The sequence below is a fragment of the Zea mays genome, chromosome 10, assembly GCF_902167145.1.
Source record: "Zea mays cultivar B73 chromosome 10, Zm-B73-REFERENCE-NAM-5.0, whole genome shotgun sequence".
Classification (NCBI taxonomy): Eukaryota; Viridiplantae; Streptophyta; class Magnoliopsida; order Poales; family Poaceae; genus Zea; species Zea mays.
Window position 1 is genome coordinate 138,647,363 of NC_050105.1, and position 53,275 is coordinate 138,700,637.

Here is a 53,275-nt window from a genome sequence, read left to right on the forward strand (position 1 = left end):
GACTCTGTGTTTATATTTATTTTGGACGGTTTTTACCAAAACAATTTTTATAGAAGCGGGCTGAAAAGTTGGGGTGTTTGGTAGTCCACAGCAGCTTTTAGTGGCCAGAAGCTGAAAAAAGCCCAAACAAACAGGGCCATTGTCCCGTCAACTAGCCTCTCTTTAGACGTTAGATTGGCTACTCTTATATTGACCCTAATACATTTGTATTGAGTAGATTAGAGTATAACTTAAACTAATTTACGCCAAATGGATATCAATACATATGAATATAGCTAATAATAGAATGTCCAACCAAAGACTTGGCTTAGGGATCCTACAAACTTGTCACGGGACGGCACTGTTGTTAGGCACTTCCGTCCAGTCCGGTTCTGCCGGAGGTGCCTAGCCATGTCCATTCGGTAATAGCGATGGAAAGAGAATGCTCTCGATGCACAATTCCGTGCACGCGACAGCACGAGCACGGGCACGGGCGCACGACTTGCACTCACAGGGCGCGACAAATAGCGTGGGCGTGGCATGCAATGAGGCAAGTGGAACGCGCACGCGCATATGCTTTCTCGACCTGGCTCGAGTGACTGCCGTTCTCGGTTTTACGAATCATAGACTGGAGACCTCTCTATAGACGACTATAGAGCGCACTGGCCTCCGGCGAGTGGCCAAGGGAATAAAACGAGGAAAAGGACAGGGCAGCACGCCTTCTCTCGGATAATATATGGCAGGCCGCCGAAGACGACACAGCTGAACGGTGCAGCAAAGGCAACTGGTTCATCGATTTTCTTGTCATCGGAATGATTAATTAGCCTTTGTTGCACAGCAAACTAGCTAGAGCCTAGAGGTAAAAGAGGTAATATATCTAGATAATAGTATAGATATGGTTTTATTACCATAATGAAACTCAATTTATCTTTTTGATATCAATAATAGCCCCCTCCCCCCTAACATTTTATTTTCAAAGTTGGTTTCGGTCGGCAGTAGGCTGCTGCTCGCTCGTAACAAAAACACTCAGCTAACCAAAACGGGGAAGGACTACTACAGTCGTCGATGCTATAAACCAGTCTCATATCATATGACTGCCTTGCCTTGCCTTGCCAGGACCGGTGGCGACCACACGGTAGTACGGTACGTCTCTCTAGTTTGGTTCTCTTGATTGTTGGCGGCAGCACAAGAACATAGGTGACGTCAACAAGACTCATCAATTCAGTAACAAAGACCTGCAGGCAATGATTCGTGGGACATGTCCATCTCTGTACAGTGCTAGTGTCATGGACCATCGGTGCTTATTCAATTTTCAAATTCAACCGGGGGGGGGGGGGGGGGGGGGCGGCTAAAGAACCCAACAAATGCTGGAAGGGCTCGGTGGTAGGAAGAATGAGACCGTGAGAATTCAAAAGTTTAGTTCTCGTCCTAGAGCATGTTTGGTTCCTTCAATTGACGGATTAAAGTTTAGTTCCTATACTGTTTGTTTCCAGGTGCTAAAAGTATTCAGGACACATTAAGTAACTCATAAGAAGACCAAAACGCTCCTTATCTTTAGTTCCTATTTTATTTTTATTATGTGGCAAATTTTGAGACTAGATGGAAGTAAAATGAAAAAAATAATTCTTAGTCTATAGAACAAACATTCTTGTAGGATGTAGAATAGACAATTTGTTTGTATACAATATAATATTATGAGCTACTACCTCCCACCGATCCTAGTTCTCTTCAATTTATCCAAAACATGATAAGTTTTTTTAAAAAACATCAATATGTATGATATAAAGTATATATGTAATAACAATACATTTCATGACATTACACATATTTATATCATAAATATTAAAAAATATAAATTCGATTAAATTGGAATACTTTAACTCGGTACATATTAGAGTTTTATTTTTTTTCGAATGAAGAGAGTAATAAGTAAGCTATATATAAACACACTAGATTGTATAAACACCGTGATCAAGTAATGTAGAGGTAAAAGTGTGTGCATGCCTTTTTAATGTCTTAATGTAATACTAGGTTAGTGCCTGTACGTTGCAACAGGAACATATAATATCATGATAACTTATATATAAATGTGTTATATTGTTATGAGAAAAGGTTTTTAATCCATTGGTGACTGGGTGAGGACCCAAGACCAAGATGGTTTTTGTAATAATGTATTTTTTTCTTCCATACTATTCATGTGCGTATACTTATCAACCATTACTAAGCAAAGAAAGGAGTAGGAAATGTGCAGAAACAATCATACTAACCTTTGATAGTAGAACAGAGCACCTCTAAAATGCTTTAGTGGATCCAAGAATGAGAGAGCCTCTAATTGTCGACAAGCTGAGAAATTATTCAAAAAAATAAAAGTTATATTAGGGGAAGCATAAGAACAGCAAGAGGCTACTTTCATGTCAGAAATGAATCAAGACAAAGTTGTTTTTTGTAATAATGTAACACAGCAAAAGAGTAGCCTAAATACTGCTCAATTCATGCTTTAATAACAGTTCAAGGCTACCCCTTACCAGTACATGCTGACTCTGGGATAGCGCTCGGGCTGTGGCAGCCAGCGGTGAAGGCCGAAATGATGCTGCTCAATTTGTGCACTATCCCACAGTATGTCCCTAGCTGAGTAGCAGTTGTCGCGTCTGTTCTCTATTTTTTGGTCCTAATTACTTGTTCGATATTCTGTCAATAGCAGTAGTACTTGTGAAGATAACTCTTATTTTGTTTCTCTGTTTGCATTATTTGAATTTAGACTATCAGAATGCCTCGAGGACAATGCTCTTCTGTGTCAACCCGTGAGAATCCCAAAGTTGATCGGGCAACTGATTCAAATGATGACAGCCGCAAGAATAGGAGGGGTGCTTATTTGCTACTGGGATTGCTGATAGTGTTCATTCATGGATCATGGTCTGTTTATCATATCCAGTTTGGAAGCCTTCCTTTGCCCCTTGATGCTGAGCAGGCTGGAAAGAGGGGTTTCTCCGAAGCTTCGGCGCTGAAGCATGTTAAGTATTTGACAGGCTTGGGTCCTCACCCAGTCGGTTCAGATCCCCTCGATCATGCTATTCAGGTTGTTCATTCGTGCGGCCTACTTTCATAGTTTTAACACTTGTGATCTTCTAGTTTCTACAGCATAGAATTAGTTTCATTGAACCCACCATGAAATATGTCTTAATTGTGCCTTTTGTTTAGTTTTGTAGATGTTAATAGATTTTTTCTATGAGCTTGATCAAAATTAGAGTAATTAATGGCCGCTAGGCTGCTGCAAACTTGGTAACAAGAAAATCCAAATTGAAGTTAGGATTCATCCATTTAATTCTTCCCGTCTTTTTTTTACATGTTCATGATTTGTCATTTTCTTTCTTACCCACAATAGTGTTGTCTCTGCACCTTATAATACATGGTAATTAACATTAGTGAAGCTGAGTCTTGTGGAACTCTGTATCCTATCCTATTTTGACATGCCCATGGTGTAGTATGTATATGCAGTAGCAGAAAAAATAAAGAAGACAGCTCATTGGGAGGTTGATGTTCAATTGGAGTTGTTTCACACAGATATAGGCGCAAATCGTCTATCTGGTGGTCTTTTTAAGGGAATCTGAACATGCGGCGCGCATTTTCCAACCAGTCCAAGCGTGCAGCATCAATGATACACTAATGATATGAAACTCAGGAGTGTGTACAAAAGAGAATAATTAACTCCCCCCCAAAGAATAAAATGTGTTTTCGATATATAAACACAATTTCTGCTGTAATATTACAACCCAAAAAGAACTAAAATCTATACTGCTAAAGTTCGTGTATCAGCTCAAAGAGAAAAAAGTGAACTCTATGGTACAAACCGTATGAAGTGAGCCAATCCTTCACCTTTCCAGGATATGGGTTACTTTACCAAGCCTAAGTTCCATTAGTTCAAGTTTTAGTTGTCTCCGTTAGAGTCTTTCCTGCAAGTCAGGCAGATAGAAATATCTTCTATCTCACTTGACAGACCCATTCAAAGTTCTTTTGTAGGAGCTTAGTCATCCCAATCCACGTTTCAGCCATCTTTGCTATTCGTCTGTGATCTCAACGGAAGGCCATTTGCTGCTGCTTCATCATCCAAGTCATCATCCCAGTCGTCTTCCCAGCCGTCTGTGGTGGTTGCAGTGTCTACACCTGAAGAGTTCGGTGCCTGAACTCCCATCTTTAGGGGTAGTAACATTTAAAATAATCCAGTAGAACTGTAGCCAAGGAGGCGCTCCGCCCTCGCCTATGAATAAGAAAATAAAGGGAATCAGGTTGAGGAAGTTGTATAGTTTAGGAGAAGATGTAATGGCAGGGACGGATTTGGGCGGTGGCGTGGCACCAGTGGAGGCCGCGCGCGTCATTGCTATAGGGTCGCAGGGACGCTGGAGGCGGACTAGCGTAGGTGGAGGTCGGACTGGCGGTGGCGGATGACTGAGTCAGAGCCTGTCCGGCCGCCTCGGAGGTTGCTGCCTTATGCCCTTGCCGGATCCGTAGAGCCTGAAGGCATGGAGAGCGATAGAGGACTGAATGGAGGCGACCGCGCCGCTGACAACATAGGAAACACAGTCGCGTAGGTTTGCGAAATAATTGGAAGAGCCTATGTTCTCGTGACTTGAGCGACTCAGGGAGGCTGCCAGCGCCAGGCTCAATCGGTGCAAAAGGTCTTTTAGGCCACATTTTTGACTGAAATATATTTTGGGCTAGATTTTTTTCGTAAAAAAAGACCTATATAGAAGAGGAATTTTTGGGTTGCGCCCTAGACCACGACCCAGGTGTCCCGGGGCCCAAATCCGCCCCTGTATCTACTCCCTCCATACCAAAATATAATTTATTTTAAGCTAAATATATATTCTTTAGTTAATCTATCAATGTGGTTTGTATGTATCTCTAAAATCATTGTTATTCATCCGAATGTGGATAGAAAAAAAAGAAAGGCAAAAAAACTATATTTTGGGCCGGTGGAGTATCTAAGGAGGTGTTTGAATGAATTAGAACTAATAATTAGTTGGTTAAAAATTGTTAGTAGAATTAGCTAGCTAATAAATAACTACTTAACTATTAACTAATTATCAAAAATAGTTAATAGTTTATTAGGGTGTTTGAATGTTTTAACTAATTTTAGTCACTAACTATTAACTCTAGTGCATTCAAACACCAGTTAAAAAATAGTGTGCCTTAAAAAAATCACCGGCACTTTTTTTACCAACACAACCGGAAATAGCTGTGTCCTGCAAAGGCAAAACCGAGTATAGTTGCAAATGGCAATGGTGCATCGAAAAACCCAAATTTCAGCAAAAGTATGCCTACAAGCCAAAACGAGCTCCGAATCCGTTTCAACCACTATCAAATCTCCGCTTCGGATTTTTTGGTTAAGACTTAAGAATGAGACATCCACTCCCTCCTCTCCCACACGCGTGCTTCTTGAATGCTGGACGCGGCCAAACAGCGCCAGCAGCAAATCTCCAGGCTGCACAGCAGCAGCAGCGACCGCCCGCAGGCATGCAACAGCAGCAGCGGCACGGGGAGAAAAAGGTGGGCCAAACCGGGCACGAAACCGAAGCGCTCACCGTCCCTCACCCAAATCGCCGACCGTGAGGAGAGAAGCCGAGCTGAAGAGAGGGAGGGCAGCAGGCGGCAGCGCGGAGGGGAAATGGGGAATGCGCGACCAGTGTGAGCCTCTCACCCCCGCGAAATCCCACCGCTTCTGATTCCGCCGGCTAAATTAGCTGGGCTAAACGGTGGACGGCGGCTTCGAGAGGTTCGTTCGAGACAGTCAGGGTGAGGTTGTGAGGAGCCACGGCGACGGGGATGATGAAGGGAGGGGGCGGGAAGGAGACGCTCACCGCCTCCTTCCTCCGCTTCCTCCTCCTGCTCCTCCTCCCCCTCACCGCCTTCTACTTCCTCTACACGCTGCAGCTCCTCCTCACCTCGGCATCGTCGGCCGCCTCCAACTGCGTCCCGGACGCCGTCTCGGTCTCCCGGGTGTCCGCCAACCTCACGGCGGCGGAGAAGCAGCTGCCCCCTCCGGCCGCAGCTGTGTCCACGGCGACGACGCTGCAGCACGTGGTGTTCGGCATCGCGGCGTCGTCGCGGTTCTGGGACAAGCGTAAGGAGTACATCAAGGTGTGGTGGCGCCCGCGCGGCGCCATGCGTGGTTACGTGTGGCTGGACCGGAAGGTGCGCGAGTCCAACATGTCCACGGCGCGCACGGGGCTCCCGGACATCAGGATATCGTCCGACACCTCCGCCTTCCCCTACACGCACCGCCGCGGCCACCGCTCCGCCATCCGCATCTCCCGCATCGTCTCCGAGACGTTCCGCCTCGACCTCCCCGGCGTGCGCTGGTTCGTCATGGGCGACGACGACACCGTCTTCTTCCCGGACAACCTACTCACCGTGCTCAACAAGTTCGACCACCGCCAGCACTACTACATCGGCTCCCTATCCGAGAGCCACCTGCAGAACATATACTTCTCCTACGGGATGGCGTACGGCGGCGGCGGCTTCGCCATCAGCCGGCCGCTGGCCGAGGCGCTCGCGCGGATGCAGGACGGCTGCCTCCGCCGGTACCCGGCGCTGTACGGCAGCGATGACCGGATCCAGGCGTGCATGGCGGAGCTGGGCGTGCCGCTCACCAAGCACCCGGGGTTCCACCAGTACGACGTGTACGGCGACCTCCTCGGCCTCCTCGCGTCCCACCCGGTCGCGCCGATTGTGACGCTGCACCACCTCGACGTCGTGAAGCCGCTGTTCCCGGAGGTGAGGTCGCGCGCCGCAGCGGTGCGGCGGCTGTTTGACGGGCCGGTGAAGCTGGACACGGCGGGGCTGATGCAGCAGTCCATCTGCTACGACGGCGCCAACCGTTGGACGGTGTCCGTCGCGTGGGGGTTCACGGTGCTGGTGGCAAGGGGCATAATGTCGCCTCGGGAGATGGAGATGCCGGCGCGCACGTTCCTCAACTGGTACCGGCGCGCCGACTACACGGCGTACGCGTTCAACACGAGGCCCCTGGCGCGCAGCCCGTGCCAGAAGCCCGCCGTGTACTACCTGTCGTCGGCGCGGCGTGCGGCCTTGCGTGGCGGGGTGACCACGGAGACGCGGTACGACCGGTGGCGCCACCCGAACGAGACGCGGCCCGCGTGCCGGTGGGACATAACCGACCCGGACGCGCATCTCGATCACATCGTCGTGCTCAAGAAGCCTGACCCCGGGCTCTGGGACAGGGTAATCTTTCATGCCACATCATTGCTTTTTTTTTCTTTAATATCTGCATTTTTTCTTCTTTTGCAACCAAATAACTGCAGCACATGATGCATTGCAATTTAGAGAGGACTGACAACTGGGCAACGCACATACTGGCCAAGTGGCCAGCATTGTTGCTTGCTTGGATTAGAATACGCAGCCAGCTACTCCATGTCCGTAAGAGGCAAGGCAAGCTTAAAGAAAACAGAAATTGCAATGCCAATACATGTTCCTTTCGTCTACAAAAGAATATAAATATGGTATCCCTGTTAATCTAATGATCTATTTTGCATGATGTTTTTTTGTATTGTTTATATAGATTTAGTGAAACTTAGACCGTTTCACTCCCCGAGAAACAAGAACTGCATGGATAGTCTAACTTTTATAAAATTCTGATACCAGTGCTGATATAAAAAGCTGGACCTGGATGGTACCACTAGTTAGCGACTACAAGGTTTCATTTCTAAATAAATGGGTCACTGATGCGATGTAACATGATTTGCAGTCTCCAAGGCGAAATTGCTGCCGAGTGGTGTCTTCGCCCAAGGATGGCAAGAACGGGGAGAAGACGATGACCATCGATGTAGGCGTATGCAGAGAAGGCGAGTTCAGCCAAGTAGCCGGAGCGTGAACTTTCATATAGAGATAGATGAAGATAGGAAGCTTCAAATTCTTTTCTTTTCTTGCGCGAATCCATTCTTCTTGTAGGGCATGAACTAGTCGAAACACCTCTCTTTGCGCCTCACGGGCGTCTAGCTGTAACTGCAGTTCACAAAACGCCAGAAGGCCAGGACTAGAAGTTTTGGCCGGGCGTTCCGGCATGGTGACGGCAGTCAACCCGCCGCCCTACGCGCAACTAGCGACGGCTACGGTGCCTAGATTTTGGGTATAGTATGTGCTAAACTTGGCCTTTTTATTATGGAAACAAAATATTTCAGCCTTTTGCAATCTATTGCATACGGCCTTACAAATCGAAAAAAAGACAACCATCCATCATAAACATTCCTAGAAGAAAAACATCATCAAATCAAGCTCCTTCTAATCTAGCGTTGGATCTCCATCCATGGCTCGCAAAGATCTCCATAGCCACCACCTCTAAGTATCGACATACCACAAGGACCTCGTGTTGACGTTGTTTTTTTCTACAACAATCTCTATAATCTGAGCCAGTATGTTGCTCTGAAAAGAACCTACATAATTGATGGTTTTGGTTTAAAAGTAAAAAAACATCATTGCGACAAAGCCAAATAGACCAAAACATTGTCGCCGCTTCAATTAGAAGTTTTTTTCTATGTGTTGTTCCCTTGTTAGCAATCTATGTGCTAAACTTGCTACTTTAGCAAAGTACTAGCCTCTTAAATGGAGAGCTAAGTTTTGCATATTGGTAGAGTTTGGATGTATATGCAAAATTTTAGCATATTGATATAGAAAGACATCCATACTTTTAACTAAGGTGGGTGGGTGGGGAGAGAGTGAGTGGAGTGAAAAGGATAGTAGATGTCTTTTTCTCATCCTGAATCACTTTGAGTGAGTGGAGCTAAACTACTAATGGGCGCTAATGTTTAGCACTTCATTTAACATCTTTTAGTACTCCTTTTTGAATCTCTAAGTGCTAAAATTTAGCTAGAAGTATAGTGCTAAACTTTAGCACTATGGATCCAACACATGATGTGGCCCAGCCAACCGTCTCTACTCCAACAGTGGTGAGTAGCCCTGTCAACCTGGCCAGCCGTCAGTACTAACTTGAATATTGGAGTCAGACCGATACTAGCTGTTGTGTTAGAAGTTACGGTCTATACCAATTAGAATCGGTCGGTGTCGACGATTGTGTTGGAAGTTATGGTCCATACCGATTAGAACCGGCCGGTACCGATTCAAACATGTCAGTGTCGACCCTTCTGATTGGTAGTGCCATTTTGACCATTTAAAGTTCAGAAAATAAAAAAAAGAATTCGCTCTGTAAACAAAGGGGTGTCTAAGTTATTCAGTTATTCACACATTTTGCTTTAATTAACTTGTATTCATTCATATTGTAGTTTTCACTCTATTCTAAAATAGATCCTAGATGGAATTCAAGCTTCAAAACTTTACCGATTTGCTCAACAACTTGTCTCCACAATGTCCTAACATCCCTGTCGACATGGGACAAGTCTTATTTGATGGTCTTTCTTCTGTACATCATCATTATGAGGATGTTTGTGCCCATCCTCGTTTCTTGAGTTCACAACCTATGTTTCCATATTTGTATGCTCCCGTCTCTACCGACCATATATGTATGCTCCTCTTTCCAATGATGATCTTACCACTAACACTCCTCTTCCTCCACCTTTCAGTCCTCCATAAACTATGAATATCCCTATGGTGCTCCTCCGTTTCCTCTCTCGTTGGGTGCTCCTTCCCCATATGGTGCCCGTCCTCCATATCACCCTTTTGCAGGCACTTCAACTAATGATAGTGATGCACCTTTGAACCAATCTATTTACTTTGGTGCTCCTCAATGCCAACGACCAAGGAACTATACAAAGATAAAAGGTGAAATGCTGAAAAGTACATTTTTTTATAAATTCCACACATTTTTAAGTTGACAACAGGTTTTCAGTTCATAAATCTATAGATCCACACATGGCTATTGCACTCCATGGACCCCATTGATACAACTATAAGAAGGGTCGACCTTATGTGGCCAAATAACCAACACCGTCAACTCCGCCACAGAAGTTGCCCGCCACCGTACCCAAGCAGTTGAATGATTAATGGTCGACAAGCGACCAAAAGATCACTCTCTTCAACAACACCTACAACCACTTATACATGGCTCGGTCGAGTGGTGTAGATGATGTTATGATGTTTGAAGCGCCCAAGGAGAGCTTTTGCAGTAAGCCTGGTGAAATCGAGTTCAAGCTAGAGCACATGTGGTGCGCTCCTTCCCATCAGCCCAAGTGGTGCATGAAGTAGACTGATGACGACTCCAGTGATAGAAACAAAAGATGGTGTCTCAACTTGGATGGTGATTATAGCTCCATGTCATAGAAACTATGGACACACCATGCCCTATCTGCCATGATAGGGCAAGAGCTCAACGGAAGGGGAAGGACCTAGCAAAGAGTAGTGATGAGTCCCTAGTTAAGGAGAGAGAAGGAAGTTAAATAAGTTGCATAAGGCTATCCATATGATGGCTCAAGCTAAATTATTTAAGCAAATCAACAAATTGATAGTTTGCTCCACCACTGACATGGACGAAGACACAAAAAGGGCGGACAATTTGGCCTTAAAATTTGACAAATAAACTAAAATTAAATGAGAAAGAAGAGACAAAAGAGGAGGATGGAACCATCAAATCATTTTGGAGTTGATCATGCATCGAGCTTGCATGCATTACAGCATCACATTGAGTACGATCCTCCACACTCATCCTCATTGATCATATCGTGCAAAATGATATATGCATGCATCATCACAAAAAGTACCTGGTGGAAAAAGGAATGATCTATGGTAGCGAGAATATGGAATCGAGCCTTGAGCACCCCCAAATGTCCTCTCTATGTCCTTCTATGCGCCCTCCTAGCATGTAGCAAACATCTGCTGCTTTAGATTCCGTGGGAGGGAAATGATCTTCACAACACCAACCACTGAGAGTAGATGCTATCGACAAGGTAGTACCCTTGGTTGTACTCGTAACCATTCATCCATGAAGTTCACATTTGGTGCCTCACCCTATAGCATGTGAGTAAACAACGACGATTGGTTGAACATGTTCACGTCATTGTTCGTACCCACCACACCAAAAAGCTTGTCAAATCCATAAGTCATACGAGACAACTGTCTCGAGTATGATGGTTGAGGATCCAGTGTCCCCCTTCTGAACTGCCCTCTCCATCTAATGGGACAGTCCCTCCACTTTCTATGCATGCAACCTATACTCTCTATCGTACCAGAAAATCTCCTTTCCTCCCCCTTAGCTAACAATTGTCCAAGACGGTCAATAGTGGGATGAGAATTGTACGTCTATTCGAAATATGAAATAACACCTCTATACAATAGAATGCTACAGAACGCAAGCATGCATAGGGAATCCGTGCACTTTTGGTGGGGGGAGAAACCATTATGGTTGAGTACATCAGTTTGAATAGTGAGGGAGGTGGAGTGCTCACCCACCCTCTCTAAAATTTGAAGAGGCTATCCTTAGCATGTGGTACCTTCAACTAAAGAAGAACCGTGGGTAGATGCATGAGTCATTGAAGCATTCTTGCATCAACCGGACATAGGTGGATACATGATCACGGTCAATATATCTTTGATGTTGCCTCAATCGCCTCCTCGATATGGAAGACTCGAAGGAAATCTCCACCCATATTGTATTATAGTTTCCTGCATCAACTTGATCACCTCGTCTTTGGCCATGTCAATGTCCAAACTGGACAAAGACATCGTAATAATGCTTTCTTGTATGAAATGAGGGTGAATAACTATGAGGTAGCAGAAGAGAAATTTGAAGTGTGAGTTGTGCGAATGGGTTCAAACACTCCTCTATTTATAGATTAGGTTCTAGATTTTTTGGATTTTATTTTTAATTTCTTTTGAAATTCAAAATGATGCAAAACAACTAGGATGCGCCACCATGCAGTCATACAGATTGTTTAGAGTCGGTACCGACCAGTGCTCCAATGCTAGAGTCAATACTAACGGGTGCGACCCCAACACAATCGATACCAATCCTGTCACCCGATCAGCTACCCTAGTGACCATGCGTGCCATGAAGGTTCGTATCGACCATTGGTCATACCACATGCGTGCGATATTGTGTAGGGCAAGAACTAGCCTTATGTGTCACGATATCCTTAGGCCACATTCGGTTGTATAGGGATCGAAGGGGACTAAGGGAGATTAAATCATTTTCTATTTAATTTTGACTACCAAAGGATTTAATCCCCTCTAATCCTTTTCAATCCACCCATAACTGACAAGGCCCTATGTGTTAGAGTGCCCGATCAATCTAGACAATTGAGTATTGTAACAAACACTTGAAATTTAGAGGTTAAACCCCAACTTTTCATAGAAACGAGCACTAATCCGCTCACGACATGACACATAGAGCAAATTCACCAGTGTACATTGGATAATGAAGGTATAGAGAAATATATCCAAGCACCAACCAAAATTGAAGACCAGATAAAGGGACCTAAGACTTAGTTCCAAAGGAGAAGGCAGTAACAAAATAGTATCAGTAGTCGGTGTCGGTGGTCTGTGAAGACATAAAACACTGACGTATTTACCTTTGCACTCATATGCAAAACTCCTAGGTGTCATTTGTATTCACCTACCAATGAATGCAATACCTCATCAAAAAAGTGAGAAAGTGAATAAATATTTGAAAATGGTACCGATTAATCAAAGATGTTCTCTTCGAGAGGAAAATGTCTAAAATGCAAGGAAGTCTTTAGCATGCAAGTTACAATGAACCAATAAGCAAATTGTTCAATCAAACTTGCATAAGTTTATGAGAACTGAAAAACATAAACCATAAGATGCTCTCATGGTTCGCCATAAACGTTAACTTAAAAATGTACTTAACCTAGGTACCAAAGAAGAAATGTTACATGTACTTTGATAGAGCTTAAGGCTCCTTGGCTTTGTAGCATAACACTTATGCATCTATATGTTAAAAGAACCAAATATTGATGTACTTACCTAAGTCCTGGAAGCATGAATGAATAACACTGCATGGTGCTTCCTAGTTCAATGCCATGTGATTCGATAATCCTAGCAGCTCCCAAAAGAATTTCTTGTTGGGCAGGTAGCCACCTATCTTTTTTCTATAAAACATACAAAATATTCATGTCAGGCTTCAAAGAGAATATGATTATTCCGAACTTGCATTGAGTTAGTAGTAACAAACTAGTGTAGTTTTATTCCCAAGGATACCATTGTCATGGTAACCAACAATGACAAGCCATACTCCCTGTGATGCAAAACAAGTGTTTTCCTAGAATGTGTTCAGTTAAACGGTTTTAAATTCAAACATAATTGACTCTATGAGAGAAACATACTAATTAAAGTGACATGTGTAACAGTACTTCCACATTGTCTCACATGTGTAACCACATAATAAAGTGACATGTGTCATCCTACCATTCTTAGAGCCCTGTGCGCTATGGCCCAAACCTTGTGTTGGCTAGGCTCTTGGGCTATACAACTCAAGGGCTATACATAGAATCCCCCTAGCTCTCTCAAGATGCCCAGGTGGCATCATAGCCCTATATGGCACAATCCTAACACCATATGTGTCCCTTGACTAGGTTGTGAAAGGGAAATAGGGTCAAACCTTTTCTTAAATGATTTTGGTGGTTGAATTGCCCAACACAAACAATTGGACTAACTAGTTTGCTCTAGATTATGAGTTCTACAGGTGCCAAAGGTTCAACACAAACCAATAAAAAGTCCAAGATAGGGTTCAAAACAGAAGGAGCAAAAGGAACCGAAGGCAGCCCTAGTTTGGCGCACCGGACTGTCCGGTGTGCCACCGGACAGTGTCCGGTGCACCAGGGTGGATCAACTCGAACTCGCTACCTTTGGGTTTCTGGAAAAGCCACTCCGCTATCATTCACCGGACTGTCCGATGTAGCACCGGACTGTCCGGTGAGCCATGCGGAGTAACAGCTACAGCGCCAACGGTTGTCTGCAAAAGTGAACAGTGAATGCTACAGTGCACGGACAGATCGCGCAGAGTTAGAGCAGACGCCAGAAGGCGCACCGGACAGTGAACAGTGACTGTCTGGTGCACCACCGGACTGTCCAGTGGCCCAGCTGTCAGCAGTTCGAACGGTTGAACCCTAACGGTTGGGTGACGTGGCTAGCGCACCGGACTGTCTGGTGCGTCCATCGACAGATAGCCTCCCCAACAACCATTTTGGTGGGTGGGGCTATAAATACCCCAACCACCACACTTCAAGGCATCCAAGTTTTCAGCCATTACATTCAATACAAGAGCTCTAGACTTCACTCCAAGACACAAACAAGAGATCAAATCCTCTCCCAAGTCCGGAATCACTCCAAACATTTAGCGACTAGTGAGAGAGAGATATTTGTGTTCATTTGAGTTCTTTTCGCTTGGATCGCTTTTCTTCTTCCCCATTCTTGTTCTCAACACCTTTGTAATCAAAGCAAGAGACACCAAGTTGTGGTGGTCCTTATGGGGACTAAGTGTCCCAATTGATTGAGGAGAAAAGCTCACTCGGTCTAGGTGACCGTTTGGGAGAGGGAAAGGGTTGAAAGAGACCCGGTCTTTGTGACCACCTCAACGGGGAGTAGGTTTGCAAGAACCGAACCTCGGTAAAACAAATCATCGTGTCACTCTCTTCATTTGCTTGTGATTTGTTTTCACCCTCTCTTTCGGACTCGATTTTAATTCTAACGCTAACCTCGGCTTGTAGTGTGTGCTTAAGTTTATAATTTTCAGATTCCGCCTATTCACCCCCCTCTAGGTGACTTTCAATTGGTATCAGAGCCCGGTACTTTATTAGAGCCTAACCGCTCGAAGTGATGTCGGAAGATCACGCCAAGAAGGAGTTCATGACCGGCGAGAAGCCCGCCACAAGCTACGGGAAGGCTCCATCAAGGGAGTCCGGGTCCAAAGGAAAGGGAGAATCACCTCCCCGCGTTAAGTCGCACTGGAGTGGCGACAAGAAGAAGAAAATGAAGAAGGTGGTCTACTACGAGACCGATTCTTCATCGCCCTCCACCTCCGGCTCCGACGCACCGTCCGTCACTTCTAAGCGCCATGAGCGCAAGAAGTTTAGTAAGATCCCCCTATGCTATCCTCGCATTCCCAAACGCACTCCTTTACTTTCCGTCCCATTAGGAAAACCACCTGTTTTTGATGGTGAAGATTACTGTATGTGGAGTGATAAAATGAGGCACCATCTAACCTCACTCCACACTAGCATTTAGGATGTTGTTGAGTTTGGAGCACAGGTACCATCCGTAGGGGATGAAGATTATGATTCGGACGAGGTTGCCCAAATCTGGCACTTCAACTCCCAAGCCACTACTATACTCCTCGCCTGTCTAAGTTGAGGGGAGTATAATAAGGTACAAGGATTGAAGAGTGCCAGAGAGATTTGGGACGTACTCAAAACCGCGCATGAAGGAGATGAGGTGACCAAGATCACCAAGCAGGAAACGATCGAGGGGGAGCTCGGTCGATTCATGCTCAACTAAGGAGAGGAGCCACAAGCCATGTACAACCGGCTCAAGACCTTGGTGAACCAAGTGCGCAACCTCTGGAGCATAAAATGGGATGACCATGAAATGGTCAAGGTTATTCTAAGATCACTTGTTTTTCTTAATCCTACTTAAGTTTGATTAATTCATGGTGATCCTAGATACAAGCTAATGTCTCTTGAGGAGGTCATAGGAAAGTTTGTGAGCTTTGAATTGATGATCAAAGGCTCCAAACAAATCATCGAGCGAGGCGCCACCTCAACACCCGAGGTGCAACCCGTTGCCTTCAAAGCAACAAAGGAGAAGAAAGAAGAGTCTATATCAAGTAGGCTTCCCATCGACGCCTCCAAGCTCGACAACAAGGAAATGGCGCTCATCATCAAGAGCTTCCGCCAAATCCTCAAGCAAAGGAGGAGGAAGGATTACAAGCCCCGCTCCGAGAAAGTTTGCTACAGGTGTGGTAAGCCTGGTCATTTTATTGCAAAATGTCCTATGTCAAGTGATAGTGACAGGGGCGACGACAAGAAGGAAAAGAGGAAGGAAAAGAAGAGGTACTACAAGAAGAAGGGCGGCGATGCCCAGTGTGTCGAGAGTGGGACTCCAACGAGAGCTCCACCGACTCCTCCTCCGATGAGGAAGCCACCAACATCGCCATCAATAAGGGCCTCCTCTTCCCCAACGTCAGTCACAAGTGCCTCATTGCAAAAGATGGCAAAAAGAAGGTAAAATCTAGAGCCTCCACTAAATATGCAACATCTAGTGATGATGAAGATAATTTGCTTGCTCTTTTTGCCAACCTAAACATGCAACAAAAGAAAAAATTAAATGAGTTGATAGGTTCTATTCATGAGAAGGATGAACTCTTGGATAGCCAAGAGGACTTCCTTATTAAGGAAAACAAAAAGCATGTTAAGGTTAAAAATGCTTATGCTCAGGAGATAGAAAAATGTGAAAAATTGACTAATGAGCTTAGCACTTGCCATGACACTATTTCTAACCTTAGAAATGAAAATGCCAAATTAATTGCTAAGGTTGAAAAGTTAAATGTGTGCGATGATTCTCTTGTCAACCTTAAAAATGATAATGCTAGTTTGATTGCTAAAATTGACAAGTTGAATGAATCACTTTCTAGCCTTAAGATTGAGAATGAAAAATTAATTGCTAAGGCTAAGGATTTAAATGTTTGCAATGATTCTATTTCCAATCTTAGAAATGAGAATGCCATGTTACATGGTAAGATTGATGAATTAAATGTATGCGAACCCTCTACATCTAATGTTGATCATGTTACTATTTGTACTAGATGTAGAGACATTAATGTTGATGTTATCCATGATCACCTAGCTTTAATTAAACAACAAAATAATCACATAGCTCAACTTAGTGCCAAAATTAATGAGCATGACTTAGAAAATGAAAAAAATTAAATTTGCTAGAAGCATGCTCTATAACGGGAGACGCCCTGGCATTAAGGATGGCATTGGCTTCCAACAGGGAGGCAATGTCAAAATTAATGTCCCTAAAAGATTGTCTAATTATGTTAAGGGCAAAGCTCCCATGCCACAGGATAACAAGGGCTATATTTTATATCCTGCTGGTTATCCTTAGGATAAGATTAGGAGAATTCATTCTAGAAAGTCCCACTCTGGCTCTCATCATGCTTTTATGTATAAGAGTGAGGCATCTAGTTCTTGGCAATCCACTCGTGTTAAATTGCCTAAAAAGAAATCTCTTATTGCATCAAATGAACTTAATGTTTCATTTAAGACTTTTGATGCATCATATGTTTTAACTAACAAATCAGGCAAAGTAGTTGTCAAATATGTTGGGGGCAAACACAAGGGCTCCAAGACTTGTGTTTGGGTACCCAAGGTGCTTGTTTCTAATGTGAAAGGACCCAAGACCGTTTGGGTGCCTAAGAACAAGGCCTAAACCTGTTTTGTAGGTTTATGCATATGGGGGCTCAAGTTGGATCATTGATAGCGGGTGCACAAACCACATGACTGGGGAGAAAAAGATGTTCTCCTCCTATGAGAAAAATCAAGATCCCTAAAGAGCTATCACATTCGGGGATGGAAATCAAGGTTTGGTTAAAGGACTTGGTAAAATTGTTATATCACCTGACCATTCTATTTCCAATGTTTTTCTTGTAGACTCATTAGATTACAATTTGCTTTCAGTTTCTCAATTATGCAAAATGGGTTACAACTGTCTTTTTACAGATTTAGGTGTTACTGTCTTTAGAAGAAGTGATGATTCAGTAGCATTTAAGGGAGTGTTAGAGGGTCAGCTGTACTTAGTTGATTTCAATAGAGCTGAACTCGACACTTGTTTAATTGCTAAGACTAATATGGGTTGGCTCTGGCATCGCCGACTAGCCCATGTTGGGATGAAGAATCTTCACAAGCTTCTAAAGGGAGAGCACATTTTGGGACTAACCAATGTTCATTTTGAGAAAGACAGGATTTGTAGCGCATGTCAAGCAGAAAAGCAAGTTGGTGCCCATCATCCACACAAGAACATCATAACGACCGACAGGCCGCTTAAGCTACTCCATATGGATCTATTCGGCCCGATCGCTTACATAAGCATCAGCGGGAGTAAGTATTGTCTTGTAATTGTGGATGACTATTCTCGCTTCACTTGGGTATTTTTTTGCAGGAAAAATCTCAAACCCAAGAAACATTAAAGGGATTCTTGAGACGGGCTCAAAATGAGTTCGGACTGAGAATCAAGAAGATAAGAAGCGACAATGGGACGGAGTTCAAGAACTCACAAATTGAAGGCTTCCTTGAGGAGGAGGGCATCAAGCATGAGTTCTCTTCTCCCTACATGCCACAACAAAATGGTGTAGTGGAGAGGAAGAATAGAACTCTACTTGACATGGCGAGGACCATGCTTGATGAGTACAAAGCACCAAACCGGTTTTGGGCTGAGGCGATTAACACCGCCTGCTACTCCATCAACCGGCTCTACCTTCACCGAATCCTCAAGAAGACATCATATGAACTCCTCACCGGTAAAAAGCCCAATGTTTCATATTTTAGAGTCTTTGGTAGCAAATGTTCTATTCTTGTCAAAAGAGGTAGAAAATCTAAATTTGCTCCTAAGGCTATAGAAGGCTTTTTACTTAGTTATGACTCAAACACAAGGGCATATAGAGTCTTTAACAAGTCCACTGGACTAGTTGAAGTTTCTTGTGACATTGTGTTTGATGAGACTAACGGCTCCCAAGTGGAGCAAGTTGATCTTGATGAGCTAGATGATGAAGAGGCTCCGTGCGTCGTGCTAAGGAACATGTCCATTGGGGATGTGTGTCCTAAGGAATCCGAAGAGCCTCCACAAGCACAAGATCAACCATCACCTTCCATACAAGCATCTCCACCAACTCAAGATGAGGAACAGGCTCAAGATAATGAAAATGAAGATCAAGAGGATGAGCCACCTCAAGAGGAGGACAATGATCAAGGGGGAGATGTCAATGATCAAGACAAGGAAGATGATCAGGGTCCAAGGCCGCCACACCCAAGAGTCCACCAGGCGATTCAAAGAGATCACCCCGTGAACACCATCCTCGGCGATATTCATAAGGGGGTAACCACTCAATCTTGAGTCGCTCATTTTTGTGAACATTACTCTTTTGTTACCTCTATTGAGCCACACAGGGTAGAGGATGCACTTAAAGATTCGGATTGGGTGCTGGCGATGCAAGAGGAGCTCAGCAACTTCACGAGAAATGAGGTATGACATTTGGTTCCACGTCCTAACCAAAATGTTGTAGGAACCAAGTGGGTATTCCGCGACAAGCAAGATGAGCATGGTGTGGTGACAAGGAACAAAGCACGACTTATGGCTAAGGGTTATTCACAAGTCGAAGGTTTGGATTTTGGTGAAACCTATGCACCCGTAGCTAGGCTTGAGTCAATTCGCATATTACTTGCCTATGCTACTTACCATGGCTTTAAGCTTTACCAAATGGACGTGAAGAGTGCCTTCCTCAATGGACCAATCAAGGAAGAGGTCTATGTTGAGCAACCTCCCGGCTTTGAAGATAGAGAGTACCCTAACCATGTTTACAAACTCTCAAAGGCGCTTTATGGGCTCAAGCAAGCCCCAAGAGCATGGTATGAATGCCTAAGAGATTTTCTTATCATTAATGGCTTCAAAGTCGGCAAGGCTGATCATACTCTCTTTACTAAAACTATTGCAAAAGATTTGTTTGTATGCCAAATTTATGTTGATGATATCATATTTAGGTCTACTAACAAATCTACTTGTGAAGAGTTTAGTAGGATCATGGTACAAAAATTCGAGATGTCTATGATGGGGGAGTTGAAGTATTTTCTAGGATTTCAAGTCAAGCAACTCCAAGAGGGAACCTTCATCAGCCAAACGAAGTACATTCATGACATACTTACCAAGTTTGGAATGAAGGATGCCAAACCCATCAAGGCACCCATGGGAACCAATGGGCATCTCAACCTCGAAACGGGAGGTAAATCCGTAGATCAAAAGGTATACTGGTTGATGATAGGATCTTTACTCCACTTATGTGCATTTCGACCGGATATTATGCTTTCCGTATGCATGTGTGCAAGGTTCCAAGCCGATTCTAAGGAAATTCATCTTAGGGTCGTGAAGAGAATCTTGAGATATTTAGTTTATACTCCTAAGTTTGGTCTTTGGTACCCCAAGGGATCCTCTTTTGATTTATTAGGATATTCAGATGCTGATTGGGCAGAGTGTAAAATTGATAGGAAGAGCACATCAGGGACTTGTCAGTTTCTGGGGAGATCCCTGGTGTCTTGGGCTTCAAAGAAACAAAACTCAGTAGCTCTTTCTATCACCGAAGCCGAGTATATTGCCGCAAGCCATTGTTGCGCGCAATTGCTTTGAATGAGGCAAACCCTTAGGGACTATGGCTACAAATTTAGCAAAGTCCCTCTCCTATGTGATAATGAGAGTACAATCCGCATGACGGATAATCCCGTTGAACACAGCCGCACTAAGCACATAGTCATTCGGTATCACTTTTTGAGAGATCACCAACAAAGGGGGATATCGAGATAGCCTATATTAACACGAAAGAACAATTAGCCGATATCTTTACCAAGCCATTAGATGAGAAAACCTTTACCAAACTTAGGAATGAGCTAAATATTCTTGATTTTAGGAACTTTGATTGATACTTTGCACACATTGCTCATTCATATACCTTTGATCATATCTCTTTTATGTCTATGACTAATGTGTTTTCAAGTGTATTCTTATGCTTAGTCATAGAATTGAAAGGAAATGGAGTATTCGACAAAGACGACGCTTCCACTCAACTCCATCGATATTATTTACTCTTTGCCGGTATTCCGCCATCTCTCCACATTGGTATAATCTTTCACTCATATATTGTTTGCCAAAGGGGGAGAAAATTTTACTTAGGGCTCATATTTCACTCAAAGTATCCGTTTTTGGCGATTCATGCAAAAGGGGAGAAAGTATTAGCTCAAAGCAAAAGGACCGCACCACTACACCAATTTCAAAATTTTTCGAAACAAGTTTAAGTCTTTAAATGTTTTTCAATTGGTATCTTTGAAATTAGCATTCCTTTAAGAAATTCTATCTCAATTGGTAAAACCCTCTTGAACACTAAGAGGAGAATTTCATTAAGGGAGAGTTTTGTTTAGTCAAAGCAAAAGCATTTGAAACAGGGGGAGAAAATTTCAAAATCTTGAAAATGCCTCTCGAAATCTTACTTATATACCTTTGCCTATTTGCAAAAGACTTTGAAAAAAATTTCCAAAAGAATTTGCAAAAACAAAACAAGTGGTGCAAATGTGGTCCAAAATGTTAAAAGAAAGAAAGCAATTCATGCATATCTTATGAAAGTTTAAATTGGTTTAATTCCAAGCAACCTTTGCACTTACCTTATGCAAACTAGTTCAATTCTACACTTATATATTTGCTTTGGTTTGTGTTGGCATCAATCACCAAAAAGGGGGAGATTGAAAGGGAAATAGGGTCAAACCTTTTCTTAAATGATTTTGGTGGTTGAATTGCCCAACACAAACAATTGGACTAACTAGTTTGCTATAGATTAAGAGTTCTACAGGTGCCAAAGGTTCAACACAAACCAATAAAAAGTCCAAGATAGAGTTCAAAACAAAAGGAGCAAAAGAAACCGAATGTAGCCCTGGTCTGGCGCACCGGACTGTCCGGTGTGCCACCGGACAGTGTCCGGTGCACCAGGGTGGATCAACTCGAACTCGCTACCTTCGGGTTTCTGGGAAAGCCACTCCGCTATAATTCACCGAACTGTCCGGTGTAGCACCGGACTGTCCGGTGAGCCTTGCGGAGTAACGGCTACAGCACCAACGGTCGTCTGCAAAAGTGAACAGTGAACGCTACAATGCGCGGACAGTTCGCGCAGAGTCAGAGCAGGCGCCAGAAGGCACACCGGACAGAGAACAGTGACTGTTCGGTGCACCACCGGACTGTCCGGTGGCCCAGCTGTCAGTAGCTCCAACGGTCGAACCCTAACGGTTGGGTGACGTGGCTGGCGCACCGGACAGTGTCCGGTGGCGCACCGGACTGTCCAGTTCGTCCATCGGCAGACAGCCTCCCCAACCGCCATTTTGGTGGGTGGGGCTATAAATACCCTAACCACCACACTTCAAGGCATCCAAGTTTTCAGCCATTACATTCAATACAAGAGCTCTAGACTTCACTCCAAGACACAAACAAGAGATCAAATCCTCTCCCAAGTCCGAAATCACTCCAAACATTTAGCGACTAGTGAGAGAGAGAGATATTTGTGTTCATTTGAGTTCTTGTCGCTTGGATCGCTTTTCTTCTTCCCCATTCTTGTTCTCAACACCTTTGTAATCAAAGCAAGAGACACCAAGTTGTTGTGGTCCTTGTGGGGACTAAGTGTCCCAATTGATTGAGGAGAAAAGTTCACTCGGTCTAGGTGACTGTTTGAGAGAGGGAAAGGGTTGAAAGAGACCCGGTCTTTATGACCACCTCAACGGGGAGTAGGTTTGCAAGAACCGAACCTCGGTAAAACAAATCACTGTGTCACTCTCTTTATTTGCTTGTGATTTGTTTTCGCCCGCTCTTTCGAACTCGATTTTAATTCTAACGCTAACCCCGGCTTGTAGTGTGTGCTTAAGTTTATAATTTTCAGATTCTGCCTATTCAACCCCCCTCTAGGCGACTTTCAGGTTGGCCGCACGGTATTAGATGGTTGAAATAAGGCTCCCGTCCTTCAGATTTATTGTAGACTGCATAGTTTACAGAGTCTAGATTGAAATGAGTAATAGAGATGGGAAAGCTGGTAGAGATAGCCTTACTAGCATAGTTAATGCTGACATGCAAGTTACATTCTATACAATCAGTGTTCTTTATTTTTAGAACAACTTATTGTCTTCTCGACGTGACGACGTGTACACATTGGTCACTTAGGTCATGCTCAGCAGACCGTGTATGTGATCATGTAAAACACTGTTTTACACTTTAGAGTGTGTTGTTTATAGATTGGAAGTTTAAAATAGAGGAAGTATAAAAGGTGAGATGGGGAGTCTACTAGAGATAACCTTAGACATTTTGTATAGCCCCAAAGATTATCGGAGTCCCAAAATTCAATGAAACATGGAGGTATACAATAAAATAATTTAGTATCTACTCCATTCGCTCCAAAATAATAGTTATTTTAGCTTTTGTTTTTATGTCTATATTCAAATGGATGATGATAAATCTAGACTCATATATAAAACACATACCTCGAGTATTGTATGATCCCGTTAATTCCTAAAACGAATTTTTAATTAGGAACGGAAAGAGTACAACTTATTCATGGATTCCAGGATAGGCTAGAGATGGCCAAACGGCCCGCCCGACCTGGGCCTGGGCCCGGTGAAGCCCGGTCCGTTTTGGGCCTGCCCGCCAGGCACGATTAGAAAACCGGGTTGGGTCATTTAAACTCGTGGGCTCGTTTCCCTGTCCGAGCCCGGGTTGCAGCGGGCCGGGTCGGCCCGGTAAGCACAGAAAAAGCGGGCCAAAAAATGGAATAAGCGGGCCGGTAAGCACGGTTTAATGCAAAAAGCGGGCTTGACGGGCTTAGCGGGTAAACGGACCGTGGCGGGCTAGCTCACCGTGCTTAGTTTCCTGTCCGGGCTCGGTCCGCTTATTCGTGCCGGGCCGGGCTGGACCCGTATAGAACCTGGTCGTGTCGGACTCGGATCGAGTCTAAAAAGCGGGCTTCGTGGCGGGCTCACGCGTCTCGTTCTTATTGGCCATATATAGGATAGACAGTTAACTTTGGATTATATTACACAATTTAGAAACGTCGACTTTTTGTGCCCTGCGCTAATTGCTGGAAAAGAAAAAGAGAGGGATGAACGGAGAGAGAAAAGAAAAGGCCCTCATATCGAGCCCAGTAGGGTTTCTGGGCCTTGTGGTGGACCGTATCAGCCCATAGCCAACTGCCATTTTTTAGACATGCAAGCGTAATCGCCACGCAGGCGCCGATAGGCCTGGGCTGAAATTTGCAGCCCCTTCATTTCTTACTTGCGTTTTTTTAAAAAAAATACGTATATCAAGAAAAAAAAAAGCATAAAAATATAGATTCCAATATGTTGATTTTCGTTTTTTGTGCCATCGCGAGCTAACCTAGCACTTGTGAACTATTCCTAATTTCACCTAGCTTAGAGTTTGCTACGGCTCCATAATATTTGTAGTATGATGCCTCTCGTTTTGTAGAGGCTGAGAATTGAAAGCAGAAAACCCTTTATGTTTTGATCTAAAATGGGTTTGGAGCTCGCTCATTCAGTTACTCCCAATGGGCCAAGAGAAGTACGAGAGTTGGTTTATGTAATAATTTTTAAAGTCAAAATCTAGGTTTTATGCAATAAAAACAACTCTTCAATAGCAAACTATACCTTTCTAATATATCTCATATTTAGTGGTATCCTAAATTACCTACACACACTCTCTTAGATTTGGAGTGGCTTGCTATCTATTATATTAGCTCCGTTCACAAATATATTACGTCGTTGACTTTTTTAAAACTTTGACCACTCATCTTATTTAAAACATTTATTTGAAAATGTAAAATTTTAGGTTACACTTAAACAACCGTAGGTGATATAATAAATCATAACAAAATAAACGATAACTTAAGATTTTTTAAATAAAACGGATGGTTGAAGTTTTTTAAAAAAAAATTAACCGTGTCATGTATTTATGAACGGAGGGGAGAGAGTACATGTTATTCGATATAAGAAATCGTCAGAAAAAGAGAATGATTAGAAGGTTTTTTTTCGACTGCGAATATGCCGCCTCTTTGCATGAGAATATATGGAAATCGAATCCGTAAGGACTCATGGATTTCAGATATGCTGGTAACGAGTGATCATCACTCGACGCGGACCGACGGAGACCAAAACGCACGCAAATTTGGCCTGTTTGAGGTCATTCCCGATCGAAGGTAATACTTTTGCCGAGTTCTGGCTGAGCAGAGATAATTGGATTTTTGCCACTTACAATGTTGTCTTCTTGTTATAATTACCACTCTGTTTATGAATTATATTGTGTGTCCAGCTGGATCTATGAAATGGATCTGATGGCAATTTTAAAAAACTATTTCTTACTGATGGCAAATATCAGAATGTCTTCCGATTGGCACACGGCCGACCCGCCTCAATGCATGCTGTCCTCGTCATTAACAGATTGAGGATTTGGCCGTCCTCGTCACCGAACACCTCCTGGCAGGCACGTTTCTTCGTCATCGTCACCGCACATAAACAATTGCTGAGCGAACGTTCGATCTGTTCATGTCTAGTTGATCGCTCAGCTCGCTCCTTGCATTTGCCATGAAGCTAGCCGTTCATCCTTGTAACGGACAGCCAAAAGTGAGCTGTTCGTCACACAGATCCGTACAAGTGTATGATTTCGACCGGGATTAATATGATGCCGTGTTGCACGAGGGATCTTGCGGAGTGTGACGTGGCCGTGGTGTAATATGTCGATCGTCGTTATTAAAGGAGCTAGCTAGTGTGGGCAAAGCTGAAGGCTGAACCTTTCGGTTCCCATGACGCGGCGGGCACATTCCGAATCCAGCTGAGGGGATGTTTGGTTTATAGGGACTAATGTTTAGTCTATTCATTTTGTTCCATTTTAGTATATAAATTGACAAAATATAGAAACTAAAATAGAATTTTAGTTTCTATATTTAATAATTTTGTAACTAAAGTGGAATAAAATGTAGGGACTAAAAATTAGTCACTAGAAACCAAACACGCCTGAACCACAGCGAGCTGCGCGTGCATTAGTATAAGCTTGCTCCGAGCCAGGTGTCGCGCGCCGCGACGAGCCGCCTGCGCACGCGCTCCATATGCTCGTCGGCTCATTCATGCAAATTGACGTAGGCAGTGGCGCACGCTTGAGCCAGACAGCTAATCGGTCCGGCCGGTCGGTACAAAATAAATACCATAGGTACTTATATAAAAATAAAATCTAGTGCGCAAAGTATGGAGAGAATGTTCGTTATCCCACGGTTTTTTACTCAGCATACACTTTTAAACAATAACTTAGCTATAATAAATTAAGTACTTATAATAATTAGGTTATTTCTATGGATTTTAAGCCCACTCACTCACGTTGAGCAGCAACAAATTATTTTATGAATCATTAGTCGAGTTCCTTATTCAAAATAATTACTATTAGATCATAATCATCCTTGCATAAAATAAGGAACGAACCAAATTTCGGGTAGGGTGCGGCTCACTCATGGTTTAAAATAGAAACCCTCACCCACAACCATGAAACCTCAGGTCGAGTGCGGGTTTCACCCGCGGATTAAAATCTTCGCCCATACCCGCGCCCCAACGGGTCGAGTACATTTATGTGGGACAAACCCATAAAATGCTAACAATCCTCACCTAAATCTAAACCATGTATTAAACAATTTCAAAGGCACTATTCTTTGATATTAAATTAAACATCCACCTAGAACAAGAGTTACACTCGTCCACAAATAAACAATAGACTATGTGAAAGGGAAATATGGTCAAACATTTTCCTATAAATGATTTTGGTGGTTGAATGCTCAACACAAATAATTGGACTAACTAGTTTGCTCTAAATTATATATTCTACAGGTGCATAGAGGTTCAACACAAACCAATAAAAGATCAAAGTTAGGGTTCAAAAGAAAAGAGCAAAAGAAGCCAAAGAGAACCATGGTCTGGCGCACCGGACAGTCCGGTGTGTCACCAGACAGTGTCCGGTGCACCAGAGGCAGTACAGTCTGAACTCTTCACCTTCGAGTTTCTGAGGCCGCGCTCCGCTATAATACACCGGATTGTCCAGTGTGCCACCGAACTGTCCGGTGCACCAGCGGAGCAACAGCTATCCAGCGCAACGGTCGTCTGCAAAAGTGTGAACAGTGCGCGCAGAAATCAGAGCAGGCGTCAGAGGCGCACTGAACAGTGAACAGTACCTGTCTGGTGCAGCACCGGACTGTCCGGTGCGACATGAAGTCAGCGCTCCAACGGTCAGAATCTTTAGAACCCTAACGGTTGGGTTACGTGGCTGGCGTACCTGTCGGGGACCATAATTAGGGGTACCCTCAAGACTCCTAATTCTCAGCTGGTAACCCCCATCAGCATAAAGCTGCAAAGGCCTGATGGGTGCGATTAAGTCAGGGATCAGTCCATTCGAGCGACTCGATCACGCTTCGCCCGAGCCTAGCCTCGGACAAGGGCAGCCGACCCCGGAGGATTTCCGTCTCGCCCGAGGACCCCCTCCAACGGCGGACACATCTTCGGCTCGCCCGAGGCCCTGCCTTCGCTAAGAAGCGACCCTGACTAAACCGCCGCACCGACCGACCAAATCGCAGGAGCATTTAACGCAAAGGTGGCCTGACACCTTTATCCTGACGCGCGCCCTCCGGCAGAGCCGAAGTGACCGCCGTCACTTCGCCGCTCCACTGACCGGTCCGACAGAAGGACAGCGCCGCCTGCGCCACTCCGACTGCAGCGCCACTTGACAGAGTGATGCTGACAGGAAGCCAGGCCCTGCCAAAGGCACCATAGGAAGCTCCGCCCGACCCAGGGCTCGGACTCGGGCTCAGCCCCGGAAGACGGCGAACTCCGCTCCGCCCGACCCAGGGCTCGGACTCGGGCTCAGCCCCGGAAGACGGCGAACTCCGCTCCGCCCGACCCAGGGCTCGGACTCGGGCTCAGCCCCGGAAGACGGCGAACTCCGCTCCGCCCGACCCAGGGCTCGGACTCGGGCTAAGACCCGGAAGACGACGAACTCCGCTTCGCCCGACCCCAGGGCTCGGGCTCGGGCTCAGCCCCAGAAGACGACGAACTCCGCTCCGCCCGACCCAGGGCTCGGACTCGGGCTCAGCCCCGGAAGACGACGAACTCCGCTCCGCCCGACCCAGGGCTCGGACTCGGGCTAAGACCCGGAAGACGGCGAACTCCGCTCCGCCCGACCCAGGGCTCGGACTCGGGCTCAGCCCCAGAAGACGATGAACTCCGCCTCACCCGACCCAGGGGCTCGGACTCGGCCTCGGCCATGGAAGACAGACTCGACCTCGGCTTCGGAGGAGCCTCCACGTCGCCCAACCTAGGGCGCAGGCCAGCCACGTCAACAGGAAGCGCCATCATCACCCTACCCCGAGCTGACTCGGGCCGCAGAGAACAAGACCGGTGTCCCATCTGGCTGTCTCCACCAGATAGGCGATGATGGCGCCCCGCATGCCCTGTGACGACGGCGGCTCTCAGCTCTCTTACGGAAGCAGGAGGACGTCAGCAAGGACACAACCGCTCCGACAGTTGTCCCTCTGCTAGGCTCCGCCACTCCTCTGACGGCCACGACATCACACTAGTTGGGTTCCAGGATCTCTCCGGCTGCCACATTGGCATGTACTCAGGGCACTAGCTCTCCCTCGCTAGACACGTAGCACTCTGCTACACCCCCATTGTACACCTGGATCCTCTCCTTGCGTCTATAAAACGAAGGACCAGGGACTTCTTAGAAAAGGTTGGCCGCGCGGGACGAGGACGGGACAGGCGCTCTCTTGGGGCCGCTCGCTTCCCTCACCCGCGTGGACGCTTGTAACCCCCTACTGCAAGCGCACCCGACCTGGGCACGGGACGAACACGAAGGCTGCGGGATTCCCACCTCTCTCGCGCCGGTCTCCGGCCGCCTCGCTCTTTTCCCCCCTTCGCGCTCGCCCACGCGCTCGACCCATCTGGGCTGGGGCACGCGGCACTCACTCGTCGGCCTGAGGGACCCCCCGGTCTCGAAACGCCGACAGTTGGCGCGCCAGGTAGGGGCCTACTGCGTGTTGACGAACAGCTTCCCGTCAAGCTCCAGATGGGCAGTCTCCAACAACCTCTCCAACCCGGGACGGTGCTCCGTTTCGGGAGTCTTGAGTTCATGTCCCTCGATGGCAGCTACGACATGATACTCCTTCCACCGCCGCGCGACAACGACAATGGTGGCCGACAGCCCGCCCGCCGGTGGCGGAATCGACGACGTCTTCCCCGCGTGGCGGAAGAACAACATTCGAGCTCGCCCCGTCCTCTCCCCCGCCGACGGAGGAGGAGGCGGGGCAACCAAGGCCAAGCAGGAGGTCGCGCCTCATCGACTGTCGAGCGAGTCGACGTCCCTGGCACCCCAACGGGGGGCGCGTTGGGCGTCGACCTCGCGTTTGAGACAAAGGCGAGCGCCGTCTCCCTGCGACACGCCAATCCCGAGCAAGTGGACGACGCCAGCGCGCTTGCGAAAAGCTTGCAGGACGTCGCCCTCGTACCGGAGGCGACGATGCAGTCAGTCCTCGACGTGACTTCATCGTCGCTCGACGACCAAAAGGTACCAACCGATTCCCATCCTGCGTCATTTGTACTCCGCCTCAACCCGCCTAGCAATCTCGCTTTGGCGGGCGCCCTTGTAAAGGCGAGTACAAACCCTCTGGGGTTTCGCTTGCGGTCGCCTTGGGACCGGCTGACGGACGTCTCGACCTACGGGCCCTCTGGGTCCGAGGAAGATGACGACCCCAACATCTGTTGGGATTTCTCTGGATTTGGCAACCCCCGGGCCATGTGGAACTTCATGACCGCATGTGACTACTGCCTCTCTGACTGTTCCGACGGTAGCCGCAGCCTCGACGACGAGGACTGCGGCCCAAGCCGCGAATGTTTCCACGTCGATCTAGGGGGTCCCTCCGAAGGCAATCATCTCGGCATGCCGGAGGACGGTGCTCCCTCTGGGCCGGTGCCTCGCGCTGACATCCCGCGGGAGCTAGATGTGGTCCCCGTTCCGACGGGGGGTTACGACCCACAGCTTGAGCAAGTCCGCGGGGCGCAGGCCAGGATCGACGAGGGAGCAAGAGCGCTTGAGCCGATCCGTCGGGACGTCGGGCAGGCATGGGTGGGCCAACCCCCGGCCGGAGAAATACGTCACCTGCCCCAGGGTCTCCAGCACCGCGTCGCCGATGTCGTCAGGGTCAGGCCACCACCTGCATCCAGTGGGGTCGGTCAGAACCTGGCCGCAGCAGCGATGCTCCTCCGCACAATGCCGGAGCCATCCACCACCGAGGGTCGGCGAATCCAAGGAGAACTCAAAAATCTCCTGGAAGGCGCCGCGGTCCGACGGGCCGAGAGCACTGCCTCCCGAAGGCAAGGATATCCCTCGGAACCTCATGCCGCGACCTCCCGATTCATGCGGGAAGCCTCGGTCTACACCGGGCGCACGCGCAACACCGCGCCTGCGGCCCCGGGCCACCTCGGCAATGAGCGCCATCACCGTGACCGTCGAGCCCACCTCAACGAGAGGGTGCGCCGAGGCTATCACCCCAGGCGTGGGGGATGCTACGACAGCGGGGAGGATTGGAGTCCCTCACCCGAACCACCCAGTCCGCAGGTCTTCAGCCGGGCCATCCGGCGGGCGCCGTTCCCGACCCGGTTCCGACCCTCGACTACTATCACAAAGTACTCGGGGGAAACGAGGACGGAATTGTGGCTCACGGACTACCGCCTGGCCTGCCAACTGGGTGGAACAGACGACGACAACCTCATCATCCGCAACCTCCCCCTGTTCCTCTCCGACACCGCTCGCGCCTGGTTGGAGCACCTGCCTCCGGGGCAGATCTCCAACTGGGATGACCTGGTCCAAGCCTTCGTCGGAAATTTCCAGGGCACGTATGTGCGCCCTGGGAATTCCTGGGACCTCCGAGGCTGCCGACAGCAGCCGGGAGAGTCTCTTCGAGACTACATCCGGCGATTCTCGAAGCAGCGCACCGAGCTGCCCAACATCACCGACTCAGATGTCATCGGCGCGTTCCTTGCCGGCACCACCTGCCGCGACCTGGTGAGCAAGTTGGGTCGCAAGACCCCCACCAGGGCGAGCGAGCTGATGGACATCGCCACCAAGTTCGCCTCTGGCCAGGAGGCGGAAGAGGCTATCTTCCGAAAGGACAAGCAGCCCTAGGGCCGCCCGTCGGAAGATGCTCCCGAGGCGTCTACTCCGTGCAGCGCCAAGAAGAAAGGCAAGAAGAAGTCGCAAGCGAAACGCGACGCCGCCGACGCGGACCTTGTCGCCGTCGCCGAGTACAAGAACCCTCGAAAGCCCCCCGGAGGTGCCAACCTCTTTGACAAGATGCTCAAGGAGTCGTGCCCCTATCATCAGGGGCCCGTCAAGCACACCCTTGAGGAGTGCGTCATGCTTCGGCGCCACTTCCACAGGGCCGGGCCACCCGCGGAGGGTGGCAGGGCCCGCGACGACGACAAGAAGGAAGATCACCAAGCAGGAGAGTTCCCCGAGGTCCGCGACTGCTTCATGATCTACGGCGGGCACGCGGCGAATGCCTCGGCTCGGCATCACAAGCAAGAGCGCCGGGAGGTCTGCTCGGTGAAGGTGGCGGCGCCAGCCTACCTAGACTGGTCCGACAAGCCCATCACCTTCGACCAAGCTGATCACCCCGACCACGTGCCGAGCCCGGGGAAATACCCGCTCGTCGTCGACCCTGTCATCGGTGACGTCAGGCTCACCAAGGTCCTTATGGACGGGGGCAGCAGCCTCAACATCATCTACGCTGAGACCCTCGGGCTCCTGCGCGTCGATCTGTCCTCTGTCCGAGCAGGCGCTGCGCCCTTCCACGGGATCATTCCCGGGAAGCGCGTCCAGCCCCTCGGACGACTCGACCTCCCTGTCTGTTTCGGAACACCCTCCAACTTCCGAAGGGAGACTCTGACGTTCGAGGTGGTCGGGTTCCGAGGAACCTACCACGCGGTGCTGGGGAGGCCATGCTACGCGAAGTTCATGCCCGTCCCCAACTACACCTACCTGAAGCTCAAGATGCCGGGCCCCAACGGGGTCATCACCGTCGGCCCCACGTACAAACACGCGTTCGAATGCGACGTGGAGTGCGTGGAGTACGCCGAGGCCCTCGCCGAGTCCGAGGCCCTCATCGCCGACCTGGAGAGCCTCTCCAAAGAGGTGCCAGACGTGAAGCGTCATGCCGGCAACTTCGAGCCAGTGGAGACGGCTAAGACCGTCCCCCTCGACCCCAGTGGCGACGCCTCCAAGCAGATCCGGATCGGTTCTGGGCTCGAGCCTAAATAGGAAGCAGTGCTCGTCGACTTTCTCCGCGCGAACGCCGACGTCTTCGCGTGGAGTCCCTCGGACATGCCCGGCATACCGAGGAATGTCGCCGAGCACTCGCTGGATATTCGGGCCGGAGCCCGACCGGTCAAGCAGCCTCTGCGCCGATTCGATGAGGAGAAGCGCAGAGCGATAGGCGAGGAGATCCACAAGCTAATGGCAGCCGGGTTCATCAAAGAGGTATTCCATCCCGAATGGCTCGCCAACCCTGTGCTTGTGAGAAAGAAAGGGGGGAAATGGCGGATGTGTGTAGACTACACTGGTCTCAACAAAGCATGTCCGAAGGTTCCCTACCCTCTGCCTCGCATCGATCAAATCGTGGATTCCACCGCTGGGTGCGAAACCCTGTCTTTCCTCGATGCCTACTCGGGGTATCATCAAATCAGGATGAAAGAGTCCGACCAGCTCGCGACTTCTTTCATCACGCCCTCCGGCATGTACTGCTATGTCACCATGCCGTTCGGTTTGAGGAATGCGGGTGCGACGTACCAGCGGTGCATGAACCATGTGTTCGGCGAACACATCGGTCGCACGGTCGAGGCCTATGTCGATGACATCGTAGTCAAGACAAGGAAAGCTTCTGACCTCCTCTCCGACCTTGAAGTGACATTCCGGTGTCTCAAGGCAAAAGGCGTCAAGCTCAATCCCGAGAAGTGTGTCTTCGGGGTACCCCCGGGCATGCTCTTGGGGTTCATCGTCTCCGAGCGGGGCATCGAAGCCAACCCGGAGAAGATCGCAGCCATCACCAGCATGGGGCCCATCAAGGACTTAAAAGGTGTACAGAGGGTCATGGGATGTCTCGCGGCCCTGAGCCGCTTCATCTCACGCCTCGGCGAAAGAGGCCTGCCTCTGTACCGCCTCTTAAGGAAGGCCGAGTGCTTCACTTGGACCCCTGAGGCCGAAGAAGCTCTCGGGGACCTGAAGGCGCTCCTCACCAAGGCGCCTATCTTGGTGCCCCCAGCTGATGGAGAAGCCCTCTTGGTCTACGTCGCCGTGACCACTCAGGTGGTTAGCGCCGCGATTGTGGTCGAGAGGCAAGAAGAGGGGCATGCATTGCCCGTTCAGAGGTCAGTTTACTTCGTCAGCGAGGTACTGTCCGAAACCAAGATCCGCTACCCACAAGTTCAGAAGCTGCTGTATGCAGTGATCCTGACGAGGCGGAAGTTGCGACACTACTTCGAGTCTCACCCGGTAACTGTGGTGTCATCCTTCCCCCTGGGGGAGATCATCTAGTACCGAGAGGCCTCGGGCAGGATTGCGAAGTGGGCGGTGGAAATCATGGGCGAGACCATCTCGTTCGCGCCTCGGAAGGCCATCAAGTCCCAGGTCTTGGCGGACTTCGTAGCCGAATGGGTCGACACCCAGCTACCGACGGCTCCGATTCAACCGGAGCTCTGGACCATGTTTTTCGATGGGTCGTTGATGAAGACGGGAGCCGGCGCAGGCCTACTCTTCGTCTCACCCCTCGGGAAACACCTACGCTATGTGCTACGCCTCCATTTCCCGGCGTCCAACAATGTGGCTGAGTACGAAGCTCTAATCAACGGATTGCGAATCGCCATCGAGCTAGGGGTCCGACGCCTCGACGCTTGCGGCGACTCGCGGCTCGTCATCGACCAAGTCATGAAGAACTCCCACTGCCGCGACTCGAAGATGGAGGCCTACTGCGATGAGGTTCGGCGTCTGGAAGACAAGTTCTACGGGCTCGAGCTTAACCACATCGCTCGGTGCTACAACGAGACTGCGGACGAGCTGGCAAAAATAGCCTCGGGGCGAACAACGGTTCCCCCGGACGTCTTCTCCCGGGATCTGCATCAGCCCTCCGTCAAGATCGACGACCCTCCCGAGCCCGAGGCGCCCTCGGTCCAGCCCGAGGTACCCTCGGCACGACCCGAGGCACCCTCAGCTCAACCCGAGGTACCCTCGGTCTCTGAGGGCGAGGCATTGCGCATCGAGGAGGAGCGAAGTGGGGCCACGCCTGAACGAAATTGGCAGACCCCGTACCTGCAATATCTCCGCCAAGGAGAGCTACCCCTCGACCGAGCCGAGGCTCGGCGGATAGCGCGACGCGCCAAGTCGTTCGTCTTGCTGGGCGATGAGAAGGAACTCTACCACCGCAGTCCCTCGGGCATCCTCCAGCAATGCATCTCCATCGCCGAAGGTCAGGAACTCCTGCAAGAGATACACTCGGGGGCTTGCGGCCATCACGCAGTGCCTCGAGCCCTCGTCGGGAATGCTTTCCGGCAAGGCTTCTACTGGCCAACGGCGGTGGCTGACGCCACTAGAATTGTCCGCACCTGCGAAGGGTGTCAATTCTATGCGAAGCAGACCCACCTGCCCGCTCAGGCTCTGTAGACAATACCCATCACCTGGCCCTTCGCTGTGTGGGGTCTGGACCTCGTCGGCCCCTTGCAGAAGGCGCCCGGGGGCTACGCGCACCTGCTGGTCGCCATCGACAAATTCTCCAAGTGGGTCGAGGTCCGACCTCTGAACAGCATCAGGTCCGAGCAGGCGGTGACGTTCTTCACCAACATCATCCATCGCTTCGGGGTCCCGAACTCCATCATCACCGACAACGGCACCCAGTTCACCGGCAGAAAATTCTTGGACTTCTGCAAGGATCACCACATCCGGGTGGACTGGGCCGTCGTAGCTCATCCCATGTCGAATGGGCAAGTAGAGCGTGCCAACGGCATGATTCTACAAGGGCTCAAGCCTCGGATTTACAACGACCTCAACAAGTTCGGCAAGCGATGGATGAAGGAACTCCCCTCGGTGGTCTGGAGCCTGAGGACGACGCCAAGCCGGGCCACGGGTTTCACGCCGTTCTTCCTGGTCTACGGGGCCGAGGCCGTCTTGCCCACTGACCTGGAATACGGCTCCCCGAGAACGAGGGCCTACGACGATCAAAGCAACCAAGCTAGCCGAGAAGACTCACTGGACCAGCTGGAAGAGGCTCGGGACAAGGCCTTACTACACTCGGCGCGGTATCAGCAGTCCCTGCGGCGCTACCACGCCCGAGGGGTCCGACCCCGAGACCTCCAGGTGGGCGACCTGGTGCTTCGGCTGCGGCAAGACGCCCGAGGGAGGCACAAGCTCACGCCCCCCTGGGAGTGGCCATTCGTCATCGCCAAAGTTCTGAAGCCCGGAACGTACAAGCTGGCCAACAGTCAAGGCGAGGTCTACGGCAACGCTTGGAACATCCAACAGCTACGTCGCTTCTACCCTTAAGATGTTTTCAAGTCGTTCATATACCTCGCACCCACGCAAAGTTTAGTCATCAAGGAAGGGTCGGCCTCGCCTCGGCAAAGCCCGACCCTCCCTCGGGGGCTAAAAGGGGGGGGAACCCCCTCTGCGTCGAAATTTTCCTCGAAAAAATATCTCTTCTGCCAGAATATCTTTCGTGCTTTTTGACTACTTCGAAAAGTGGATCCTGAAAACGACGGAGTACACGTAAGCAGCCAAGGCTGACTGAGCCGAGGGACTCCTACGCCTCTGGGATACGGATACCTCACTCATCACCTTCTGCGATAAGTAACTCGCGTTCGGATAAAGTGATTCCGCGGATCAAACAAGTCTTCATGTTCGGAAGTTCTTCTGCCGAAGCGATCCTTCGAGCCTTCTCGACTGAGTCAGTGGCAGGGCCTCATGGACGGGTGAAAGTACGCGTAAGCGGCAAGGCCGACCGAGCCGAGGGACTCCCACGCCTCCGGGATACGGATACCTCACTCATCACCTTCCGCAAGAAGCAACTCCCACTCACACAAACATCCCTGTTACCGACAAAAAAGTCCAGATACTCGAAACAAGAGGAAAGGAGACGCAGCTTTACAACACAGCGAGGGCGTGTATTCTGGCCTCGGCGGCTGCAGAAGGCACACGCTACAAGACACTCTGACCCTGCAGGCTCGGGTCTTGACGCTGGAAGGGGGCAGCAAGAGAACCCCCTCTCACGGCGTGAAGACAACGCGCCCGTGATCCGTTCCTCGAACGGCTCGCGCACGCGCAACGGTCGCCCCGCCAAATACTTGCCCCGTCGCATTAACTCCGCGGCTGGACAGGCGACGCTTCTGGCAGGAGAAGCGGGCGACGCTTCGCCTTCACCGAAACAACCGCGCCAAAAAAGGTACGCCGCGTCGTTCGGTTTCGTATCCTTTTCCCTTTTTCCTCTTTCTCTATCTCTTGCGACAGGGACCGGGGAAGGAGGATACTCCGAAAGGGATCTTTCCCCGTGAAGGAACCAGGCTCCGAGCCTCCTTACTGATCAGGGGTTCGAAGGCTGGCCCCCCGAAGGGTTCAACAGCCGCCTCAGATCGCGTGGGCCCTACACCCACTACTGGTCAGAGGTTCGAAGGCCGGCCCCCCGAAGGGTTCCACGGCCGCCTCAGGCTACTCGGGCTCCGCGCCCATTACTGATCAGGGGTTCGAAGGTTGGCCCCCGAAGGGTTCACAGCCGCCTCAGACGCCGAGCGAGGGATGACCAGGGGTACGTTCGATACATAACCAAGGCTCAGGCTGCGCTCCCGAGGTACCCTAGGACATTTCCGAGACCAGCGGGAGCGATCTTGCAACGGAATCCCATCGGAGGGAGGCATCGAGCCCTCGGACCCCGTCGCCAGGGGACCGGGTCTGGCAGATCACCCACAGGTACTTTTGGGCGTGCCTCTGGGCCCCTAGCCGACCCCTAACGAACGAGGCACGGACGTCCACTCGGATTACCCGCTTGCAGCTCACCGGAGACACCATGTTCGGCGCCCATCGAGGGTAACATGGCGCTCTCCCCCTCCTCCTTGCGGAAAGGCGACGCAGGGGCATATGTAAAAAAGCCGAGTCTGTCCCTGATCGCCCTCTTGCCCTGTGCAGAGGCTCGGGGGCTGCTCTCGCAAACCCGGCTCCGGCCAAACCGTTGACAGCGTCAACATACCAGCCCGAGAACTTGGGCCCCGACCGTACACCCGGGCTACGACCAGCTCGCATGAGGGAACAACCAGACCAGCCGAAGCATTACGCAAGGCATTAAGACCTCGAAGGAGTGAAACCACTCCTCCGAGGCCTCGGGGGCTACACCCGGCGGGTGCGCTCGCGCGCACCCACCGGAACAAAATGCAACCGAGAAAGGCTGGTCCCCTTGCAAAAAAGTGCGACGAAAGCCTCCAAGCGAGTGCAAACACTTCCTTCGAGGCTCGGGGGCTACTGTCGAGGACCATAATTAGGGGTACCCTCAAGACTCCTAATTCTCAGCTGGTAACCCCCATCAGCATAAAGCTGCAAAGGCCTGATGGGTGCGATTAAGTCAGGGATCAGTCCATTCGAGCGACTCGATCACGCCTCGCCCGAGCCTAGCCTCGGACAAGGGCAGCCGACCCCGGAGGATTTCCGTCTCGCCCGAGGACCCCCTCCAACGGCGGACACATCTTCGGCTCGCCCGAGGCCCTGCCTTCGCTAAGAAGCGACCCTGACTAAACCGCCGCACCGACCGACCAAATCGCAGGAGCATTTAACGCAAAGGTGGCCTGACACCTTTATCCTGACGCGCGCCCTCCGGCAGAGCCGAAGTGACCGCCGTCACTTCGCCGCTCCACTGACCGGTCCGACAGAAGGACAGCGCCGCCTGCGCCACTCCGACTGCAGCGCCACTTGACAGAGTGATGCTGACAGGAAGCCAGGCCCTGCCAAAGGCACCATAGGAAGCTCCGCCCGACCCAGGGCTCGGACTCGGGCTCAGCCCCGGAAGACGGCGAACTCCGCTCCGCCCGACCCAGGGCTCGGACTCGGGCTCAGCCCCGGAAGATGGCGAACTCCGCTCCGCCCGACCCAGGGCTCGGACTCGGGCTAAGACCCGGAAGACGACGAACTCCGCTTCGCCCGACCCCAGGGCTCGGGCTCGGGCTCAGCCCCAGAAGACGACGAACTCCGCTCCGCCCGACCCAGGGCTCGGACTCGGGCTCAGCCCCGGAAGACGGCGAACTCCGCTCCGCCCGACCCAGGGCTCGGACTCGGGCTAAGACCCGGAAGACGGCGAACTCCGCTCCGCCCGACCCAGGGCTCGGACTCGGGCTCAGCCCCAGAAGACGACGAACTCTGCCTCGCCCGACCCAGGGGCTCGGACTCGGCCTCGACCATGGAAGACAGACTCGACCTCGGCTTCGGAGGAGCCTCCACGTCGCCCAACCTAGGGCGCAGGCCAGCCACGTCAACAGGAAGCGCCATCATCACCCTACCCCGAGCTGACTCGGGCCGTAGAGAACAAGACCGGTGTCCCATCTGGCTGTCTCCACCAGATAGGCAATGATGGCGCCCCGCATGCCCTGTGACGACGGCGGCTCTCAGCTCTCTTACGGAAGCAGGAGGACGTCAGCAAGGACACAACCGCTCCGACAGCTGTCCCTCTGCCAGGCTCCGCCACTCCTCCGACGGCCACGACATCACACTAGTTGGGTTCCAGGATCTCTCCGGCTGCCACATTGGCATGTACTCAGGGCACTAGCTCTCCCTCGCTAGACACGTAGCACTCTGCTACACCCCCATTGTACACCTGGATCCTCTCCTTGCGTCTATAAAAGGAAGGACCAGGGCCTTCTTAGAAAAGGTTGGCCGCGCGGGACGAGGACGGGACAGGCGCTCTCTTGGGGCCGCTCGCTTCCCTCACCCGCGTGGACGCTTGTAACCCCCTACTGCAAGCGCACCCGACCTGGGCGCGGGACGAACACGAAGGCCGCGGGATTCCCACCTCTCTCGCGCCGGTCTCCGGCCGCCTCGCTCTTTTCCCCCCTTCGCGCTCGCCCACGCGCTCGACCCATCTGGGCTGGGGCACGCGACACTCACTCGTCGGCCTGAGGGACCCCCCGGTCTCGAAACGCCGACAGTACCAGACAGTGTCCGGTGTCCGGTGCGCCTATCAACAACAACCTTCCCCAACGGTTGAATTGGTGGTTGAGGGCTATAAATACCCCCAACCACCTCCACTCCAGCCATCCATGCTTTCACAACAGTGCATTCAATACAAGAGCAAAGTGCAACATTCTAAGACACAAATCAAAGCCTCCGATCCAATCAAACCATCCACTCGGTTTGAAACATATAAGACTATAAGTCACGCTTATATGCCTTTTATGAATATGTAGAGATTACCTGCATTTTATAGATTATGACTAGCAATGGAACTTGTGTAGTAGGTATGTTATTTCTAGGATGTTCGGTAGGATAATATTACATTGATTAAATAAGCCACTCAGATCATTATTAAGATTTTAATTAGCCCGCCATATATACGGCAATAAAGAAATGTACATCTCCAGTAGACTTAGTAGTATACAGTTTGTGGAGCCTATGAAGCGTATACTTCTCCACTAGACATGTACTATGGGGTTGTGGGAATGAAAACCCTCTATATCACGCCAGCGCTTCTGAATGTGAAAGCATGCAGGGAGTTTCTGAATTTTCAGCGCTGTTTCCAACCACCCAATTTAGCTTCATTGGGGTGGTTTCATATCCATAACGTGTCTGTACAAGTTATACACAGAATCCTAGCGATAAGAACAGCAATACAGGGGACCAGAACGTGCGACGCCTCCACGGAGACGCCGACGTGACGACGGCAGCAAACAAAACAACAGTAATTCCAGGACATTTTCCATGTACGAACCGTGCCTTCCCAGACCATTCGAAATGCAGGGCAAGTGGACAGCCAACATCTACGCCAGTGCATCCAAAATCGATTCGCCAACCCTCCAGTACCAAACAAGACAATGAAATCAACAAAAAAGCGACCAAAACAAAAAACAAAAACCACGGAGCGCGCGGAGGAGCTCGCCGCGCCGGACTCACAACCTCCTCCAGCTCCATGTACGAATCCATCAGATGGCCCTTCTGGTTCGCGCGAGCTCCTTTTCCAGCTCTGTTAGCTACTGGATGCTACTGGGATTCGAGGGAGAGAAGATCAGAGAAGAGAGTAGCGTGTAGGAGAGAATGAAAGGAAGATGGCGATAGATGTATTACTTTACCTAAATTCTTCTTGTCCTGATTATTACAGACTCATAGTACTTATACTACCCTGGGACGCAGCCCACACTCATTTGGCCCACTCGCCTAAAGCTAGAACTCATTTGGCACACTCTGGCCCATGAACACGCTTGTTCGGACAACGCATACAACTGGACGCGTCTTTTCTTCTCCTGCGTCTTCAGTATCAGTAGCTTCACTCACCGGACTGCTAACATTCCCCACCGCTTGAAATGCGGCTTGCCCCCAAGCCGCTGATAGTGTAGACAATGATTGATGACTCTACTTCAGCTTTCAGGGATTAGCACTGATTACCCCATAGTTTGGGTGAGTGAGAGACAAGGGCAGTACTGATGCTGGCCTTACAGGAGAAACTCAGCAGCCTTGAGTTGTTGGTTGGGTACCTTTAGAAGCTATGTCTCCCAATCTGAGAAGATGACCTGGTGTGAAATGAGCAAAGATTGTGTGAGTAATACTGAACTGGTGCCCTTTTGTCAAGACCGTAGCCAATATCATCAACAGCACTGGCCTTCTCGTTAGCCAAGAGCAGGCTATTGACACTCGTGAGCCATGAGTTGCAAATCAAGAGAAGGTTAGTACCGTCTTGACCACCATTTTCTTTAGATGGACAAAAAGAATGCTCCACGGCTAAATCACTCAAGTCTGCTCCTGCAATGATATTCTTTTCAAGATCAACCAGAAGCATGACATCCTTTTCTTAAGCACGACTTGAATATTGCAGGATGGGTCCATTCACGGCCAGTGATTTAATCCACCACACCCAAGCTGCATAACAGTAAAAAGATGGCCAGTGATACCAGATGTTAGCTACTGGATGCTACTGGGATTCGAGGGAGAGAAGATCAGAGAAGAGAGTAGCGTGTAGGAGAGAATGAAAGGAAGATGGCGATAGATGTATTACTTTACCTAAATTCTTCTTGTCCTGATTATTACAGACTCATAGTACTTATACTACCCTGGGACGCAGCCCACACTCATTTGGCCCACTCGCCTAAAGCTAGAACTCATTTGGCACACTCTGGCCCATGAACACGCTTGTTCGGACAACGCATACAACTGGACGCGTCTTTTCTTCTCCTGCGTCTTCAGTATCAGTAGCTTCACTCACCGGACTGCTAACAAGCTCGTCCAGGCCACCAACCTCCTCCAGCTCCTGAAACCACAGCCACAGCCACAGACGTCAGTCGCAGAGGATCGCGGATTCACAGGCAATGCGAGGACAAAAGAAGAAGGGCCACACCACTCGCGCACCTTTGGTCCCAGGAAGAGCCCATACGGGACGCCGCCGAACTTGTCCATGTGGTGTATCTGCTCGCGACATCGCCGAGGAGCCCAGCCACGCCACACCAGCCAGCGCGCAAAAGGGCGGTGAAAAGAAAGAAAAACATGTCAGCTCAGGTCGGTACTGCCTGCCCAGTTGCAGGCACAGTACAGTAGATGCACGCTACAGAAGTTTCGGTGAGCGAGAGGTGGCTGGCCTCGTCGCCGTCGTAAGTACTATGTACCTTGTGCGAGGCAGCCACTCGGCGGAAGTAGGGCACGTCGGCGATGGGGCCGACCGGAAAGCGGCGGTGGACCAGGCCGTCGTGGACGAACATGTAGGCCATGCCGAACAGCGTAATCCCCAGGCCCTGTGACATGAAGACACGTGGAGGGTGAGATCACAGTCGGATCCCCCGTGGCTGACAGGCAGGCAGGCACCACCGCTGAGAGAGGTGGGTCATCCGACCAACCAACTAACTAAACTAACCAGGCACAGTCCGTGGCTAGCTAGCTAGCTTACCGCGCCGAAGCAGAGGCCGGGCACGATGCCGCGGTGGAAGAAGCCGTAGGCGAGGAGGGAGATGGCCGGCGCGGCGTTGACGATGGCGAACACGTCGTTGAGCTCGAAGGGGCCCTCGCGCGGCCGGTGGTGCGACTCGTGCATGTGCCACAGGGAGGCGTGCCACAGCGCCCGGTGCGCCCACCGCGCCCAGAACTCCATCCCGACCTGCACGCACGCGACCAGCGAAATCAGCAGGCCCCAATCGATCTGCTTGCATGCGCGTCAGAAAAGGACGTCGAGGAGCGCCGCGTACCGCCGCCCCGACGGAGAGCGCGAACGTGCCCAGCGTCTCGATCACCGGCACCTCGCCGCCCTGCAGTTCACCACGGAGGCGTCAAATTCCAGTAGTCCAGGTCCAGCATTGCGCTTCAACCACCTGGCACACTTGCGTCGCGCCCACGTCCTCCTGGCCACATACTACTCTACTCCTGGCAGCACTACTAGCAACGAGAGAGAGAACTACAAAAGGCAAACAGTAAAGAGTTATTATTTACCTCCATTTGCCAGCTGAAGCGATAGTACACGGCGGCGACGGCCATGGACGTGACTCCGAGGCTAGACATCACGGCGGCCACCAGGTACGTCCGCCGCTCGGACCGCTTCCGCGCCTCCTTCTCCGCGACGCGCCGCGCCGCCGCGGCCCTGGCCTCCTCGTCCAGCGCCGGCACGGGAGCGGCCGGGGCCGCCGTGTCCTGCGGCACGAAGCACGTGACGGTGCGGCGCGGGGCCCTGGTGCTGGCGAGCGGAGAGAACGGCAGGGCGCGCCCCGCGAGGGGAGGCGCCCTGCGCCGCGCCGCGGCCGCGAGCAGCGGGTTCTTGGCGACGAAGCTGGTCATCGCGGCGGCCATGGCCCCTGGGCTGGTGGTATTTGTGACGCGCCGGCCGCTCTCCCTCCCGTCCTTGCACTTTCCGGGGATGGGATGGAATGGAATGGAACGCTACGGATGGACAGGGACCGAGTGAGCGGGAGACAGCTCACAGGAACTTATATGGATAGTTCACATACCTCCAAGCGTTACAGCTCACAGGATAGGAGGGGAAGGCAGAGTGGCCTCGAGTCTCCCCAGAGGCTCGCTTTTCGACGCGTCCGCGGGGAAGAAAGAAGTGGCGGTGGCGGAATTGGAATGTGCTTCCCCTTGCTCACAAGTCAGTGTCACAACGGTTTGTCACTCAGGGCTCAGCTCCTGCCGCCTACCGACGGATTTTTGATCCAAAGGCCGGAACGGAGTTGCTTAAACACCAAACATGTTTGTCCAATTAAGTACGCAGCGACCTGTGTGATGCGTGCCACGTCAAATATCACTTTTCATGTTACTCTTAATAGTAATCCCTTTCCATGTTACGCACGTTAGATTCAGTTTGTTATTTTTACATGTAAGATCCGTGAAAACGTTTTGTCTTTTAAGCGTACACTGCCAACGTCATGAGTAAAACGTTTTTCAGGATTTTTTTTTTTTTGGCAGAAGACGGATTCATATAAGGTCCAGTTCAGCATCAGCATGACATTTTCAGAGTTGTACATGAGAGATCAATCCCGATAATGACTCGACCGGAGACCCTATGAGTCCAAGGTCTTAGGTTGTCTCCAGCAACGTTCTCTATATCTATTCTCTATGTTCGTTCTTTACAGTCTCCTTTAAAAGATTATATCTTTTATATCTCCTTCCTCTCCAACAACGTCCTCTATACTCAAATATCTATATTAGAGACATTTTTTATTTTTATTTTTTGTACATACGTATTTGTCATACTCTCAAATGTATTATACATATTTTAGTTTTGCTATACCGGTTATTTAAAGTATTCAAATGGATAGAGGACCGTTTAGAGAAACTATATATAGAGAGAATTCAGCAGCGTCCTCTAAATTTAGAGGACCGTTTAGAGGACGCTGCTGGAGATCGTAGAAGACCATTTGATCCTCTATATTTAGGGTAGAGAACCCTTTAGGGTTCCTTGCTGGAGCCAGCCTTATATAGGATCTCTTAACATATGTTTGGACGTAGATATTGAAGGTGATAGAATTTAATTAGATCCCAATATCATATACGCTTAGTATTGGAAATAAGCTACAATACAAATATGTTGTATAGATGTAATCAAAATTATAATTTCAGCCAACACAGAGGGTCGAGGCTCTAAATTGTGTGAGGCTAGCTACTTCTATTTATAGTCCACTACCGAAGAATTGAGCTTTAATTCCAACTCTAAATTCATTAGACAACCAAACAACATTATTTAGGAATCATCATTGCAATTCACAATTCCAAACTTTAATATCTATATCCAAACGAGGTGTTAACCCTTCTCAAAACACCTCTAGAATAGGACAACCTAGGTATCATGTGTCATCTGAATAGCTAAGAGCTAGCACATGTAAAGAGTTCTGGCTTGAGTCTGAGCTCTCTCACTCGACTCAGCACTAGACATCACAAGGGGTAGTTAGAGCTCTCCTCACTAGGTAGCTTGGACATCATGTGAGCGTGTAATTTGTACTCACTTACACCTAAACATCGCCCATACATAGGTGTGCATATATGCATATCGATACCTTAGTTCAGACCTATGTCCCTCTCTTTTCAATTTTACTAGGTGAGTGCCCGTGCGTTGCAACGCAGACATATAATACCACGATAACTTATATACAAAATGTGTGTTATACTGTTATGACAAAATGTTTCATAGTCCGTTTGTGATCCTGGTCATACATAAATTTTGTTGTTTTAATCTAATTATTTCACCACTACATTGCAACCATCAGTATCATGCTGACTTCGATATATGCCACGATTTCCATGGTCTCATCATTAGAGAGCACGCCCCACGCCTGCCGGAAGAAGTTCTCTCGTACATCGTCAGTCATCAGGCACGTACCACCATAAGCGCTTGCTCAAACAAAAAAGCAATTGTGTGTATTTGCAAAGAGAATTAAAGGCAGACCAACACAAAAAACTACCCCGACGGTGGGGAGTATGACGAACTGATCATTGCTACCGATCCTCCTCTGCGTCACCTCCGGCACCGAGATGACGCCACAGTCTATGATATAGTAGTCGTCGAACGTGTGCGACATGTCGACTACCGATGACTCTTGGCTGGGCTGCCAGACGAAGTGCACCTCGTGCACATCAGCAAGGTAGTACACCTGGTCGTTGCATCACCGGATGCGCTACTCCTCTGCATACATCATGTTCGAGGACACTCACACAACGTCAGCAACGACCGTCGTCCGAGCGCACAAGAATTTATGGCCGGTCAATAGCGACTTACATGGCAGATTGGGCTTCAAATGGACGATAAGCTGGACGGCGTGATGGCACCGTCGTTGGATGCGGTGCCCAGAACAACCCGAGAGTCACCGACATTGGCAACGACCATGAGGTCCCCATGCTTGACGATGGACAACGCGGTGCAGCCGCTCTGGACCGAGTCCAAGTGGCGGCTACGTCGGAGCTTGTCATACACAACGGCTCATGCGGCCACGTAGGACTGCTTCCAGAGGTTGAACTGGCAGTTGTCAAGCTTCTTCTCATCGTCGATGAGCAACGCCAACGTGAGCGCCTCCTGCTAGTGGTGTTTGTTCAGGGTTTCCAAGCAAAAAACATGGATTCATCCTTGGCGTTGGTTTATGAAAATGACTCATAAGTCATATCCATGGAAAAAATATTATGGAGAATAAATGCCACGCATGCAAAAAAAGAAATTTAAGTTGAAAATATTATTCAAACAAAAGAAATTGCATGCAAGACTCTTTTTTAAATACTACTCCTTCCATCAAAAAATATAATTCAAGAATCTCGGTAATACTTATCTACTACTACACATTGTGCAAGAGTAGTAGAGTAGGCTTGGGGAGAGATTTAGTAGATGTTTTTCCTGTTATAGACATAAACACACATGTGGTGTAGCGGTAGCTACTGCTCACATTTGCCTAAGAAGAGGTTGTGGGTTTGAATCTCCTTGGGATCATTTGTGTTTTTTAATTTTTAGCTAGATGTGGGCTGTACGTGAGAATGAGAATGAGAATGGGCTTTGCGGGAAGCGGGAAATGAGAAGGCAGAACACGGAATGACAGAACAGGGAATGATGGCAGACTACTCTTACAGTCTTAATAAGTAGTAGAGATTTTAGAACGAATGCACGAAACGTTACAGTATGACATGGCAACTTAGGTGTAAACGAGAGGTTCCAATTCTCTAAAACTGAGTTGCGGAGAAACATAATTTTCTGCGTGTGACTACGAGGTGCGTCTAGTGTCAAGTGTGTGCTTGCTAGTAATCATTACCCAATTTATTTGGAGCTTGTATCTTGATTTCCCGAGGAATAGGCGAATAGCATCAAATTGGCAGAGACGCAGACTGCAGGCCAACCATCCTGTCAGGATCAACTGGAACGTTGGTGGCAACATTCAGCATTGCGCATGGGCCAAGGATTGAACTCTGAAGTGTGAACTACAACCATCTTGATGGGCTCGACCTGAAGCCCACAAATCGGGAAACCAGAATGGGCCGACCCAGTACACGATTTGCTGGACATTCCCACCAATTAATTCCACCTCGGTTGCTCGATTGAGCAGAAGCCGGCTTAAATGTTCAGCTCCGGAGCCTCACACTATGACCTTACTTGAACAGGATCTGTTCTATAGGATTATACCGTTGCATCCTTAATTAATAAAGAGGCAAGCACTTAAGTACAGGCTCTTTTTATTTTTTGTACTGCAAATGTTTTTAAGTGTTGTTCGTTCTGCAATTAAAGGGGGGAATTTATGCACAATGCAGACTGTCAACGCTTCAGGCTCTTTTTATTTTGTACTGCAAGTGTTTTTCAACGTTGTTCGTTCTGAAACTGAAGGGGGGAATTTGAGCGAGACTGTCAACGCTTCTCTCAATTTTAAAGGAGCAGATATTTCGCTTGTTTCGCCATTAGCAGAGCGAGAAATTTTAAGTACACATTTTGCTTGTTTAAAGTTGCTTCTTAATCAGTGACTGGATGTGAATCTGCAATGTGGGACACATTAGTGTGGAGTCATCCTGATTCTTTCTACTTGATCTACAGGATATAATCTTCTATGAAAGGGATCCTACATAAATATCTTTTGGTAACTGACTCTACTGGATATGTCTAAATTTTAAGGTTATAGATCTGCAGTGTCCACTTAATAGGGAGGCGAGTATGCAAAATCGGCAGAAGTTCTGGCCACACAACTGGAACTGTGATGGCTTATGCCCTTGAGTACAATGACAAGAAAGGAATAAGCTTCTTCACTGACCTCCTTGTCGTCGGTGAGAACCGCCAAACATTTGATCTAGAAGGTGATAGTGGAAGCCTCATTATCCTGACTGGCCAAGACAGTGAGAAGCCGCGTCGGCGCGTCCCATCGGGATAATGTGGGGTGCCACAGCAAACCGTGGGAGGCTAAAGCTTAGGTGTGACCATGGCCCTCAAAATTGGACCAGTGGAGTTGATCTTGGCCGCCTTCTGGATCGTCTTGAACTTGATCTTATCATAACCAGCGAATCACTCAAAGGTTCGGCATTTTCCTTGCTTTCAATTATATATGTGTTTTACTCGTTTTTTCATCCCTTTTCAGATACTGGAAAATCCACTGTGATGTACGCTTCTATTGCTTTTTGTTCCATGACATAATTTATCCTCGATAAAGATGTCGTGCAGCAGCAAAGGCGCGTTGGTGGCTGCAGCTAATTCTGCTGCTGGGGAGTCGTCGACAGCAGCAGCTCCCGTCCTAGAAGAAGTGTAGGAGATCGTCGAGCCTCTGGGGATCAAGATTGAGCAGCTGCGTCGGCACGACGTTTCAGCCTCTGAAGGGGAGGAGGCATCTGGGATCGATGTGGAAGAGCGCCAGTTCATCTCAAACTTTGTGGGCAGGTCCCCTGTGCGTGATGACCAGGGTGCTCCAAGGCAAATTGCGAACCTGAACAATTCGTCAGAGGAAGAGCTCGCCATGTTGCTGCACCTAGGCGACCAGTAGCCCAAGCGGCTTCGCAGACACAGAATCCGACAGTAACAAGACTTTAATATGTACAAGAAGGTCACCTGTAGTTCAGCAAACTGAACCTGCAGCAGTAGCTTAGACCAGCAGCATCCTGGCACAAATATTATAATGAACTATGCTGAAACTTGATTCAACACTTACATGATTTGGGTGGTATTCCCTTCAGTTTTGTTGTGCTCGTGAAGACTTTAATATGTACAATGCTGAGTCCCTGTATCAAAACAATGCAGGTAGTGATAAAATGGTATTGATCACCTTCTCTTTTCTACCATTATCGGTGGAGTTGTATGATCTCAGTTTCTAGTCTGAGCAATGAACAAAATAAATTAGATTGCAATCTAAATGAAAGCCAACAATATTATAGTAAAAAATGGAGCATCGATTCCTTCGACCAGCTGCTAAAAGCTTAGACTATGCTTCAGAACCCACTCTTACTTAGTCGTAGTCCTCGAGAACCCAGATGGATAGACCAGGGAAGCTGAAATCGCTACCTTTAACCAATTCACTGATACAATGAAGGTGCCCTTGTGATTGACTAATAAAAGCAACTTGAAAGAGCAGAAAATGATGCCAAAGCTTTCTCTCGAAGGCTCTGCGTATTAGGAAAAAAAGGATAGATGAAATCAATATGAAGAAAACCACTGGGAAGGAAGTCATTAGAACACCACTTGTATCACATCCAAATACTATAATGTGACTTGGTCTTTGCTTTGGTAAGGCAAAGACTATGCCCTATTACTCTAGAAAAATATTAAATGGAAAATTTTACTTACTCCGTCCAGAAATGCAGGGCATGTTTTGATTGTCCAAATTCGTGTTTGACCAACAAATTAATATAAGAATAATATGTGACTGAAAATTGATATAATTGGATTCATATTCAAATGTACATTCTTATTATCGTGATTTTAGAACTATTACTAAAATATTCAAAGAGAAATTTCCAGTCAAACTCACTTCTAGACAGTCAAAATGTGTCTCGTATTTTTGGACAGGGAAAGCATGAAAAAAGTGCTTTGCTCTACCACCTGTTTCATCTTCCCATGGTAAGCAATTATTGGAGAACCTTTAAGCGAGTTAATTAGTGGAAGAACAACAACCCAGTAATCTACACAATCACATGTTGCAAAATATCGGCAATTAATCACGATAGGAAGATTCAAAAGTTAGCACAATGCTACATACAACTAAGAATAAGTAGCCAAACATAAATTTCAGGTCATCATGTACTTGCACCATTATTTTCTTCCCACTATTCTGCACAAGGAAATCAACAAGCTGAGATGACTTCTTTGATGCTTCACATATCATATACTGCACCAAAACAAGGTTATGATTTTGTAGGGAACAACTAGAATTCAAGAAAATCAGAACACAATCATAATAAAAACAAGAAGTATATTGATTGAACCTCCAACCGAAGCCCTAATGGTGTTATGGATGGACCAAGCTCTTGCTGTCCAGCATCTTTGCTTGAGCTGCTCTCCTGTCAGCGGCCAAGGAATCACATTGATCAGTAATATTTGAGATATGGTTTGGTTTACCGAAGTGACCAACGAACGCGTGCTCCTCCTCCACGACACATACCGGACTCTAGTGGCGACTCAACTGCCATGGTGCTCAAAGGATGGCTGGACGCGAAGGCATTGGCAACTGGTGTTGGCAGTGCCGATGCCGCTGCTGCTGTCGCAGCTGCGCGAGCCTTGAGGTCGAGCAGCTGGAGACCCATGAGGCGGCGGCTCTGGAGCTCAATGGCGTGCTGAAGTTCGGCAGCCTGCTGCTCCTCCTCCAGCTTCCGGCGCAAGAGCAGCTCGTTGGCGCTGTTCGAATGCTGCAGCATCCTCGCGTCTGACAATCACCACAACAAAACCAAAACCATACCCAGGTATCAGCGACTGGAGAACACAACCAACCAAAGATGAAGAGAACATCGTTGGGGGTCTTCTTTTACCGAGTTGGTGCAGATCAAAGGGATCTCGGGCGTCCAGCCCGCCAGTGGGCGTCGTGCAGCCGGAGAAGTCCCCTTGCTGCTGCTTCCTGCGAGCCGAGAACAGCAGATCAATTAACCCGAGCAACTGCATGCGTGCATGCACGGACGCCATAAGGCAGAGCTCGTTGACTGACGAGCTCCTGCGGTGCGCTGGCCCCCGTTGTGCCACCCGAGGCCGAACGCGAACATCCCATCGGCATCACCGGGGTCGGGGCTCCGGCACTCCACGCCGTCGAACCCCTGGAGCTGGTGGGCCGGGTACCCGCCGCCCTCGTTGAGGAACGCGAGCTGCTCCTGCAGCTGCAAGTCGTCCAGGAGCGCGTCTCCGGCCTGACGAGGAAAGAACGGCGCCGCGCCGCCGTTCACGGGACTGGGCAGCTCCTCCCCAGCCCCCGCCGCCTCCTACGCGGTGCCATTACTCGTGCTGTTGCTCCTGGAGAACACGGGCGCGTTCCTGGGATACGGCCGGGATGGAACTGGGATGCGGCAGGGAGTCAATGGATTGCGCCGCAGGATGGAACTGGGATGCGGCTGGGGATTAAGCGAAAACTGTGGACCATGGATTGCGCGAACTGGGATGCGAACTGTGGACCATGGATTGTGCGAACTGCGACGCTGTTGATGCGGGAGGGACTGGATGCGGTCGTTGATGGTGCTGCCGCGGGAGGGATGCGGCCGTGGGCGGGGCGGGTGGTGGGAGGCAGAACGTGCACCGCGCCGCCGGTGTGGACGCCTACGGTAGGATTATAATAGTAGTAGATCATCAGGCTGGCGAAGTCGGCACGGTCCAGGCGCGGTCGGGCCATGAACTTGTGCGCCTCGTCGCTGCCGCCCAGCATCAGAGACGCGGCCGCCGCGGCTCTGCATGCACACAGACGAAAAAGGCTGGAGCTTTGGTGCGAATGATTCGAGTTTCGGGGTCAGAACTTGTAAAGGCGGCTGCTCTACCTGTCGTGTTGCTGCTGTTGTTGCTGCAGCAGGAAGCTGAGGCACTTGCTAGCGGCGGAGGGCGAGCCTGGGAGGGAGCCGGTGGGGGAGTAGGGGAAGGCGGCGGGGCCGAGGCGCTGGCCCTTGGAGCGGATGAGGAAGTCCTGGCACTGCTGCTGCTGATCGGCCGCTGCCTCCATCTTGCGTTGTGCAGGGTGCCTCCAGCTGCGATTTGAAGAGCCCGCGGTGGTGGTCGTCGAGGAGGAGGCGGAGAGGTGCGCAAGGAGGTCACGGAGGCAGTACTGATGGGGATCGACGGGACGGGTCGGGTGGCGCCGGCCTCGACGCTCGCTCGTCTCTGGATCTCTTCTTCCTCTCCGCCTCACCCTTCCCCGTCAGTACTGCCTCCATGAGATTGGCGGTCACGGAGCGAGATTGGGGGATGGAACGGGGGTGGGGCGCGGGGTGATGAAGCGAGATTGCCGGCGCAGCGGGGTGGGCGCGGGGGTCATAGAGGCAGGGCGTGGTGGGGATGGGGGCGAAGCCGAAGGAAGGTGCGCGAGGTTAGGGGCGAGGGCATGAGGACGGCGCGGGGGGCGATGATGGCGGGGCGTCGACGGAGGATTTCCTGGGATTGCGGGAGCGCCAATGGAAGGTACACATCAGCAAGGGCGCGAGGTGGAGCGGAGGCGCGGGCAGAACCGTGGTGCACGGTGTGACGTCTACGATACTGTCTTATAGAGTAGTAAAGATTTAGTACTCTTGGTATCATGGTGTCACGCCACGAAGATATTTTGGTGCGCCAGGTAGAGGCATGGTGTGCTTTGATGTGCTACATTGACATGGCTTCGTCAGCGCACCTAGTCAACGGAGCGGTGGCCTCTCACACTAGCTTCAACAATTCTAATTTTACGTCACGTCATAGGCGGCAAGGCGACTTGTCTAGTCCAGCCCTCCGCTACCTTAGGTTGGGCTAGGGCTAAATTAGATTGAACCTCCCTTTTTTGGCATTGCCTACAAAACTCTCTAGCTGATCGAGTATGACAACCCCTTCATGGAACATGGCACTGTTGTTGCTGGTCGACTCCTACCTATGATACACATGAAGTTTAATGGGGTACACCTCCATAAGCATTGGAAGATAGTAGTCATTGAACACAAGGCATTCCCCTAGCCTCACTTTGAAGCTTTGTTGAGGTGGACTTTAAGCTTGGTGTTGGTGGTCCGTCTCCGAACTGAACATCACGACAGGTACAACAATGACTCGAATTTAGCACTGTTGTCCCGTATCGGATCTTTCGATGGTCACAAGCCTACTCTTAGGGGTTGTTTGGTTTGAGGAATGACTCCATCCAAGTTGATGGATGTATCATGAGTTTATTTTTCAAATTTTGGTAGGGTGACCTTATTCCTCATGTTAGTACTAACTAACTAATTATGAGGGATAAGGAGATCAACTCATTCCATTACACAAACCAAACACAAAAGTAATAAGTGAGAAGATGATAGACTAGCTTATTCCTCAAACCAAACACCCTATTAGCGTAGTAATGTCACATCCCAACAACAATTATTTTTATTAATTATCTAGATTAAAACATTTTATAATTTAGAACAGAGAGTAATTTAGCAAACCTGAGACCACATGTCTTGTGATGACTGACTAGTCGTCGCATGTCAGTTTGCCAGGAATGATGTACCAAGTGCAGATGCAGATTAGCAGGAGGTAGGAGCCGAGCACCACACTCCAAACGCACGGTCAGGGTCTGCAGGATCCTGCCAGTTTGTAGTTTTGTACAGTACCGTGCAAGTGGTATGGTATCGCGTGTGAGATGGTGTGGCCGAAGGCGGCGACACGCTTATCGCCTCCCCCGCGCAGCCGCCCTTTCCTCCTTCCCTGAACGACCGGACGGGCGGACGGCAACCAACGACCACGCTATCTGTCCCCAGCCCTCGCAGGTCTCCACCGCCACGAATTGGGTCGGAAAAAGTGCACGACCGAATAGAGGTAAAGCAGGAGATAAAAACTCGGACAGAAGCAGATTGGACGGTGAAGAAAGAAAGGCGGTCGCGCCTGTGAATTGTGATGGAGATCCTTCCCCTCCTCTGCCATTGACACGGAATGCTCTTTTCCTGTAGTATTCAGCAAATAATGCCAGTGGCAATTCGGCGTCAGCTGAGATTTAAACAATTGGGACACGTGCCACTACATGCTGGAAACTTATTTCAAATTTACCCATCTTTTTTTTGTTTTTAGTAGTAATTAAAATGACATTTAATCTTCTGAAGTAGTGTAACTCTCTCTCATAAGTTGGATATCTCGTTGCATTGGTGTAAGGGCACGTACAACCTGAGATGGTGGTTCAGTTTTTCT

General features: G+C 49.4%; 2 protein-coding genes, 1 long non-coding RNA gene and 1 pseudogene across 8 annotated transcripts; 2 read left to right on the top strand and 2 right to left on the bottom strand.

Annotated features, from left to right (window-relative positions):
• The first annotated feature begins 5,250 nt into the window (after nucleotides 1–5,250).
• Nucleotides 5,251–8,181, top strand: LOC100501209 (uncharacterized). The gene is made up of 2 exons (XM_020545986.2): nucleotides 5,251–7,215; nucleotides 7,739–8,181. The coding sequence occupies exons 1-2, from the start codon at nucleotides 5,800–5,802 to the stop codon at nucleotides 7,862–7,864; spliced, it is 1,542 nt and encodes a 513-aa protein (XP_020401575.1). The 5' UTR covers nucleotides 5,251–5,799; the 3' UTR covers nucleotides 7,865–8,181.
• A 31,912-nt stretch (nucleotides 8,182–40,093) lies between these two features.
• LOC732825 (beta-carotene hydroxylase) lies at nucleotides 40,094–43,100 on the bottom strand. 6 transcript variants are annotated; one of them, XM_035963241.1, is made up of 9 exons: nucleotides 42,978–42,996; nucleotides 42,466–42,909; nucleotides 42,225–42,284; nucleotides 41,930–42,136; nucleotides 41,652–41,777; nucleotides 41,398–41,454; nucleotides 41,053–41,299; nucleotides 40,726–40,911; nucleotides 40,094–40,565 (listed from the first exon to the last, which is right to left on the bottom strand). In XM_035963241.1, exons 2-7 carry the CDS (start codon nucleotides 42,817–42,819, stop codon nucleotides 41,144–41,146), a joined length of 960 nt encoding a protein of 319 aa, XP_035819134.1. In that variant the 5' UTR covers nucleotides 42,820–42,909; nucleotides 42,978–42,996; the 3' UTR covers nucleotides 40,094–40,565; nucleotides 40,726–40,911; nucleotides 41,053–41,143.
• A 3,484-nt stretch (nucleotides 43,101–46,584) lies between these two features.
• On the top strand, nucleotides 46,585–46,688 carry LOC111590393 (uncharacterized; annotated as a pseudogene).
• Nucleotides 46,689–48,419: 1,731 nt separating this feature from the next.
• LOC111590290 (uncharacterized) lies at nucleotides 48,420–50,022 on the bottom strand. The gene is made up of 4 exons (XR_002749386.2): nucleotides 49,936–50,022; nucleotides 49,396–49,832; nucleotides 49,013–49,298; nucleotides 48,420–48,576 (listed from the first exon to the last, which is right to left on the bottom strand). It is a non-coding gene; the product is annotated as an uncharacterized lncRNA (long non-coding RNA).
• Nucleotides 50,023–53,275: the final 3,253 nt, after the last annotated feature.

Excerpts from the sequence above, each read along its gene's own strand:
- LOC100501209 (XM_020545986.2), top strand. The coding sequence starts at position 5,800 with ATGATGAAGGGAGGGGGCGGGAAGGAGACGCTCACCGCCTCCTTCCTC. Across the intron at positions 7,216-7,738 it reads ACCCCGGGCTCTGGGACAGG|TCTCCAAGGCGAAATTGCTG; the intron begins GTAATCTTTCAT and ends CATGATTTGCAG.
- LOC732825 (XM_035963239.1), bottom strand. The coding sequence starts at position 42,819 with ATGGCCGCCGCGATGACCAGCTTCGTCGCCAAGAACCCGCTGCTCGCG. Across the intron at positions 41,778-41,929 it reads CCGGCCTCTGCTTCGGCGCG|GGCCTGGGGATTACGCTGTT; the intron begins GTAAGCTAGCTA and ends TTCATGTCACAG. Across the intron at positions 41,455-41,651 it reads GAGTGGCTGCCTCGCACAAG|ATACACCACATGGACAAGTT; the intron begins GTACATAGTACT and ends TGTCGCGAGCAG.